Source organism: Thalia democratica, chromosome 8 (genome assembly GCF_965202585.1).
Source record: "Thalia democratica chromosome 8, ktThaDemo2.hap1.1, whole genome shotgun sequence".
Lineage (NCBI taxonomy): Eukaryota > Metazoa > Chordata > Thaliacea > Salpida > Salpidae > Thalia > Thalia democratica.
Genome location: NC_139172.1, coordinates 13,563,211 through 13,624,158, shown reverse-complemented (window position 1 = coordinate 13,624,158; position 60,948 = coordinate 13,563,211). Strand labels below are relative to the sequence as shown.

The 60,948-nt window shown below is 24.7% G+C and overlaps 2 protein-coding genes across 3 annotated transcripts in view; one reads left to right on the top strand and one right to left on the bottom strand.

Moving 5' to 3' along the window:
* Nucleotides 1-4,435: 4,435 nt before the first annotated feature.
* Nucleotides 4,436-25,581, bottom strand: LOC145842053 (protocadherin beta-11-like). 2 transcript variants are annotated; one of them, XM_082949412.1, is made up of 22 exons: nt 25,446-25,581; nt 22,290-22,468; nt 21,594-21,771; nt 20,780-21,088; nt 20,517-20,645; nt 20,222-20,359; nt 19,492-19,655; nt 18,998-19,159; nt 18,435-18,718; nt 17,610-17,821; nt 16,440-16,662; nt 15,681-15,810; nt 15,252-15,449; nt 14,946-15,126; nt 13,110-13,295; nt 12,329-12,461; nt 11,827-11,897; nt 9,429-9,564; nt 6,913-7,062; nt 5,615-5,699; nt 5,361-5,534; nt 4,436-5,243 (listed from the first exon to the last, which is right to left on the bottom strand). In XM_082949412.1, exons 2-22 carry the CDS (start codon nt 22,466-22,468, stop codon nt 4,886-4,888), a joined length of 3,780 nt encoding a protein of 1,259 aa, XP_082805538.1. In that variant the 5' UTR covers nt 25,446-25,581; the 3' UTR covers nt 4,436-4,885. The 2 variants fall into 2 exon arrangements, with proteins under 2 accessions (XP_082805538.1, XP_082805540.1); XM_082949414.1 differs by having other exon boundaries at nt 5,370-5,534.
* Nucleotides 25,582-46,186: 20,605 nt separating this feature from the next.
* Nucleotides 46,187-60,948, top strand: part of LOC145842503 (uncharacterized) — a 17,401-nt gene continuing 2,639 nt past the window's right edge. Inside the window, exons 1-8 of the mRNA XM_082949958.1 lie at nt 46,187-46,323; nt 49,392-49,566; nt 52,116-52,218; nt 52,684-52,903; nt 53,673-53,859; nt 59,036-59,197; nt 59,293-59,374; nt 60,923-60,948. The exon at nt 60,923-60,948 is cut by the window's right edge and continues 103 nt beyond it. Of these exons, the coding sequence (XP_082806084.1) occupies nt 46,194-46,323; nt 49,392-49,566; nt 52,116-52,218; nt 52,684-52,903; nt 53,673-53,859; nt 59,036-59,197; nt 59,293-59,374; nt 60,923-60,948 (1,085 nt within the window). The 5' untranslated portion in view covers nt 46,187-46,193. The remainder of the gene's footprint in view (nt 46,324-49,391; nt 49,567-52,115; nt 52,219-52,683; nt 52,904-53,672; nt 53,860-59,035; nt 59,198-59,292; nt 59,375-60,922) is intronic.

The following is a 60,948-nucleotide window of genomic DNA, read 5'->3' as shown; positions in this document are numbered from 1 at the left end:
GTATCGGTAAACAACTGCATGTATATGAAGGAGCTCAATTAAACTCATCTAACACTTTCTAGCCTCTCTCTTCAGTATACAAAACTACAAATATTAATTCATTTTAAGTTGTTGAAAACTAAGTATAACTAAGTATTTCAAAATGCTTTTGGATATGTTTTGTGGTTAACAATATGAAAAATTGTAATGTAAAATAATTTCGAATGTTTTCTAATAAAAGCTTGACTGATAGTAATGGTTTTATTTAAGTATGAGTTTTAATATTAAAAAACAAATCTATTACGTAAGTATTCGTTTGAAAACTGTTATAATATCAGGAAATAAATAACTTTACACGAGTAGTTCTACAATATGTATATAATAACATTTGTTGATTATGTATTCTAAAGTAACTACTGTAAAAAATGTCTATGGTCTGTAAAGCTATTGATAATTTATTGATACTGAACACTATCACGTAGTAATTTACCAAACTATTATAAAAGGTTTCATCGAGTTGAAGTTAGTAAATAAGTTTTTTAACGAAATATGAATCAAAAAATAACATGTAAAATTTGCTAATACGCAGAAAAGTATAATTTTAAAATTATAAAATAAAAAACTACTTTTTGAATTGTTACTTTTAAGGTTTAAAGAGAAAATAAACAACTTTTATTTTTAGCTTATATTAGATATAAGAAACGTTTGTCTTTGTTCAAACATGACCTAACTTACAAAAACAGCTAATTTAGCTCAAAATTAATAATTTCCTTTACGCGTTAAAAGGAATAATAAGTACATGCTAATGCATTTTAACACGACTATTTCATATTAGAACAACTTTTAAATATTTTATCAAAATTTTTAATATTAATACTTTTAAAGCTCTTTATTTTGAAAGATTGTAACTCACTATTGATAATTTAAAACTTTATTAGTACTTTGGCAAACTTTTACATTTAAAAAAACACGGTGTTTTACTGGGTAGGCGTAAAATATGCACAAAGGAAAAATTTAGGACGGCGTCAATTTTGCACGAGAGGTAGCTTTTGCACAAAGACACCTTTGCTCGAGTTTATTTTATTTTATTTAATATATATCTTTTGTTAAGTCTTTATTTCACTATGATTATTGCCTCTTACTCTCGGTCAGTAACTTTATTTATTTATTTTGTTTTTTTTCTTAATTGTTTTTAATTTATTCTTGTTTTTATTTTATATATTTTTTACTCTCTTGCAAAAGTTTCTCTTTGTGCATATTTTACCCGTCCCCGTTTTTTTATAAAAACAGTAATCAATAAATAAAAGTACTAAAATTTTAGTTACAATTGAAAAAAAAAATCTATTAACTTTTGTATGGTACTAAAAATAAGTAGGGAAACTACTAAAACTACCTAATAAAGTTTTTCCAAGTAACGTCTTCGTAAAATGTATTCTTTATTAAGTACTTTTTTTGGGTTCTAAAGACTATTTTATTGCGTTAGGATAGAAAAAATGCAAGTTTTGACAAATTTAGTACCTCGAAAAAAATTCTTAATATTTTCGACTGTTTTACACAGTTTAAACTTTAGAGTTAAACAACATTAATATCCTAGATATTAAGCATATATGTTTTCTTATATTAACCTTTTTAAAGAAAGGGTTTCATTTAGCTAGAACAGGGGTCAGCAGCCTGTTATAAGTCTCGGGCTAATTTTCCTAGAAAAAATTGTTCGCGGGTCGCAGTTATATCAAAATATTTGTTGTGTTAAGTACAAAAAAATTATTTTAAACTAAAATTGCGATAAAATAAGCAACAGTAGAGCACTGATAATAGGTAAATTAAGTGTAAATTAAGAGACTAAGTGTAAGCTTTTACTACGAAAACCTTTTCTTATAACTGTTTTCAAAAAAATATGTTTTTAGCTACATATTTTTTAGTACATTGCAAGCTACAGATTTTGGCTAAAGTGCCGCAGTTCCCCGACCCCTAATTTAGAACAAAATATAATTTTCTAAATGCAATACAATAGATAATTTTTTAAGTTTTAGTCGAATCACAAAAAACTTTTTTTTAAAATTGTGTTAAAGTATTTTTATTGTACATTAAAGTAACAAAAACACGTTTACACACACAAACCCTGCTGCTATATAACTTAAGTTGCAGACGTATATATAATTAGTATTGTTAATTGAACGACAAAAAAGCGCTGAAAATAATTGCTGTTAGGACTTGGTGCACTAGTCTCAGTTTAGCACTGAGTAACTTTATTGTAATATTTATATTTTTTCAAAACACAACACAAAAAATGTACTGCTTAAAAACCTTTTTTAGCTAATAATAACTTAGACTTAACCAGTTATCATTTTAAGCTAATACGAAACATCAATTACTTAAAACCAATTATAAATGACCGTAAAAAGGATTTCTCCATTGATATTATGTTTTACAACAGCTTTAAATATAGTTATGATTTCCTGCTAGGATATTAAAGCAATTTTCGATCATCATGGCTTTTAGATTTATTTTTAGATAATAATGATACATACTTAACTTCTGGATAATTAATAAGGATTTAAGAAGATGTTTGTATGATGAATTAAAAATTAGAATGTATTTGTAGTCATCAAAATCATTCAAATAAAATCAACAACAGCATAAAACCAATAAAAATGACCGCCAAATGAATTTTTCCAGAAATGTTATGTTTGACAACAGTATTAAAAACTATAAAACTATGGTCTGACCATTTTACATTACACATCAAGAGATTTAACTATATTTTACTCAACAGACCATATGAACAGATGTATTATTTGTACTCAGAAGGAGTAACAATCTAAGAAACAGAATCAATCAATATTTAGAAAAAATAATAATTAGCAAAATCAGAGTACCGAATAACAAAAAGGCGGTTGGGAGGGAAGTAAGAAACATTAACTAGCAACACTTGAAATATATTTTTTAAATTACTATGAGAATAATTTCAAAATTTTATAAAAAAGACGCAATGATTTTCATTTAAAGAAATATTTTAAGCCTAAAATTGAACTCTTCAGAAAAAAAATTTTTTTTGACCAATTTGTTAGCTTCGTTAAGTTTAAATTACAACTTGTATGCTTAATTTAGTTAATTATAAGATTTTTGTTTAATTTATTAACATAATAGCTTAAACATCAGTCTTTTTTGTTTAGTACTCTACAAAATAACAAATCTAGTTTAAATTTATAATATATATCTTTAATTTTTTTCAAGGAAAATACAATTAAAACGGCATACAATAAAATAAAACAGAGTACGTATATAGAGTATGTAATCAAATGATTAGTTTATATAATACTTAGAGTAGTATACAAGTTCTGGTTTATTTTATTGTGTGCCGTGTTAAGTGTACTTTCCCTGATAAAAACTAAACAAATATATTGGATTTTAAACCTTAGCTGTTATTTTATTTAGTATTAAACTAACTAGTTTGCCTTGTAATTTTGTTTGTTAAATTTATTAAAAATAAAACTTCTTACTTAATCCATATACTAATTAATTTATTACAGAAATTTTTTATTAAAACTTTAACACTGATGAGTTTACGTTTGATCTCCAAGAATACTTTTAAAAATAAGATTAAATCATAATGAATCGTAATAAAGGATTTTTATCACCTTTATTTTATTAAGTCAGTTTAAAATCAACAGAACAGAAGTAAGGTCACAGATACTAAATAATCAAAATTATAAAAAGTAAAGCACAGTCTACTATAAACAATAAAAAAAAATTCATTGTGAAACCTAAAAAGGATAGCTATTGTAAAAGCTAATAAAGAAAGTCTCATAATGATTAAACAAATTAAGCAACAGCTTGTTCTTACTTTAGATTTTTGTATAACTAATTTTTCTTTTGCATATTTAATGTTTGAATCGTAGTCTTTTTTTTGCGTTTTTTATGGGTATTTATTACGATCATTCTTTTGTTGTAGTAATATTACTTTTGTATGATATAATTTTTTTTTTTAAATTTAGTCAACTTAAGTTTTTATAAATTTTTAAGAATTTTAATTTTTAGATTTGGCTCTTTAAGACGGAATAAGTGTTGATTTGTTATACAATTTCCTAATTTTTAAGTAAGATTTGTTAGTGATTACTTTACTTTGTATATATCTATAAACAAAATTTTTACTTTTAATTGTGTTTTATAAATTTCCTGAAGACCTGATGCTTTTACAGTAATATTGTGTCGACAAGTTTGTGTTAAACATTTTACTTAAAACTTTACAAATACTCCTTTCTTTTGATAAATATCTAAAACCTTAAGTCATTAAGTTATGTTTTTAACCACTAATATAGTTTGCATTGCTGTAGCTAATAAAAATTTTAAAGCCAAAGTTAAAAAAAAAATAGACGTAAACAAACACTAAACATATTAAAAAATATATATTTGAAATTTTTAACATAGATTATTCTCTATACACATAGTTTATTGTTTTGGTCAGTAGAATTACAATGAAAACAAATTAAATTTTGTGCACATATAGATTTACAAAAACATTTTGTTAAGGAGAGTTGTATATACAGACAACAATACCATAAAAATATAAGAAGTATTAACTAAACATTTGCTTCAATAGAACATATCTGGAATTTATAAGTAGCTAGGTGAATAAAGTATTGGAATATTATAAAAATATTTATGATGGCTCAATTACTAAATAAATTTAGTAATATATATATGTATATATAGTTAACTTGCAATAAAAAAAGACAAAAAAATAATTTAGGCTAAAATAAAAATAGTGCTTTTTACGATTCTACAGTTTTCACAGCTCGTAAAGTGTGCAAAAAAAAAGACCATTTCCAATCTCAACTTCTTCAACTGAAATCTCTAACAACTCCAAACGAGCTAAATCCAACCAATCTTAAATATTTTGTCAACGTCATAGAAGAAGGCCATCAATATTCGCAATAACTTCATCTGCGTTAATTTCCTCACCAATTGTCGATAGCTTGTTACCAGGGTCCGCGGTGTAACCGTTTGAAACAGGACTTTTTTGCTGCTTAGAAGTCATAATTAGATTTGAAGCTGCGAAGTCCTCATTTTCTGTTTCTGTAAAATTATTTTCTTCGTCGTCATGGTTGCTTGATTCATTATTGGAAGGTTGCTGGAATCGATGTTGGTTGTTGAAGGACGTCATTAGTGCGTCATACTGTTTAGGATGGGAAGAATGGCTACTTACATCATCATTGAACTGCGGTGAAGACATCAAATTTATATAAGCTTTCCCATTTGCATACCTTTAAAAATTTAATAGTTTGCTTATATTTAAAAAGTTCATATTAATCAGTATGTTTTTAGTATTAGAAGAAAAACTTTTTCACAAGAATATAATCAGGAGTTAGAAATTAGCAAACTTGACTTGCTGATGGTTCATAAATGGAGTTGCAGAAGCTGATCTAAAGCTACTCGGGTGTTGAGAACTCATAATTACTGGAGATTGTCGGTAGTGGGGGTGCGGAGATGTCATCTCAAAGTTGGAGACGGGGTCATAGTAGTAAGGTGTTGGTGACGCAGTTTGGTGATGAAATCTAATAACAGCAGTTAAGGTATAACATCTATTTTTTACTGAAGTAATAAAGTTTAAATAAAAGTTTTTGTAAAAAAAAACCTTGGATTTATGTTTTCGTACTGTTGAGTTTGTGGTTGTGGGGTCATCCATCCAACGCGAGGCTTTACCACTTGATATTCCTCTGCTGTAATTAAAACAAAGTTATGCTACTACTATAAGTTTTTATGTAAATGATTATTTTAACAGCCAAAACAAACAACAATGAAGAAAAAAAGACACAGTTTACATAGGCTAGCACAGTTAATATTAAAGCTAAGTGTCCGCTAGAACGTGCTGCAGAAACGTAGATATGTTATTGACTTTGGCGTTAGCTTTATAGCCTACAAATGTTTTCATTGTTTATTTGTCCTTTATTTAAATTTAAGATAAATGACCTGTTTACAAAATAAAGTTTACTACTTATAAAAAAAGTTGGATTGGTCGAAAATAAAGTATAAACTCAGTTTATTGTTAAGCCACTTTTAAATAATGGTTTAACTTTAAAGTGATTATTAACGCTTTATTGGTTGATATTTTTACACTTAGTTATCAAATATTAATTTTCAAAAAACAATATAGACATATAAAAAACTCAGAATAATTATTTGAAATTGATTTACTAATAATGATGAAAATAAAGAACTATGTTTTTCTTAAGTTGATTAAGTTGTAAAAGAAATATTATGAAAAATTTAATTAAATTCGATAAAAAAGTAATAAGCCAAATAAATAATAAGAAGTAAAAACTAAAATACGCCGCATACTAGAATATTGTTAAAGTAATGTAGTTCAATTAAAATATATTTTTTATAGTAAAATTACCGTGTATCTATTTTACGCGTTATTATAATTTATTAAACTATTGGTCTTCGTTCAAAAGTTTGATTAACATTTTACAAGTTCACGTATTATTTTTATAAAATTTGAGAATTAAACATAGTAAGTTTTCCAGCAACTTTAAGTTTATATTTCGTTCTGCAATCATTAACTTTTAATTTTCTCCTGTGTTATGACTCAATAAATTCATAAATATTTACTTAAACCTTTTTAATAGATTTTATATTATCTTAAATTAATAAACACGTATGAAGCTAAGTTTATAATCATAAAGTTTGTTATTAACATCAAATAGTGATTTTTTTAGATACTGAAACATTTAATATATTGAAAATTTAAGTAAACTTAAATAATGTTAATTTTTTGAGGAACAGGTGTTTTAGATATTTTAAGTATGTCATTTCTCTTATTAAGTACAAAAACATTAGTGTTAGTTAGACCTAAAAAGTTGCATTAAAAACGATTCTAAATTTCTTATAGAAAAACTCTTATTTTATTTAAGTAGTTAGTATGAACCATACCATTAGGCATCCAGCACCCGTCACCACAACCATTAATTTTACATTCATCTGTACATTGTGAAGTCATCATGACGTAGTTTGGATTTTGATGTAACATATGATGATGCTGAATTGTTGGTTGTTGTTGGTATATTAGCTGACTGTTTTCATCTGAGTGTTTAAAATATAAGTTAAATAAATTTAATAAAATAAGGTATTTGCTAAAAAAAACCAGACGCAACATAATAAATACAGGTTAATAATTACTTAAGTAATAACGTTATCAAAATTTACAATAAAGCAATTTAAATTTATACCTCAAAATATAAGTTATAAATCAAAGTTGTAGTTATCAACTAAGAAAAACCAAAGAATACTTTTTAATTTATGTACCGTAAAATATGATTTATTATTGAGTTTAAACTTATAGTTTAACATTATAGTAAACATAATACCATAGCAAAAACAAGTTTCGGGATGTTTTGTTAGCTTTTAAATTCTAGTTAGATTTTAAACTAACGGTTTTAAGCTGAAAATGAATTAAAGCACTATCGGTAAGCTTACATCATCTGACATATTTTTTGAGTAAAATTATAAACGAAAAAAAAAATTAAACAAGTTAGTTTCAAAATTGTTAGAATAAAAACTTTTATTCAAATATTTTGCTCGTGAAACTTTTACTTATATTTATTTAAGAAACACTAAAAATTCATAAATATACGTTTAATATTTTAACAACAGTATGTTCAATATCTAAAAACGCGTTACAAGAACTAAGAATAAAACGCTAATATGCTAAATGCATTTCGTTTTAATTATTTTATTTTTGTCACACCCAACTAAGTTGCAATAATTTAAATTCCAGATAACCACAAACAATAGTTGCATGAAGAGAAAGTTTTTAGAGCGTCTTGTTTTTATATTTAGAAAAATGACTTGCTTGAATATTTTTTTTTAATTTATATTTTTCTTACAAAGCCTATGTTTAAGTAGCTATAATAAAAAATGAGTCGAAAAATCAAACTTAAATTGATAAATTAATTTTTATATTTCCTTATAAAACTTTCGATTCTAAAGTGTATAAAATTGATTCTTGATATTTTATTTAGTAACAAATTTAAGTGTTTAGCAAATATTTAAAATGTTGTTAAGTCATCATATAAAAAAAAATAAACCTTTGTATTGAAACAAAAATTCTTTTAGTGAAAAACACAAAACAAAAGTTATTGAAACTTTCTCTTAAGTTGTCTTATAAAAGTATAAAACTTTAAACAGAGTTCACGATGTGTTTATTGTTTATTTACTTATTTTTTTACTAAAGTTTTCTATTTTTAATACTAATAATTTTTTTAAGTGTATTTTTTTTTTAGGAAAAATAGTTAATAATAGTTTTATTTTATGGATCGACTTATCAAAATCAGCTTATAGTTTATATTATTATAGTTAGTCTATAAAATTTAATTAGTTGTAATAACTTTGGTTAAATAGTTCTATTCTAAATAAAATAGTTGTAAAATAAGTAAGTAATTTATAAACTACGAATTTTTTAATAAAACAGTTAGCATAATATTTAAATTAAAAAAGAGAAAAAATGCTATGGTAAACGGGAGAATTTAAACATGTTTTTTTTCTTCTACCACCGGAATACAGCCGACAAGGCAAAATTAAACAGTTATTTTAAGCTGAAAGTACATAATTTTTATCGATTTACTACAAACAAACATTTAAGTTAACCTGGGTTTATGAAAAGTTTTCTTTAGTAAAATATTATTAACCAACTAAAAGCTATTTAGCTTGAAAAAAAAGTTTCTTAAATGTTATGTAATATTTTAGTTAAGTTAAATTGATGTAAATATACAGGTTTTAGCTTGTAATGCAATTTTTTTTTGGAAAAAAAGGTGTTTTAAACAATTTAGTTAATCATGTTAATTTAGTTAGTCAATTTAGTTAATCAAGCGTGTTAAATTAACAAACTGCGTTTTTTCTTTAAAAAAAAATATACAATATGTTTTATTTATACTCAGCTATTAGTATTAGAAAACAAAAACAGTCTTAACAACATCAATTAAAAAATATCAAGTACGACTCTTATATAGAAAATTTTCTAAAGTTTTGCACAAAAAAGTCAATGAGTGCAAAATAATATGAATATCGAACAACACATTTAAAATATTTTCTAGTTTGTGTTTAATTTTAACCTAATTTTAGTATATTCGTTAGTATTTTTGAATAATAAGTACGCAGTTTAACTTTTCTTTTTACAAAAACAAAAAAAACAGGTAATAAAATGTGGAAAAAAGTTACTTAACAGCATTAGAGTTGTACTTAGCATACAACTTTGATTTAATTTGAATAATGTATTTAAGAGTCAGTCAAGATATAACTAAAATATATATACAAATGAAACATATAAACAAATTAATTTTTGTTATTATAAAGTTAATTTTAACGGCAAAAAGTGCTACAAATTTCAGTTTACTTTATATCAACTTTTAAAACCCTTGTTTTTTATGTAGTGTAAAACAAAAGTTACTGACCTATATAGTAATCAGAGTCGTCATATACAACTTGAGCATGCTGTGAAATCATTTGAGATGATGGAGGGACCGAATCCCCTGTCCCTGAATCTCTTCGACCACCTTCGTTGTGCGAAGAGTTTTCTCTGTACAGCTTCTGTGATATATTTCAAATTATTCGTACGTTTGTAAATTACATATTCGTACATAAAAAATTTAGTTCTTTATTTTGTTTTTATACTAGCATTATTTATTATAATATTATACGTTCTTATAATATATGTTATTTCATTGTTTATGTTATAATAAATTAATGAATATAATTATGAGTTGATTTATAAAAGCAGTTTCAAAGTTTAATTGTATACAGAAAAAACTACTAAATTTATACATAAACAAACTAAAAAAAAATGTTTGTAAAGTTGAAAAAAAAAAGAGTTAGTTAAACTGATCCAAAAATTTATTTAAGTGAGTTTTTAATTAAATTTTAGACACGATTTTTATAAACGATATAATTAAAAATTAACTTTAATTGGTATGAGTGTATAGTAAATTTTATGAATTCCCTAAGTGAGTACCTTTGAGATTTGGAATTATTTTTGACAAGTATAGAAGCTGATTTAATTTAAGTATTTCAAAAGTTTTAATTAAGTTGTTTATTTTTAACAAAATAAATCAAAACTTTTGATTACGTTTAACTATAAAATGCAAGGAAGGTGTGTCAAATCAAAATTAACAAGCCTTAATTTGTAAAAAAGATTATCCAACCATGATTTAGAAATAATAAAAATTAGATTTCAAAGTGATAGAAATAAGTTAATTCAAAAACAGATTTGGAGCTTTAATAAACTTTTTTCTTAACAAAATAAACAAACGAATAATTGCTTGCTTTATACTGTATACTCTATAGAAACTTTTAAAACTTTAATCTATTAAAACAACAACACTTACTACACTAGCATAATTATTAAGTTTGTAATAATTAACTATCCCAAAAAAAAAAAGAATTATACAAGCATGCTCAAACAAAAATGCTATTTGGAAACAAAATAAGTAATGCATCTGTTGCCTAAAAGTAATATTTAAAGTTAGCACGGATCTAAGCAACTTTCTATTACAGTTTTTTTTTTTTTCATTCTTATAATTAATCTGTAAAAATTATTACTGAGCCTGAAGGTACTGTAAAAATAACTTCAAACGATTTTTTAAAGTAATTATAAAAAACACAGAGTTATAAAATATGAATTTGATATATTTACAAACATTTAGTACAAAGTTGTAAGAACTACATTAAAAAAAAAAAAAACTTTTAAATAATAATATTTCGTACTTTTCTGTTAGTTGCATTTAGTTAAAAAAGACATATATGTAAAAATCAGCAAAAAAGTTAGTAATGAACTAAAATTTAACTTGTAATAAAAATTAATAGTTAGGCTTTCGTATAAATTTTACTTCAAAATTGAAACAATTAAAAAAACGGTTGCTGCTAATAACTAAAATTATTTTTGATGTTAAAATCATTTCACTCGTTAGTTTTAGTAGCTTTAATTGTAGATTGATAAGTAAAGTAATATTTATTTTATACATCATATCACTTGAAATAAACGAAGGGGTCGGTAGCGTTTTATAAATAACGAGTCAATTTTCTTGGAAAATGTTGCTCTTGGGCTGCACTTTATGAAAATAAAGTAAACTTTTGCCGGAGCTTATAAATAATTATTAAAATCGAATAAAAAAGTAGTATTTTATATTAAAAACAAGATTAAATAAGCATTAATAAAGCAATAGTAAACTACTATTTATAAAATTAAGAGTCTAGTTGTAAGTTTTTTACTACAGAAATTTGGTTTTTATTTAAAAAATATGTTTTCAGCCTAGAAGTTCATCAAAGACTGTAGATTTTTGCTTTTTTAGCCGCAGTTTACCGACCCCTAAAATAAACTTTGATGTTACTTACTTCTTTAAAATTTAATCAAAGTTTAAGAACAAAGTTTTATTTAATTTTGAGAAAAAATACTGACTAATTCGGTTGTTGTAGCCTTTAAAATTAATTAAAAAAACATATATTGTAAAACAAATTTTATCACGAAATTCGCATGTAAAAGTACTTCAAGTAATACTTAAAAGAAAATAAAGCTGTTTTAGAATATTTAAGTTTAAAATAAAAATCGCTTATATTTTTCTGTGTATGAAATAAAGAAAATGCACCATTGTATTAGCTAATTAAATAATAATATGAACTATTCACAAACGCTTTGATAAAAACTAAAAGAAAACTGGTTGTGATTAATTTATTATTTTTTCTATGGTTTGGTTCTAAATTACATACCAACTTATTTAATTAATTCAGCAAACTACCTAGTTTTATCAAAGCATCATTAATTTTTTATGTGTTCGAAAACAATTAAAAGTAACTTACACCATCAATTTGCTTGATGTGTCGCCCATTTTCATCAGTGTAATAGTTCTCCATTCTGCTGTTTCTTTCCACTGTAGAATATTGCTAAGCTAGGTAAGAAAGCAAAAAACCAACATTAGATCGATGTGAAATTTAATTTGTGTTTGAAAGTTATGTTCTATTGTGGTTTTATAGAATTGTTTAGTTTTTAGCATTTTAAAGGTTTACAAAAGCAAATGTTCGTAGAACCTTATTATGATGTTTTTGAATGTTGTTGAATTGTAAATAAAAGTAAATACTTAAACTATTTTCACAACTGTTTAAAATTGTATAAGTTTGTTTTTTATCGCATATACAAACAAAAACTAAATAAGTTGTACATATTTCGTCAAATCTAAAACAATAAACCTATACTTAAACATATAAAGTAGTCCCAAAAACTTTTATATATTATAAAAGCTAAAGTGAAGAATTCATTAAAAATCTAAGTATCCGAACAACTAGAAAATAAAACAATGGTTACTGGTGGTTTGTTGATGTGATCTTATTGTGCTTCCATTTTGCAAGTGGTACAAGTTCGCTTCATTAGTTGCTTCTTTGCAATTGTAAGTTTTTTTACTTGTTCCTCTACATTTGTACTTTATAATCATAACAACCTAAAATTTATCAAACTAAATTTTGATAGTATAAAGATGAGTTCACATATTCATAAAAATATTTTTTGACAAAACAGTTTCAAGCCTATTATAGTGAGAGTCGTTTTTATAAGCATAAGAGTTTCTATTAAGCAATATAGCTCTATTATTGAATAAAAAATTATAAAATATAATTAAATAAAAATGTTTTTTGTCTAATAAACTTAACTTTATACGTAAACAAACTTCTAAGTTAATTTTTAATCGAATATCATTATACTGAATATTTAATTTTTGCATTTTATTTTATATATACAGTTAAAAGTTTTGTTAAAATAAATAACTAATTAAAGTTAACTAACTATAATACAATTCAAATATTAAAATTAAAGTATTCAATAAATAAAAATTAAGTTGAGGTTTTTAACTTTTAACATAAGCTGTCAAAAAAAAGTTAATAAACTTCCATTCATTACAATTTATAAAAAGTTTTGGTTTAGTTTTTTATGTTTTAGTTTTGCGGTTATTTTTCGATAATATGTGTAATTTGTTAAAAAAAATTATTATGGAGTACTATTGACTAAAGTAAGTACAAACCAAAAAACTATTATCTTAAAAGCAGAAATAAAGATCTAAATAGAGTAAGAGATTAGTTTGTTTAAAACTAACCATAACAATTATAAGTATGAGAAGTATAGTGCTGAAAATTACGACAAGTAAAGTTATATTTTTCATTTTATCTTCGTCAGCATCACTTCCACTTTTCGAACTTGGAAAGTAAGCAGAACTTTTGCACTGTTCCATCACTTTCGTACTATTTGTTGGCTTATTGTTAAGTGAAACGTACACGTTAATCTGTTTAGATAATTTGAAGATAAAGTATTTATAAAGGTTTTTTATGAAATATATAAGTATTAAAATCATATTAGCTACACATTTTATATAGCAGCTTATAAACGAAACTAACTAAGGTTAGGATACAAAATAAGTGGTGGATAGAAAAAAAAAAATTATCAATAATCTTGCTTCAAAAAATTAAGGAAAAAAAAGAGATTTATCTACCTAATAGAAAGCCTTTTATTTAAAAATTTGTACGAGATTTATTACTTTGTAACTTATTGCAAAACCGGGTTTTACCAAAAGAGATCATGCTTAAGTTTTTTTATATTGTTACTTGTCAAGACGCAAACTGTATCAAAAAGGTGAACGACTTGATAACTGAAAGGTTTTTTTTTTGTAAACAAGGTCCAAGGACCAACAATTTTGAGCGCTTAATTTGTCGTTCAACAAATAATACACTACTATTCAAATAGTAACCCCCGACTTATGCGATTACAATTTTTTTTAACTGATGATTCTTTATATCGAAACATAGTTTTACAAACTATCGTTAAATAGTAAATCTAATACAGTGTCGTCTAAAATTTTAAGTTTAGAAGTGTGATTCACTTTTAAATAAGACAATTATTTCCAAGTTTAATAAACATAATTTAAATAGTTTTACTTTTAAATAAGACAAACTATTTAAATTATGTTTAGTAAACTTGGAAATAATTTTTAAGCAAAAATATTAAATGTTATACTTGTAAAATATCTTCAATGTAATTCATTACACTTGTATACTTTTGGTTAATTTTAAGCTTTACAATTAGAGTTCTCAATTTGAGTTTAAGTTAGTATTTAAAACAGTTCAAACAATTTAATTTTAGCTCATTACTGAAAAATAGTTTTAATTTGTCTCAATTATTACATGCGTGATTGAGTCGTAGTATAGGTAATTATGTAAAAGCACATTGAAGCAGTTTTTGGTTCAATTTTGATTTCAGGCATATTGCCAAAACTAAATTTTAGGCGAAGAAGCAGAAAAAATCGATTTTACTTATCTATATCTAATGCCCGGTAAAAATTAACTAGAGAAATAAATTGTTTTTAGGTTTAAATTTGGTAAATTCTTTTGTCTATAGTCTTTTTCTTTCTACTAACCTTGATACTTATTGTTGCGTTTCTAAACGATTCATATTTTCTACTTTTTTCTAGCTACTTAAAATAATTAGTTTTGATGAACTTGTTTACTAAGTAAAATATAATTCGACATTTCGTAAAATAAAACAATATTTTATTTTTTACAAATGCTTCTTAAAAAATTAAGCGTTTTGAAACTACAGAAAAAGCTAATATACATATAAATCAAAGCATAGGAATTTTAAACGTATCATAAAAAAACGTTTTTAAAACTTTTAAAGTTAAATAGTGTAACACTAAACAATAAGCAACTCAAACTTTCAAAAATATTGAACAGCAAAAAAATCAATTTTTTTTGTTAGTTACCTATTCTTGTACAAACAAAAACATGTTTTCTATGCTTTTATAAGTTTGGTGATGGTATTATGATGCATTTAGCTTGTAACAAATAGGTTCTATTCGTCATGAACATATAATTCTTTAAAAAGATTTATTTTGGACTACTGACAGAAAAAGTAAACATAGAAGTTAAAAAAAACTAACAAAAGACTCAATTTCCCTATCACCTGGATAACCGACATCAGTAACTTGGTAGTTAATAACGTGACATCCGTCTGTGAGCCCAATTAGATCCACGCACTCTAACCATCCAGATCTACTGATTCGAAATTTTTCTGACTGATCACCTTTTAAAACTTTGAAGGTATGATTACTTGCAGCATCCCTGTAGAAAAAATATTTTACATATACAGGTTAAGGTTTGGTGATAATATAAAAAAATATATGAGAATATACAATACAAATTCAACTAAGTACAAAAAGCTGACTGTTTAACAAATAAGAATTTACTTGTCTTTAGTAACAATTCTTGCTATCTGAAGAGGATATCCAACTTTTCTAACTGCAGGAGAAGAGTGTGAACTTGAAATGTTGGCATATGTAGACCTTCCTGTTGACGTACGAAAGTATACAATGTATGCAGAGTCATGAGAGTATGCTGGTGACACAATTTTCAATGGATTGTCATTGATATCCACTACATTGATTCTGTTTTATGTTTTATCAAATAATGATGTTCTTTTGTTTGTATAAAGTGTTTAACTATCACTGTAAAACAAACGAAAATTTAAGGATAAAGGTTTTTTAAACATAAAACTAATTTAAATCGTAAATATCTTAAAATAATTTTTACTATAACAGCTTCTTTGCTAAGGTTCGTAATTTATTAGACCTTTAACATTAATTTGTAACCATAGCCTACTTGTCTATTTACGTTACCTTATTTCTGTAGTAAGGGTTCTGCTTGGAATGCCAAGATCCTCAGCTTTTACAACAATATCGTGGTGAACTTGTGCGAATGGAGCTTCCCTATCTATTAGCTGGCTTTTGCCATCAAACCTGATCTTTCCTTGAAATTTATATATTTAAGAATTAATACTTACTTATACATTAAAACTGTATTTAATTACTTAACAAAAACAGTTGGTAAGTAATATTTTTAACTTTTAAAACTTCTTTAATGATACAGCAAACCAGAAGAAAAATTTAGTCAATAAAATATTAAAAAAAAAAGTTATATAATAAAAAATAAAATAGTTCTATAGCTATACTAAAATCTCACACTGTAATAAAAAGAAAAATTATTTAGTTTTTTTAAAACGTGTAAGTAGTTAGCTTAGAAGAACTAAAATATAAAAAACAGTATTATATAAAGTTATTTTTTATAAACAGATAAAACAAAAGTAGTTTTTCTGATATGTGTTGATAACATGATATTTATTTAAAATTATAATATTTAAGTGTTCTGTGTTCAGTTAACAAAACTTTATGCAGAATGTTTATACAGACCTTTAAAAGCATTGATCTAAAATAATGAAAATAAAAAGTTGTTTATGTTTAGCATTTAGTATTTTCTAATTAAGCTGTTTTAACAATAGTCAGCATACCATACTACTATATAGTTACTGAAGTCATAGTCCCTTAAAGTTTTGATAAATTAACATAATCACGAAAAAACTGAAAATTCTGATATCTTACCATCAAAAGTGCCGATGTAAAATGGACAAGTTGTTTGAGGGCATTTTTGAAATGAGTATTTAACTTTTCCATTGGTCGATTTTTCGATGTCGTCATCTATTGCCTTTACCTGGCCGATTATTTGGGCATTTACACCATCTTCTCTAATTTGAAATGTGTACCTGCCATTTTCTGGGACGTCTACAAATCGAGGACTGTTGTCATTCGAATCAACTACTGTCAGCTGTTGTTAAATGGTGTTAAGTAAAATAATCATTTTTTTAAGTATTTTGTTAAAAGTTAGTTTTTGAAAAAGTAATTTTTTTTAATTTAATAATACAACACATAGTTTAAATTGTCAATATAAAATCGGTAGAATTTCAAATTTAGAAGTAATACTAAAACAGCTTTATTTTCAAAATAACTTGAAAATTTAATTTTCTTTTAAATAAATTTGAAACTGTGTCACATAGGAGATCAAAAGCAATCGTACAACGTTCAATAATTCATCTGAAATTTTAAATTATTCAACGTTTGTACTTCAAGTTTTCATGAAGAATTTCAAAGAGCAATATAAACTGTAATTGATACTATAATACAAATGTAAATCTTTAAAGTTCTAGTACTTTATATTAGAAACTTGTTTTTATATTAAAAAACACAAATGCTTATCAATTGATTTCTAAAGCTTCTTAAAAGATTTTTAGCTGAGTTAAAACAAAATTAGTATTGCTATAAACTTATTTTTGCTAAATAAACAAAAAATACAATACATAAGGTTCTGTATATCACATCGTGTTAAGTAAAAAAGTTTTTACTATTATATTTTTATTCTAAGCTATAAAAATTCTATCATCACTTTCACTCTTATACTAAAAGTTATTTAAAGGCACTATTCGTTTATTAAAAAACAATGCATGTTGTTGGAAGTAGACTTTTAAGAGTATATTGAGAAGTAGTAAGTTAACTTGCAATATTAAAAAATGTTTTGTATGAAGGTACATGTATTCAATTAAAAAATAATGTATAATATAATTAAAAAAATTTTTTTTTGCAGTTTGTATAGTTAATGAACTTGTAAAAAATCTGTAATAAAATTATTTTGATTTATAAAAAAAACTATTACTTTAAATAAAGTTATTTTAGTCCTTTTAAAAATTAATTAAGTTAATAAACACAACACAAACTGACATTTACAAGCGCATTAGAAGAAAGTGGAGGGTTTCCCTTGTCAGTGGCTGTTACATTGTAAAGAAACCATGATATTTGAGTTTCGGCATCTAAAGGCATAGTTTTTATGCCCATATTAATAAACCCACTATCTTCTTGAATTTCAAACTCATAGGAGGGATCGAACCAAGCAATACCGGTTTCTTTATTTACCTCTTCTTTCATATTTGATGCTATTTTTTTAATTAAAAATTACTAAAAATTTTGTATGCAACAGAAGTGGTGATATAGATGTTTTTCTACAAATTTAAAATTACTAAGTTTTATTTGTATTAAAAACAAACTATTGCTCAATTCTTTGATTAATTCAAAGTTAAACGTTTTTTATTTAAAAAAAACGTTTAACTTAAAAATAGAATTATCACAAACAAAAAAACTTTGTGTTATATACTTTCATTAAATTCATTAAATTTTAGTGTAAAAGTAGTATAAAAATCTATATGTATACTAGTTCTACTATAAAGTTTTGCGAGAAAAAATAGAATGCAAAGACTTTGTTTTCTTTTATATGAGTGTTTTGTAACTTTTACTTAAAGCTTACAGTTAAGGCTTTAAAATAGTAGTTACTTTTTTAACAGTAGTTAATCTATTTAAACAAAAATTAAAAAAGTATTGCTGAAAAAAAAACAAATACGGAACTATAATTTGCCAAGTAAAAAACACTGAATACAAGTTTTAAAATCGTAACTTTTTAATACAATTAAAATTGTCAATTTTGGACATTAAAACTTATTTCAACGTCCTATCAAAGAACAAATGTTAATAAAAAAAATTAATAGCATTTACCTATAAACTCCCACTTGTAAGTTATTTGCTTATTTTCTTTATAGTCAGGGTCTGTTGCTAGTACTCCGGAGTAAACTTGCTCTTCATCCTTTTTATTTTCTTCAACTGGTATGTTAATAACACTGCTTACGAACTGAGGAGGGTTATCATTGACGTCTTGTAACTGTATGGTTATCTTAGTTCGGTTGGTTTTTGGAGGGACTCCTTTGTCAGTTGCCAGGAGGTTAACATATATTTTCCGTGACAGTTCACGATCCAGTTCAGTTTTCGTTCGTAGAACATATCTTAAAAGTATATTCTTTTTAAGGCTTGTATACACAATAGTATGTAGCTTTCTAATAAAACTGTATAAAAATGGTAACTTAACAAATGTATTCTGATAATTACACTTTAATTAGGAAGTAAAAACCGTTCAAGATATCTTAAATTTTTAATAAGTTTATAAGGTAAAATACAACTAATAAATCAGTTAAATAAAGTGATAAAAAATAATAATTAAGTTTTTGAAAAAAAATCTTAGAATCATAATAAACAGATCTTTTAAACATCTTTTATATACTAACGAGTTTTCCTCAAGCTTGTGGAGTTCCATAACATCTTTTCCACTTTGTTCAACTTCTTCTTTATCATTTTCAATTTCGCAGTTTACATCTTCTCCCCCAAGATCACTTAAGGTTACATAAGCAATTTGAGTGCCTATCTCTACATCTTCACTCAAATAAATCCTGCATTGTAATTTACTTAATTAACTAATTTTAATTTTGATCTAAACTGATTTGTTACAAAAAGTACTTCAGTTTTATGAAAGTTATTAATCTTAAGTTGCAGAGACATTTCTTTCGAATTTAAGAATTATTGAAATTTTGCAAGAAATTAGTAAGCTTAGAGAGTGTTATTTATTTGCACCTAATTGAAAGTAAAGACTTGTGTTCGAAGTTTCATAGAAACTATAAGTATGTAATTTTAGGACTTTAGAAGTTATTATACATGTATAAGTAATTTATTGAGATTCATTTGTTCTAGTTCAAGCAAACATAATTATTTAAATCTACAGAACCTGTTGGGAATTTCTCCGTCAACCAGTTCAATAAAGTCCATGAAATTGACACCGATTTGTGGGACTTCATCATTTGTATTAACAACATCAATTTGTACGTCAGCAAAATCTGATTGAGGATTTGGACCAATATCGCTTGCTACAACGCTCAAATGGTATGTTTTCTGGTAATGTTTTTTTTAAACTAATACATTAAGTATAAAGTTCTTGTTTTAAACGTTTAAAAACTGTGTTACAACAAACGTATAGTTTAAATTTATAACTTTAAAAACAAAATTTTGATTGATGTATCTATAAGATTTTTTTCAAATCAAATTTTAAATAGCCAGATAATTATAAGCAAAAGTTAAGTTTTTAAAACAAGTTAATTTTTGACTTTAATTATAACAATTAAAAATGCTACAAACACAAAAAGTTTTAGCATTAAAGTTTTATTGTTAAAAAATCGCTTATTGTAAACTTTTTTTTTTTAATCTATGTAACAGAAAATTTAATTTATATTTAGTTTATACTCTAATTAAAGTGAAATAGTGTTAAACATATTAATTTGTCTTAGAAAAAAAAAGGTTTTGTAAAATTTAATTAAAAGCAACTTATCTAATTTAAATAACATTTTTCAGGTTTACTACATTTAAAAAGAAAAAAAATTAGTAGGACAAGCAGCTTTGTAGTTTATTTACTTGTGGTTTTAATAGTTAACATATTAATTCTAAATTAAACATAAACTAACAGTCGTCTCGTAGTCGAGTTTTTCCTTTAAGTATATGGTACCTGTTTTGGAATCTATATAGAACGGAAGTGTTTTTGCCCGCTGAAGTTCGTATCTGATCTGAGAGTTTTTACCATGATCTTTGTCTGTAGCACGTACCTGTTGGAAAGATATAACCACACTTTTTTACTGTATTTGGATTTTTATGAATCATATAAAATTAGTTTAATAAACATGAAATCACACTTTAAGATATTTTTAAAGAAATGCTGAAGTAGCTGATTTTAAAGAATGATAATATTTACAAGTTACATACAGTTAAAACTTGTTCTCCTTCTGGTAGCGATTCGTTCACTTCAACCTTGTACTGAGCAAGTTCAAACTCAGGTCTGTTGTCATTGACATCTGAAACTTCAATGATCACTTTCATATCCCCTGTCTTTTGCTATTTAGATATTTAATAAAAAATAGTTGAACAGTAACATAAGCAACAAAGTAAACTTAAAAGTTATAAAAACAACCGTATAAGAAATAGAGTTATAGAATTACTATACTTATTATTAATTAAAAATAACAAACGTTTTCTCCTCCGTCGTAACTGCGGAGGACCATAGAGTAATGGCTTTTAATTTCTCTATCCAAAGCTCCAGTTAATTTGACTTCTGGTATAAGTAATCCAAAATTAGATTGAGCCTGCTTTAGTTCGAAAGGAACATCTCCATCAGTCATTATCAGCCGGTAATGATCAATGTAATTTGCTCCCACATCAAGATCTCTTGCTGAGTTAAGACGAATAATAGAACCAATTGGTGCTGACTCGCTAATGGTCTTATTTATAATCGGTGATTCAAATATAGGAGCGTTGTCGTTTTCATCGGTGATTGTCAGCTGTAAAACATTATTTAACACATTAGTTGTAAATTATTATAATGTACCTTGAAAATGGTTAAACAAGCATGCTTTATTTTTTTACAAAAAATTGATATTTGTCAATAAAAACTAAAAGTAGACATATTTAAAAAAATTGTTATAAGAAGTTTATAAACATTAAATGTTGTAGAAAGTTTTATTAAATAAATAAAAACTAGTTTAAATATTTATGAATAAATTATACAACTTAGGAAAAAAAAACATAGAGTTATAATTATATTTTATCTTTTAAAGAACATCGTTGCGAAAATGCTCAGTAAAAAACAAAACTCTTATTTTTGATGGTGTCTTTATTAGAACTAAAAAAGTCATGTAAGTACTTTACGATTAACAATTGTAAGATTCATTTCAAAAAATTTATTTTCTTTAATACTAGTAAAAACTGATAAAATTTTCTATCATTTTAAGTTTTGTTAAAGAAGTCAGGTACTTTACCAGCAATTGAATTAAGAAAGTTACAAACCCTAATAGTGATGAATATTGGGTCTAGATTTGAAGTCCTTTCTATAAGTGCCGTTGCTTCGTAAATACAGAGAACACTACCATCGCGTGTTGCTACGATCGAAGGACATATACTTTCTCGATCCACATTCTTAGTAAGATTGATATACCCAGTTTGAACTATGTCGAACAGATGGTGTCTATTTAAACGAAAAGTTTTATTTTTTTAACAATATAAAGTATTATTTCTGCGCCTATTGATATAAAAAAAGCTATAACTAAGAAAACAGTAATTTTAGTTCAGTTGCATATAAAAAAGTTTTAGATAAAAAAGTATTGAATAAAAAAAATACTATGGACCAAAAATGTGTTCTTTAACTTTTATAACTATAATAATTCTACATTTTTAAGTATCTTAGGAGGTTTGTAGAAACAAAGAAAATGTTAGCAATTAAGTTTTTCCAACATTAACGGTTTTAGGAGAAACTAATTATATTTGTTTTCTAAGCTTTTATACTATTTACGAACAACATTTTAAGAATTTTAAAGTTTTCAATAATTTTATGTGATTAATGAATCATAAAAGTAGATTTTGAAAAAGAAAAGAAATGGCTACAATTGAAATTGAAAATAAACAAGTACTAAATTTTATGAAAACATTTGTTATTAAAAATTTGATAATAAAGTAAATTGTGTAAAAATGAAGATTAAAGCTTACTTGTCATCTAAAACTTTGTATCCCGTGACTTCATCTTCATTCACGTCAACTTCATTTGAAATTTTACCCAGTATTCTATCATAAGTAGGGATGTTTTCAGGGATGGTAAAGCTTATTCGTTGTTTCTCACCAGTAACCAAAGCAAATATGCATGAAATTAGAAGCCATGACTGGTTCATCTAATTTTGATAGAATTTTATATATTTTATTCGTATTTTTTAGCTTAACTTATTTAAATTGATTTAGTTATTTTTCTAAAGCTTATGTGTATACCAAAAAAATTAATTTAGTAGTAAAAGGTACACTAAAGTAAAGTTTGTGAGATAACTTTAAGTTTTTATCAACACTGGTAACATTTACAGTTATTATTAACAGTATTTAATTTTTCTAGGAATTGTTATTTAGCTGAAAATACAGCATTATAATTTGATATTTATTTTAAATAAACAAGTTTTAAAAATTTCAAATATTAGGTTATTAAAAATATGGTTCACAAATGTTAAAAGAAGTAATAACAAAAATAACAAATTAAACTTGCTAAAATAGCAATATAAAAGCATGAAAACCGAAAGCCTAAAGAAGTACAAGAAAACATGAATGACATAAAAAATCGTTATTGTACATTAGAACATTTGTTTGTTAAGTATCTTAATTGAAAACTTTTTATCAAAATTGTCCCATATACATCGTAAATTTATATTATTATTATTTGAAATAAATAAAAAAAAAAATTTAAAGTAATTGACCACCTTATATCTAACAATAAAAATATTAACAACTTAAATAAAACACTAAAAGTTTGAAATTAAAAAAATAAAATTAAGTTATGTAGTACATTACATTTTAAGGAGAAAAAAGCCTTAATTTTAGTTTGTGGAAAAAAGTTGTATAATATAACATGACAAAATCGAGACACACGTGGTTTAAAGGCGTCGTCTGTAAAAACTTATACTTAAAATTTAAACAGAGTCCACTTTTTTCTTATGAATATTAAAATGTTAAGCTTTTTCGTATTTTTGTTGTTATTTTTTATTAGCTAGGACAACATAATTAAGTATAACGTTCACTAAATACTTATTACAACTAAAAACAAAGTGAAATATGTTTAAGATATGTCGTTACTTAGAATGTTTTTATAGTTTTTGTAGTTGACTACTCGAATAAAACTAAAAAAATAATTTTTATCCTTTTAAATCAAAAAAATATTCTCAAATAGTAATGTTTAATCTATAACTAGGTATTTAAAAACTGCAACTAAACTTAATAATAATTACAGTTAGTTTAGATTCGTAGTTGTAAATAGTCAGCTACTTAATTTTTTAACTTTGTGCTACTCACAACTCAAAGAAATTATCTAAAGTTTAAGATATGTTTTAGTTTAAAATAATAAAAAATTAAAAAGCACAAATAAGTCGTACGATGATGTAATATTTGATACAGATGACCGGTTATTGCGCTTTGACGACTTACTAGCTATAAAAGAATATAGTTTTAAAATATGTTCATTTATACTTTTTTTAATTTGAGTAAAAATGTACGAAAAAATGCAAAAAAAAAAACAAGCAAAAGTATTAAAAAAAAATATTTGCAAAAAAAAGTTTTAAGAGAATAATGGAATTAAATTAGCTTGTGCTTGTGTGTAAGTGGTTTGAGTACTTTCCCTTCAAGTGTTTTTGTGCACAACTAATTCAGTAATTTTAAATACTTTAATAGTAAAAACTTAAAAAAAACGGCCCAAAACTTGATTTAAAATAAATTATTATTCTTTTCTTTGTGTATAGTTTAGACATTAAAAAAAGTGTTTTAGTCATAACTTTATAGATAACAAATTTTTTTTTGCAAAAACTGATAAAATAGTTTGTACGATTATTGTAGTATAATTAAATTTTCATGAAGTAAAATAATATAAAATTAAAAAAATAAACATTGTTTCAAAACTTATGATACATTTTTAGCTAGAATATAAGTTGATTTTAAATAAAAATAATATCTGATTATAAAACCAAAAAATATTGTTTTAGGTTACTAGTATGTAATACTAAAAAAAAAGCTATAAAATACTTTTAGTAGTTGCGAAAAGTAGTTTTTGACTTGTTATTTAAAAAAAATGCTAATAATCATAAAATTATAGTATCTTTTTCAAATTTTTTCAAACTTACCTGTTTTTAAAAATATTTTGTGTAGCAATTAAAAACACTGAAACTTTTTTTGCAATATTTGTATATATTGTTTTTATGCTTTTAAGTTTTAGTTGGTTAGTATAACTATTATAATCTTAGTTACTTAACCTTGAACCTTAAGTTACGATAAAATATTTAATTACATTTTTAGCTTCTCACTATTATTTTGTCAATGACTGAATTGATTCGAAACCTGTTAATAGAATTAAGTAAATTACAAAAGTAAGTTTGTAGCTGTATGAAATTGTATTATTAAGTTTTTATACCTCTACCAATTATTTATCAAATGTAAATAAAAAATAAGAGTCTTAAAATTTTTTTAAATTATGAATTTTTTAGTGTTTAATTTATTTTTCTCTCTTAAAAACATAAGTCATAAGTTTCTCCTTTTTTTTTAAATTAAGAAGTTTTTATAATTTATGTTAATTATGTAAATACTTAAAAAGTTTTAAATATGTTTCTAATACACAATTAAACTTTCAAATCACAGGTTTATATTAATTTTTAATTAAACTCTGTGTGATGGTAAGTTTGTTATGGGAATTTGAAGTGACAATCATGCAACTTTTTGAATATTATGAGTTAAAGTGATACTTTGTCAACTAGTGAACGCTTAAGTAGTATTTAATTCAGTGACTGTATTTTTCGATATAGTTGAAAAAAATATATAATTCAACTTTCTTTAAAGAGTTGAGTTTTTTTGATTAAAGTTTAGTTTTTTTTAAAGAGCAAAAAAAAGTTTTACAAATATCTTAGTACTAAAATAAAAAAATGGTACATATACAACAAATAGTTCTGAAAAAAAAAACAACAAGATAAAATAGTTTAATTTTATCACTATTGAGTTATTGAGTTAAAACATGCTAATACTTATGTAATTACTCAAGGTTATACTTTATTGAAACAATTTTTTTAACCAAATAAAAACATATCTTAAAATAAAACAAGAATAATTGAAACTTAGTCTCAAACTAACCAGTTTTTTCTTACTAGAACTTTTTAAAGTAAAGGCACTTTAAAGTATGAGTTTGTTGTTTAAAATACTTTCAATCGTTGATGTTTAGTTTGTTCACGTGTAAGTTTATATGTTATTTATTACCATACATAAACCTAAAAAGCATGTTAATTATAATATTTTTTACTTACTTTTAAGACCTATAATCTATGTAAGATTAAAAGATATCTGAAATTACTTACTTGCTGTACTACTTTATAAATTTAAAGTTTGTAAGTTTATTTAAAGTATATTTTTAGTCTATTGACAACTAAAAGCTCTAAAAATTTACTTATTGAACAACTTCGTTTACAATTCGAACTAAACAGAAAAGAAAAAAAAAGTCTATTAAATGTTCATTATAAATTTAAAAGGTCTGTTGAATAAGTCTTGGTAGAATTTAAGTTTACGTTTAACTTTTAAGATTTAAGACCTATTTTCTTTTATGCAGTATATAAAAGGTTCTATGTATTGATCACTCGTTTGATACAATCAATACCCATTATAAAAAAGTAAGTTTTCGAGTTTTTTGTTTACTATAAACTAATAAAATAACTTAAATACTTTCACAAAAACTGAAAATAAAGCTTGCTCCTTTAGCAGTGAAGTTGTACAATTTATATGATTCTAAACAATAATGTCCTTCAAGTACTCCATTCGAAAACTTTAAACAAATAACTTATAAAAAATAATGTAAATCTAAATAAAAAAGTAAAATAAAACTTATACCAGCTGTAGGCATTAATATATCATTTCAATATATTTATCTAAAAAGGTTGTAGTTTTAAACAACAAAGTTTTGATACCTATAAGTAGCTATCAAAATACTTACTTTGATCAAAAATACTTAGAAAATTAAAAGTTTATTAATGTTTTTTATATAGTTTTTGAAGTAGTAAGTCTTAAAAATTAAAAAAATTTCATTACGAAAAAGTAAATAGTCGAAAGTAACACTTTGTTTATTACTTTTGTATATGTTAAAAACAAAAACTTTTTTTTATAATTACATATTTTGTAAATTGCTTGTAAAACATTACAGATGTTGCTATTCAAAACAATATACAGCTTTAAAATAACAATAGATAACATAAGTTTAAGTTACTCGCATCAAATTAAAAAACGTTAGTTCTTAGAGTATATGACTATTTAGATATAAAATATATAAAAGAACTGTACTAATTGAACTAGTCTGTAAAAAGTTCTTATCTGCGCTGTAAATGTCTAACTAAAATTGCATCTGACTTTTTATTTGCTTCATTATACACTTTTTATAGTATTAAAGTTATTGATTAAACAAAAATACTGTTAAAAGCTTAAAAGATTAAAAATCACATTGATGCTATTGTAATTTAGTTCAGGTTAATAAGAATACTGAACAAAAGTTGTTTTACAATGTTTCTGTTGATCAAGATACTAAACTAGCAGTAAGGTAGAATAAACAAGCAACTTCCCTGACGAAACACTTGCTTAAAAAACCGCCTGGAGCTATACGTTTTCGCCGGTTTTTATTTACTTATAGGATAAAAAATATGTTTTTCATTTTGATTAGTTTTGATTTTTTGATCATTACGTTACTGATTTTGTAGCTATTAATAAATACCAGTAAAAAACTTTTACTACAGGTATTGTATGCTTCTAAAAAACTATTTGTAATAATCTGAAACTCAATAAACTTTTTGTAACTAATGATTAAGAAAAAATCAATCAAAACTTAGTAACAGTTTATTTATAAACTTGTACTCAAACTAACCTTCTAAAAAAAAGTAAAATAAGACTCAAAACTAACATTTTTTATAAATATTTTGTCTAAATTTAAATCTAATCATGATTATTAATAATATAGCTTCTAAAAAGTTGTTTTATAACAAATATTGCATTTGTCTGTATAGTTATTTTTGTTTATTTAAATTTTAGTTATCTGTTAAACAAGTAATGAACTTAACAGTAATTAAAAAAATCATTTAAGAGATCAACCAAAATGAACTAAATGTGATTTTTGCAGTTTTGAACGATGTTTTAAAAATCGAAGATTTAAAGCTTAGATATAATATGACTAAAAATCCACTTTCAAAACGCTCATTTTATATACTTACATAAATTCCTTTAGTTTGAAATAAAATTATTTAAAACTAACTTCAAAATTTTAAAATCCCAAAAAAAAAATTTGAACAATGATTTTAACTTTACAACTAATGCTTATCTTTCATTACTATGTCTCTTTACTGCTACTAGGCGGCGAAAACCCTTTACGCATGAATGATTACCTGGTCGTTATGAGGAGTTGGTTTTCCTTTAACAAGATTTTTTATCTCTTTGTTCCTAATTCTTTTTAACTAAACGCAATATATTTGCTGAAAAAAAGTTATTCAATAGAAAAAAAACATAAGATAAAGCACTTTTTCATAAAAATAATTATCTGCTTATTTTTATTCATGGTTAAAAAATAGTTGGTTATACAGTTTGTACTATAAACTTTTTTAGTCGTAAAATATATCTATTATTTCTTCGAAAAATAAAAGTAAATGAGTTATTATAAAAAAGCAGCATTTTGCTTACTTGTTACTTTTTACTTCTATAAAATGACACGTAGTTAGTTGAAATATATTAACTTAAAAAATAGGTAGTTTGATTTGAACTAAAACTAGCGTTCTTTTTACATACATATAATTGTTTTTAAAACAAATGTTCTAGAAGAAGCTAATTTTAGATCACTTGTTTTAAATTATAAAACAATGAATAAATATCGTTACTGTATAAGTTAAAATAAATATATCACACAATACTTTGAGAAAAAGCCCAAAACTTATAATATGCTTTAAAACTGTTGTTTTAACTTACTTAATATAAAAATATATCGTGTGTTTGAAACTTTATTCATATTTTGAAAAAATAATTTTAAAGAAAGTCTACATTTTTAATTTATAAACTTTTCCACTACTTTCAAAATTAGTTAAATTGTGTTATAAATGAAGCTAGTCATTAAAGGCACTTTAGAATTTAATAAAAATTCAAGTTTTTAAAGATAACAAAGTGTTAATGAACGATGATGGATATAAGATATTATAGTTACGGAGTCTAGATGTAAAACTATGTATCTGATAATTTTTTGAATAGTTAATTACTTAATTCTGTAGGAAATATTTAGCAGCATTGTTCTATCTACTGAGTTGTTTTCATACACCAGATCCTTAGACCAAGCTTATTGAGCGCTTTTTTAGATATTCAACAAACAATATTCAATATTTAAATAAGTGCAATGTAGTTTTTCTAAATTTGGAAAGTCATAAAATTGAATGGGTTTATAAAACAATTTAGTTTAAAGAAATACCTGAAGAAATTATAAAACCAACATTTTTTCTTGCTATAAATTTTAAGAGTCTGTTTTTAAAAAAAGGTAAAACTGTACATCCTAACATAAGATACTAGATTTTAAACAGCTATCGTTTGTTGTAACGTTGATTGTGTTTTAGTACTTATAGAAATAGAACTAACTTTTTTGATTGCACAACAAAAAATTGTATGCGAACTAGGTAAGCAGTTGCACCAGTCTTCTTTTCCAGGTTTAGTAAATGTACAAAACAACATTCTCTACATGTAACACATATTTATAAATTTTAATGTCGTTAAAAGCTCGATAAGTGTCAATGTACTCTACAATGTACAGAAAATGTGGTTATTTAATCAAAAAAAAGTGAACTTATAAATATTCTTAAAAACCTAATTTATTTATGGTGTCGTTTTCATGCACTTTCAGCAAAACCTTAATGTTTATTTAGCTTTAATGCTGTTTATTTCTGAAAAACAAATTATAAAGATTTAGTAAAAGATTTAAGAAAGTTGTTGTATAGCTTCTAAACTTATATTTTTTCTAAGAAAACTGATTTAATAGTTTATATTCTTGACAGTTTGTGCTGTTTCACTTATTAACACTATTTTCCAACTTTTTACTTTTAAGCAAGAATTCAATGACTATTTTTCTTATTATCCAAAATATGTATAAAAGCTAAACACTCTTAGTTGAAAAAATTAACAAAAAAAATTGTTTATTTATTTGTTTTTGGTCAGTTGATAATTATAGTAATAGTCTTGCTAATTTATTGTTGGTACTTGTAACATCAATAGTCAGCTGCAAACTATCGATTAGTAAGGTGAAAGAAGGAAATGTAAGAAGACATTTAAAGTGGAAATTGCTGTAAACACCGCGTTGACCTTCCGATTATCAACTACTTTACTAAAGATACTTTAAAATATAAATAAATAGTGTTATTGAAACAAACTATTAAAAAAAGTTTATGTATACATAAAATCTACAAGCTAAACACATTTTAACCGTAAAGCTTAGGTATGTTTGAATTAACAAAATAAACAAAGCTATTAAATAAAATATTATATAAAAAAAATCTTCCGTTTAAAACTACTTGATATTGTAGTACATGAAAATAGAAATCTTGTTGCTCAAAACTTAAACATTTACAAACTGAATATTTAGTTTGATAAAATTGACAGATTGTTGCTTAAATTTCTAAAAAACATAGCAAATAGGTATAACTATAAAAAAACTGTTCATCAACAGTTTTTAATTCAATAATAACACTCAATTATAATTTCTTAAAAATAACTCTTTTAAATAAAAATTTTTAGTTCAAGAAATGACTTAATTGAAAAGCTATAATTCATGTTTTATATAAATTTAAACTACCTTTACTTTTAGTTAATTAGCTAAAACTATGTACTTTTACCTGACCACAGTAAAAAATTAAAAACTACATTACTAAAAATTAAGTTTAAATTTGCTTCAATTCATATAAAAACCCTATAAAAAAAAATTAGAAAGAAAACTAGTTAGACAGTCGTGCTTTTGTTACTTGTTTACAAAAAAGTAAGCTATGACATTTAAGTTACATGCAAGCTTTAAAAAAATACTTTTACATGAGAATTTAAAAAGCTAAAAACAAAAAGCATATGTGCAACAACTTCAGGAAAATTTCTAACAGATGTTAAAAGAGGATAGAGCTAGGTTTACAAGTGACCTTTGACTTTATAGTAGTAACCAAATTTAACGACGGTCTCATCGAATGTCAGCTGCAGAAAGAGTTATAACAACAAAACATTGGTAATATAAACTAATATATTATTTTCATTGCCAAGGAAAACAAAAACATACTCAAATAGTAGCTTTTATTAAAGAAAACATATTTAAGTAACTAAAACAATCGAAAGAAAGTTTTAATTAAGTCTTTCAGTATTAATGAATATATACTGATAAAAAATCTCATTATTATACTAAACTTTAATAAAAAGTTGAATTTTTTTTAATAATAATAAACAAACTAAAAACAATAACATTTTGATTTACTAAAAAGCTTATTGTACATTTAAAACTAGTATATATAATTAGTGTTAGATTCTTTATTTTGATTAAGTTGTTACGTTACATGATTATTCAAATGAAATAAATTTAAATTCCGACAATTTATTTTATTATAAAAACTATAAGGAGCAAGATTTATAAAAATAAATTTAATTGAAAGCAATATAATACCTATGTGTTGTATGTTTACGTAATTCTACTAAATAAATTATTATCAAAATTTTAAAAGAAAAAGTTATATTTTAAATTCATAATTAATAATAAAAATTGTATACTTTGAAGAGTTTTAATATTTTTTTCAGTCATAATAACTTTGAAAAAATTAATTAACTTTAAGAAAATGCCCATTTCCGTATAGTTTACAGTATAGTGCCTGTAAAATAATTTTTTAAAAACACTTAATAGAGCAAATTAACAGTAATTTAAGTTTGAAGTGTTGGAAGTTTTAGTTACTAGTAAGAACTTAGTTAAACTTAGTTAAAACTAATCACTTGCCGGATCGTAGTTTGTGAATCCAATGGAACACTGTTTTTAACATAAGATGCTATTTTGTTAAATTTTACCAGTTATGCTTGTTTGGCTACAATTGAAGAGCTTTTATTAATAGCTTAAAGTATATATAAAGTTTTAAAAGCAGTACTACCGTTTTAAACTTATATAAAATTTGTTTAAGATTAGTTAGTAAATTAAACTTTTGATACAACACGGATCTGAAATTTAAAAAACTAGTCGAAAATTAAAAAAATAACAAAGCATTGTTTTCCTGATATAAAATGCTAGGATTTTTTCGTCTCATATATTTCAAGCGATCTAACACTTACTAGGTGTATTTATGTTGTAATTCATTTAACATATTTTAAAAATAAGTAATTATTTTTGGAACTCATAAACAATACGAAAATTAGTTGTTTTTTTGTAATATGAATATTTACTTTTGTATATTTTATTTTAGACAGGTGTTTATATTTAAAACTGTACTGTAGGAGTAACAAATTAAATACGGTGTAAAAATAACAAATTAAAAATACACAACTTTATGTCAGTTTTTAAGTAAATTATTTCCTAACATTCTTTATTTGGATGGAAAACAAGTTTAAAGCTAAACTCTTTGGTAAAGTATCGTTTAGAGTTTAATATTAAACTTGTAGCTATAATTTTTGTGTCTTTTTAATCAAACGTTTCATTAAGCGTTGTATGATCACTAGATATGAAACAAGTCCATAGTAGTAAAAGTATATGTTATTAAAGCCAATGTTTGTTTATGATTTTTGGTATAATTTTTGTTATATTGGTAAGGACAAGGAAACTAAATATCAAATGTACTACTTTATCGTATTTCATTTAAAAATGTTTTAATAACCTTTCTACAACTTAATTTAAACATATAAGTACAAACATTTTATAACTCAAAGTACTAAACACTAACAGTGACCTTTGTTGTGTAATTAAAAGTTTCTAGTAGTAAAACTTCATTTAGAAACAAAAATGTAATGTTGTAAAAAACTCGCCCTTTTTTTATTAATTTGTAATTTTAATTTTCGACCATTTTTGTCATGTATTGGCGGTTTATGTTAATTTTATTGATAGTTGTTGTTATCATGAGCTTGTTCATATTGCCAACCTGCATTTTGAAAAGTATTAAAGTTCCTATTTATAACTAAACTCAGCTCGATATTATTGTAATATTGTTTGTTTCTTTATTGGTGTTGTTAATTTAGATTACAAAGATTAAATTGACTATTGTTATTTCTCACTTAGATTTAACTTATAAAATTAGAATATTTAAAATTTACTTTTTTAAACATTTTTATTACAATGGAGCAGAAAAAATGTAGATCTTGCCCCCAGCACAAAAGTTCTAAGCGTTTGGCTGTTTAAATATATATCAGTAAGAGGAGCTCTATAATTAATTATACTAAAAGTAATCCCTTTATTTAGGCATCAAAGGTTACAATGTAGTATAAAACATAAACTTGTAAGGATAAATTTTGATATCATTTACTTTAGTTTAAGATGTATAGTGTATTTCGTAAGCTGTATAAATGATTGCTTAGTAGTTTTAGAAATTAAAAAAAACTTAAAGTTTGTACATTTTAGAGATGATATGGTAAAAAATAAGCTTGTATTCTGAACAAATTAGTTTTTTATCAACTGAATTTATTAGGTTTATGTTTAAAAAATTTCTTTAGCTATGTAATTAATAATTACAAAAAATCAAAAGTTTGTACTAAACTTTGTACCGATTTAAATATTCAAAAATAAATAAAAATCTATAAAATTCATTTAATATTTTTGTCTTTTTTAACAAAAATCGAAATTTTTATTTTTCAATAAATCCTTACTAAAAAAATGCTTTTAAAGAAAATTACAAATTTTTGATTACTATCAGTTAATAAACATCATTTACCAAAAAGTATTTGAAAACTATCATTTTTGTAGCGAGAATAAAAATAGTTTAATAAAAGTATACATGCCAGTGGCGTAGCGAGGTATTTTTGTTAGGGGGTGCGCAAAATTTACTGATTTCAAAAAAATCCCCTAACTTAACTTTTATTTTATAAGCAATATAAAAGCCTTATTTTAAGTATTAAGTTAATATAATTTTACTATATAAAAAGTCCAAGTTACTGTTTATAAAAGTAATTATTTATTTCAAAATTTAGCATTTTTTAAACAACTACAGTTATTTTTTTCAATTATTATTGGATTATAGTTTCCTGTACTTACACAAATATAAACTAACTAACACAAAACTAATCTTTAATTAATTAATAATAAACAACAACTCTTATATTGAAATAAAGTCTTTTGCTAGTAACTAGAAAAATATTACCAAAGTTTAATGCAATACAAATAAATAAAACACTCTCTCAAGTTTATTATTACACTACTTTTCGTCAGAACTTAACAGTAGAACAAATTTAAAATTATGAAAAGTTTTTAAACAAAAACACAAAAAGTCAAAACTAAAAAAGTAATAAGCACAATAAATAATCTTTTATTATTTGAAGGACCCGATACCAGACCAAGACAAAAGTTGTGTAGTGTACAAGTTTAATTGCTCTTGCAAAAAGAGCTATATCGGTCAGACCTCTAGGCACTTAAAAACCAGGATAAAAGAACATCTACCTGCTTGTGTATTGAAATTCATTGAACAAGAACCTGAAATTAAGACAATAGCAACAAAAAACGCAGCAAAAAGATCTTCAGTTGCAGAACATCTAACAAATAATAGAGATTGTGCTAGGAAATATGACATATCCAGATTTAGAATAATCCATCATTGTAATAGTGTGTTTGATCTCGTGAAGTTGGAGGCTATCTCTATATTTTTGGAGAAACCAGAACTGTGTAAGCTTTCTTTTTTTTCTTAGAAGGAATTTGATTACAAAGTGTCTTTATTTAGTTAAATTATCTATTTTTTATCCGTTAGTACTATTTGAGTTTAATTATTTAACACTTTACACTGATTATTTATTGTGCTTATTACTTTGTTAGTTTTGACTTTTTGTGTTTTTGTTTAAAAACTTTTCATAATTTTAAATTTGTTCTACTGTTAAGTTCTGACGAAAAGTAGTGTAATACGTATAAACTATCACAGAAAAAACTTGAGAGAGTGTTTTATCTATTTGTTTTGCATTAAATATGAATTAGCAAATAATGTTTGAAGTATTACCAAAGTTATTAATATCTTGTATATATTTTGATTGTATAAAACAGCAAAACATTAAAATAATAAATATCAAAATAAAAAATAAAGTTTAGGCAGGCTGAGCAGCAAATTTGTAAAACAAACTACAGGTAATAGCACCTAATGACAAATATATTTCTCTAAAACATGTAATTTAATTTTTCCAAAATTTTAACATTTCTTAATACAAATAAGAAAAAAAAGACAGAGTTTAGTCAGACTTTGCTTTGAATAGACAGAATTAACAAACATTGCAAAATCTCTTTGATTGTTAACTAATTGCAAGTTATTTGTTATAAAAAATTTAATTAAAAATATACATAAATTTTTGAAACGAAAAAAAAGTAAAATTTACTCAGATATAGCTTTCAATACACAGAACAAACAAGTACATTAATATATATATATATCATAGTTCACTGTTTATAAACTTGCAAAACTAATGTTTGTTAAAAAACCTATAAAAAATAAGAAATTATACTAAAAAAAACATCTAAAAACGTTTTTAAACCAAAAGAAAAACGTTCAAAAGTGAAAAGTTTAAAATTTTTATTGTAAGAAATTAGAAAAACCTAGTTTAAAGAGACCTTTATAATTTGAGTACGTAATTTTTTAAAAGTTTTGTTAAACTCTAGATTTGTAAAAGTTTGTAGAAGAATACTCGTAAATTTAATAATATTACACTAAATGAACTAATAATAATTATTTTTAATAGAACAAACTTTTTACCATTTTAAGTTTAAACTGCATTCTTAAGTGATAGAAAAATCTTGTGTTGGTCTGCCATTTTTAAACTTGATCTTTTTAATCTTTGACAGTTATGAATTTTTTTTTAACTTGCAACGATCTATACAATATCACTAATATTACTTTTCATATTTGTTTTATCAAAAACCTAAATGATAACCAAGATAATTTTTTTATAAACTACAATATAACTTTTCAAAACAAAAAAAATCTTATTATTTAACTGGAAAATATTAAGGTTGCCACTCTTCAAGACAAAAAAGTGTCCTAAGGTAATTAAAAATCGTCCTAAATGACCTTAAACAGTCCTAAGTCATTATAAAGTTTTACAAAACCTTGAAAGGATTTCTAATTATTAAAAACTAAAAATTTAGTTCGTTAACAAAATTGGGCATAAAAAAAAATTAATTTCAACTGAATCAACTAAATCTCATTCAAAATCTAATGAAAAGCTGTCCTGAAGTTTTTTAAAATTATAAAACTATCCTGAGTTTTTTATATAAAATAAAACTATCCTGAGTCAGCCTGAGTTAAAAAAAACTTTAAAATATTCTGAATTATCCTTAGCTGTATTGAGTCATACTAACATTGTCAAAAACTTCAATATATTCTGAGTGTCCTAAGAATCTTGAGTGTGTGGCAACCCTGAAATATAACCAGTTTTGTAAAAGTTTCTGATACAACACAAAAGTATAAAAAACAAGTTAACGAATATTAATTTTTTCAGAACTTCTTAAAAGGTCCAAAAAATATAGTTTTTCTTTTTTTTATATAAATTTATTAAAGATTTCTATTTTTAGAAACTAAATTCTAGGTACCATATTTTTATAAAGAAGATTTTGAAAGCTTATGGCCTAAATTAAAATAAATCTTTTTTTTAGTTAAAATCTACTTGATAAAAAATTAACAATATCTTACCTACAACTTGTTTGAGATTTAATTATTACTCAACTTTAATTTTCCTTAATTTAAATATATTTATTTTAAACAGAATTCAGAGACCCTTTTTTGTAACAGTGGACTTTATTAACCAAATACTTATTTAATTATGAAAAAAAAGTATGTTATTAATTTTAGTTTAAACTTACTAAAAATTTGGTCCTTTAGCAACCATTAAAATGTTTAAACTTAATTTATTTTTAAATACATAAATACATAAATTGAAAATAAACTTAAGTATAAAAGTAGACAGCTAGGTAATATTCTAAAAAAAATGAGAAAAATAAGTGAAAAAAACTAGCAGAATATTTTTCTACAAAAAGTTATGAACTTTTTAACTGTACTGGATGATAGAATTAGACCTTTTGGTTTGTTTAATTTTTAAGCAACAATAAACTACTTATAATAATGTTTTAAGCAGGGTTTCCCAAACTCATTTACTAAATCGCCCCCTTTTCAGAAATTTGAAAAATAATCGCCCCCTACAATTTTAAAAAGTAGTTTTTCTCTTGAGTACAAACTTTTGAGCAAAAAAATTGTGTTCGAAATGTAATTTAGTCTGGTATTTCTTATACACGCACTTTTGGGCTGTGTTCAAAATAGTTTACAGGGCTTGAGAAAATAAGTTATGTTGTTTTCTTATAAGCCCAGTAAAGTGTATTACAATACTTAAATATTAAAAAGCCTTGTGCAATCAGTAATCAATCCTGTTAAAATATGAATTGTATTGAAACTAATGAAACTTTTAGGGTAGTGGTAGACAACTTTTGTAGTCAGCAATTCATATTTACTAAAAAATATTTTATTGTTTCAACTCGTTAAAAAAATGTAATTGCGGGCTGCATAATTTAAAAAACTAACATATAGAAAACTAAAAAAACTCGAGCATAATTGTAATAAAATGATTTACTATTATTGTGATCTAAGAAATACTAAAGTAACTGAAAACCAAATTGAAAGTGTATTTTTAAATCATAAGCATCAAAAAACTAAATTTCGTTTATTTTGCACAAGTATTTTCAAGTTACTTGGCAGGTCGAAATTTGATTGGATCTGGACCGTAAGTTACCCATCTGAAATCTTAACTGAAACCTGACATTATTACTATCTCTCATTTAACGAATTTCGGACATTTAGAGTGAATACTAAGTAACTTATTTAAGCTGCACAAAATACTTAAATCATTTTATAAATAGGCATATTCTAAAATTAAATACAAGAGATTAAAAAACTATAAAAGAATGAACAAATTTTTTAAACATAATGAAATAGATATTAAAACATTATTGCTGGTCCAGTTTTAGGAAGTTTGACCGGCTGGTTGATTATCTCACATGAAAAGTGGGTTTATCAAAAGCTTCTGTTAATGCAGTAAAATTATTAATTTCAATGCTGAGATATATTATAAGCAAGTTAGTTGCAAAATTTAAAATTTAATTCTAAACTTTTTAAACTATATGTTTTGTAGTAGAATACCATTAAATAGTATTTGACTTAAATAACCTTTAGGAAACTAAACCTTAATTTTAACAATTTTTTTCTTCATTTAAATTCAAAAAAATCAAATGTTTTACAGTTAATTCTGTGAACAGAAAGTAATCAATTAAAAAATTCTTTTAATTGTGTTAAAACTTTCTTTTGTAATTGTAGAAGTCTTTTTGATTGCTTATTTAATACTGTTTATTTTTATTTTTTCTCTAGTTATTAGCCTATAATAATTTACCAGAAGAAAATAGTGAAAAACTAAAAGCTAGTGTTGAACTATTGAAATAAACAACATATTCTAATTGCTAATATATTAAAAAATAAAATAAAACAAAAAACAGTTGTATAATTAGTTTAAAATTATTTAATTTTATTTGATAGATTTTTTAACAATAATAAATCAAGTTAGAAAATAAATTTGAGTTTAACTATCTTTTAAATGAAAAATTTGAAGTCATTTCAAAAAGAGACATCAAATCTATACTCTTTTAAAACTAAAAATATTATTTAAGTAAAAACTCTAATGGTTATCAAGGTTTTTTATTTATACAGATTAAACAAGTAATAACAAAAATATGTCAAATAATTTTCTTTCAAACAAATACTTTAACCACTATGCTATAAAATTTTTTAGTGTAATGTAGATCGACAAATATAAACTACAAAATTAACCCGGTCAAAACAAAGCTATTAACATATTTAAAACATAAAACATTTTATAAATACAGTAGACTTTCTCTTCAATTCGCACTTTGAACAAAATAAAAAAGTTTAAACTCAAAAATTATTACCATTATTTTTTACAAAATGATAAATTTAAATATGTTATATGCAATAACGTTATGAATAAACATGAAATCAACTAAAACATAAAACAAACATTCATTACATAAGAAAGTATAAGTTTGCACTTTTTTTGGGTAAAAAGTGCGAACTCAAAAGGAAGTCTACTGTAATTAATATTTATTAGGCATTATGCAAACCTGTTATAGAATAAACAACTTAAAAGAATTTCTAATATAAAAAAACTACTTAAATACAATACAAACCAGGTTAAACAAGAGGTATTTAAAAAGATCAAATAAATAAAAAAGACTTTCATAAAATAATGTCTGCTACTGAATTCTAATATAATGCGAAGGATGAGGTTCATGAATGCTTGCAAGTTTTTATAATCTGATTCTAAATCAGTCAAATAACGCCTCAAGTCACCTCCTTTACAAATATCTAGATTAGATACTTTGCTCAAGATGTTGATAACTAAACTGAAAGCTTTCTCAACAACATAGCTAGAAGGAAAAACTACACACAACAATCTAAATTCCTCTCAAATGATTGGATACTTTTGCCTTAGTTTTTGTTGAGTCCAAAAGCTTTCATTTCGTTCTTTGGAAAAAAATACTTTAAGTTCAAGGTCAGTTTGTAAGTCGGGGAAGGTTTCCTGTGAGTCGTTTACTTCAAAAAGATCTGCCACGAAGGGATCCATATTTTTATCTATATGATAGCTTTTTTTTTGTCAAATCGAAATTTTACTACTTAATATGTTGAAGTTGTTAAAAATTCCAGATAAAATTTTTTTTTTTGCCCAAATTGTCAAATTCCAGGTTTTTCTAGGTAAATTGGCAACCCTGTATAGTTTTATTTCTTAGTCTAACTTAATGACTTTTCAAAAAACAATTGGAAATATCATGAGGTGGTAGTTAATATAGAAAACACAGATTTTTACAAACCATTTATGATCCTAAATAACATATATGTAAGGTTAAAAAATAGTGAAAAGAATTCCGATCGTCTATGATCTATGTAAGTGTTAAATAAGAAAATATATAATTGAAAATATGTAATTAACTTGAAAGTAGGAGTCATAAGTACTTGATTTTTTTCTCTTTATTTTACATAAACACAACAAACTTTTTGTTTAAGTTTTACCACAGGGTCAAATATTTAAAAGCAAGCTAAAATTAGTAAAATAGCAAAATAAAAGTAAAAATTTTATGACAACCCAAAATTTTAAAATCGCCCCCTTTTCGCCCCCTTACTAGTTATCGCCAACCCTTTCGCCCCCTTACTAATTATCGCCCCCCGAAATACTAAAATCGCCCCCAGGGGGGCGATATCGCCCACTTTGGGAAACCCTGCAGTACACAATGATCTCTACGCGCTAGAACCCGGCTATGTATTTAGGTATTCGAAAATTCGTTTAACTTTTCAAATACTACATAAATATAATTGAAAAACAAACAAATTGTGCAGGAAAACTAATCATTTAAAAAGTTAAGATAACACATTCTTTTTTTTTTGGTGGCACGCATGCGCCAGTATCCTTCCCCACGCTACGCCCCTGATACATACCATAGAGCTTATAGAGTTTTCTTGACTATTTTAACTGATCCGTTACTAAGATTAGTCTAAAAACTAAATAAATAAAGTTGTATAACTTTGGCAAAGTATGTAGTTTAAAAAATTTAAAAACAAAGCAAGATGATAACTTACGTTTGTCATATATAAATTTTAGTAAGTTCTTTTGAAATAGAAAAAATATTTATATATACTTTACTAAAAGACCTTAAATGTTTTTTGTGCTTTGTCCTAAAAATTATAACCACAGATAAATTACCTAACTAAAAATTTTTATTGCCAATTGGTAATACAATTTAGTTGGTTTGTGAAGGAAGCTGTATTAGTTAATCTTATGTTATCTAAATTCTAAAAATAAAGATTTAATTTAATGTGCGTAAAAGTATAGAAAAGTGATATGTAAAACATGTACGAAAACAAACTTTTTCAAATGATGTTCAAATGTTGATTATCTTATCTACAACCATGATGGTTTTTATCTGAACTTACTAGATTCTTAAACATGCAATTATTTAGCTACTTTTATTTTGATTAAAATATGTGTCCTAATTAGAATTAAAAGTTAATAAAAAAACCATTGAAAATGATTGTATCTAATACTTAAAACAAAAACACCGAGCAAAAGATCTTTCGTTTAATATAAAATATTTTTAATTCTTTTGAAAAAAATTGATATACAGAGAAATATAACAAAAAAAAACAGTTTGGACATTTTTTAATAATATAAAATTCTAATCGCTAATTTTTTTATAACGTTAATTTAATATTTACTAATTAAATTTGTTTCTATTTGAGTTTCTATTTGAATAAGATTTATTTAAGCACTGACGAGGTCTTTGACCGAAACTTAGTTTGCAAAATAAATTTTTGAAAGAATAAATATATTACTTCTCCTCCAGCAGTTGAGATCTCTCTATTTGTTTTCTTAAAACCAAAACATATAATATTTACTAATTACTTTAGTTTAATTTAGAACGCAGTTTAAGGCTTATCAATATATTTAAAAATATAATAATATTATGATATTAATAACAAAAAAAACATTTTTTTTATTATTAAATGAAAGATATTTTTCACAATGCTTTTGTTTTAAAGAATTGAGACAGTTATTTAAAAAAAAATTCTAAATCAATTTTTGTTTATCAAATTAAAATCTGTCCGTTTCCAGTCTAATAAAGGCAGGCTAGCTACTTTCAAGTCATCCTGTTTTAAAGTATGCAAAAAATATAAAAACATTAAGCGGAATTAAGAAACTACATTTTAAACAGAACAATAACGTACGTAACTAATTATTTGTATACAAAAAACAATTTACACAAAAACTTTAGAGAAATTTTGATTACTAAATAGGCTAAAATTTAGTTTTTGGTGAAAGAGCAGTAAAAGATTTTGGGTAGAAAATAATTTTGAGTTTCATATTTAACGGTGAAAATGTAGAGCAAATTAAAATTATTTTAACATAGATTTATAGTTGAATTATTAGGAATTAACATATTTTAAATGAGCTTAAAAAATTTTAGATTAATTCCTAAAGTTTTAAAAAATTGTTCTTACAGACAAAAAAATAAAGTTGAAGTAAGTTAAATATAACTTGAAATATTTTTAGAAAACTTACAACGTGTAATATGAAATATGTAATTAGTATATTAGGAAATGTGTATTAATAAATTTTAGTAAGAACTTATTATATGATAACTGACTTTTTTACTTTTCGATCTAAAACTACAAAAAGTTATGTATACGATAAACACAAAACCTTATAAACTTTTTGTAATGTATTAAACAAAGATAAAAGTTTTTATAATTCAATAGTTTAAAAAGTTTTAGATTATGCTAATCTAAAAATAACAACACATATAAAACTTTATTAAGTAGCAAAATAGTTAATTGATTTACAATATAACCTAAATGAGTATTTTATTAAAAAACTATTAATAAAACTATTATTTTTGTTTAAGATAAGTACGACTATATTTTAGAGAAAAAGTTAAAGTACCTTTACTTAAAGCTATTCAAACAAAACTTATATCTAATAAGAAAAATATTAGTTAGTATTTTAAACTTACGTAAATATTTTAAGTAATACCTTTAAAATTATTTTTGTTTAAGATAAGTACGACTATATTTTAGAGAAAAAGTTAAAGTACCTTAAAAACTTTTACCTTACTTAAAAATTATTTTTGTTTAGTGTTTTATTGATTTAATAAATATATAATTTTGTTATAGTTTATTTTTTTTTTAAATAACAAAAGCTAAGAAATTGTTACAAGTTATATTTTTCGTTGAGTATATCTTAGAAATAATGCTAGGTAAGCTAATTGTTTAAAAGTTTATTACTAAATTACATATAAGTTTAACATACTTTTAACATCAGGAAATTTATAAACATCTGGGTTTAAATATCGCGCAAATTTGTATAAAAACATTTTATCAGCTTAAAAAAAGCAGTTATTTTGTATATTTTAGTTTATTACTATAAAAAGAACTTGTCGTTCTTCTATAACGTTTTACAAAATAAAAGGATAGTTGTTATATGAGCAAAAAAGGTCTATTTTACTCGATGTTATGTTATTATATTATTCAAAAACTTATTAACTCTAATCTTATTCCAATGATCGGTTGCTAAAAATAAAAGCTACTCTTATTTTATTTATTTTGTATACCATGTAGGAAAATCTGAGATAACGTTATTATTGTTTTTATTTTCTATAACTATTTATCAAAAAATTTACTTTCTTATGTCGATTTTGTTAAAAAATACAACATAAATTACTTTATTATTGAAAAAAAATTATATATATGTTACCCAACTGAAAATAGTTATGACACAAAAGTTTTCCCTTTACACCAGGTATACTTAACAGGCAACGGGTAAAATATGCAATGCGTTACTTAATTAGGTCTTCATTAATTCGTCACTTTTATTTGGCATTACACTTGCACGGTTGTAGTTTTTCACAAATCATTTTTTTGCATGGTTGACATCTTTAAGACTATTATATTGGGCTTTGGTCCCTTGCCTCGTTTCCACCTTTACCGGAAGATCTTAATCCCTCACACCTCATCTTTGTCTAGTCTGGGAGAATTCACTTTTAGTCACCAAAAGGCGGCGACTCAGAAAAAGTCAGAGCCTTAACACGATTCTGGTTCTGGTTAAGTTTTGTCAATCAGAAATCTCAGTTATTCCCGTTGTTTATCCGCGCTTGATTAAATTTCTTTACTTTGACATTCAGACAACTTCGCAGAAATCACATGGCGTCAACGCAAGGTGATTTAAACTAATCAAAATTTAGTTTCACATAACTTTTTGATTAGGTAAGTGAGTTACAATTCAGCTTTACTTTATTTAAAGTTTTTCTAAAATTTAATTATATTTTAGCTGCACAAAGTTCAATTAAACGCGGTTAAACAGCAATAATAATTATGACTCTTTCGATTGCATTTATCTGATTGCGGTTAGTTGAGTTTCCTTGATTGGTGATACATTAGGGCGAACAAGAGACGTGTTCAGGCTTTGGCTCGTTGAGAGCCTTCCTCGTAGCAGGTGATAGACTTTGACTGAGATTTCTAAGACCAGACAAAGATTAGACGTGAAGGACAAAGGCCATCGGGGAAGAAAGTAATGAGGCAAAGGATCACGGGTCATTTTATTATATAAGTTAAAACTTGTACAATATCAACGCTAGACAAAAATTACAATCATTTTAAAAATATCGACCTAAACAAAAATGTACCAATACAAAAAAGTCTCTGTGTAAAAATAAAGTTCCATTTATTTTTGACACCTACCATCTTTTTTGACTATGCTTATTTTGAGCTGATTTATTTTTTATGCTTGTAAAATAGAATGCCATTCGTGTTTAACTGTCTACTATCAACTATATACCAGAATATTTACCAACTACAAGGCTTTAAATTTGACGTTTTAAAAAGTTTTTAATTTTTTATTGATTTTTGAAAATTATTTTTTAGAAGATGAAAGCACTATATATTAAAACATTTACTGAATATCTAAATTGAAATCAAATGCATTTATAAGTAGTATTTGTAACTTTTATCCTTTTTGTTCAAAATTAATTAGTTAAAAGCTAAAAGTTAAAACAAAAACAGTTGTTATAAAGCTTTTAGTTAATAATAAAAACAGTTTGTTAATAAAAAACTTCTAAGTACGTTTTTATTTTAAAAGCATTTTAAAAGAGTCACAAATAAATAACATACTTTAAAGTATATTTTTATTAAGCATTAGTTTTTGTAAGCTACCCTACTTTTACAAAGTTAAATAAATACCTATAACATATTAGTTCTTTATGTTTTCATATTAAACTATAATCAATGTTTACAGATAGCTATTTGATATAGAAAAAGTAATAAACTGAAACAGATTTTTTTTGTAAATACTTTTTAAAACTTGTAAAGAAAACTAAATAAACAATAAAACGTATTGAAGAACGAAAAACGTAAAGTGTGTAACGAAAAGAAAAAAAAAATATAAAACTTAATGATTTTGTAGGTTTATCTACTATAGGTAGTTTAAAAAATAGCTATTTTACTATAGTAATACTTCTGAACAAGTTTTGCCTTTAAGTACTTACTGTGATGCTAAAAAAAAATATACTCTATGTTTAAGTTAAGTATTATTTGTTTGTAGTGTGTAATAATTTTTTTCATTAGTTTTAAGAAATTGTAGTATTATGTTGCTTTAAAAATAATATATTATACACACCATTTTTATAGCAGTTAACTGTCTTTTTTATTTGTAAAGAAAATTTGTTATTGTTGTTTAGCAAACACCTTTAAAGTATGCAACTGTAGACCATAAGTGTACAATAAAGGCATTTCCTAGTAAAAAATCTTTTTTTTTGTATGAACTTTAATCAAAATAACTATAAACTAAATAATCAAAAGATATTTTCCAAAGTAACTCATAAACGATATAACACTAAAATTTAGAGATAAAAAAGAAAACGATATAAAGCAGTCATGCATAACATTATCGACTAAATTTGATGTGTAACTTAAACATGCATTATACCTAGTAAAACTTGAAGCGTTGGACTTATATTAAGTTGTTTTTAAAAAATGTTCTTAATTACTAGCTTTAAAGTTTATTATGAGACCCAGCAAATAGTTTTTTTAAGATAGTATAAATTATTGTTGGTTTATAATTATTTTAAAATACTATTTTTAAAAGTACTTTAACAAAAAAATTAAACAAAAATGAGTTTTTAAGATACTTTAATGTAAAGAAAATAAAAATTAGAGTCAAAGTAAGTTTTAGAAAACAAGTAACTTGCACATAGTTTAAAAAAAGAATAAATAATTGAGAAGCAGTTAAATTTGAGAGAATCTATTGAATAATAGTAACTTAAAAGTTAAGTGTTCTTTAGTTTTTACTTTAAATAAACAGAACAATATTAATGTCTAAAGTCTAAACAATAAACAGCTTCTAATCTTGTTATTTTAGACTACAGTAACAAATACAATACCATGAAAAAAAAAGACGGAAACTATAAAGAATCGTTTTCTGTATTTTTATATCTAACAACAAGTTAACTTAAAGGATTTTTTTTAAAGTTTATGCTTGTTTGTTATATTCTAACTAATTATGAAATAAAAGGTATCTGAGTCTAAAACTTTTAAAACTTATCTGCAGCTTAAAAATTTCTTTTTGTTTGTGAAGCAATTAAGTATTTTTGTTTATATTTGTATTATGCTAAACTTTTTCAGCTTTTTCGTAAGTTTAAAGTTATTTAACTCTAAATAGTTTAGTAGAAGGTCAAGTTTATTTTCAATGTAGTTAAAACTAACTAGATAAATTAACAGTGGTTAAAATTAAAAGTTATTACATTTTAATTCTTTTACACTTTTAAAGAAATTGTCATAAAAAGTTATAAAAGTTTATATATAAAACTAAATTTGTTAGTACCTTTACTTTAGTAGCTAACATAAGCAGTTATTTAAAAGTAATGTTATTTTTCTAATTTAATTTTTCATATAAAAGTTTGAAATTCAAAACAAAATTGTTTCCATTTATTTAAAGAAATCTAATTTATTTTTAGATTATATATATAAAGCAAGCTTTTTTGTAAACAAAAATATACATTTATAAAACATAAAAATTGAAATAGAAAAATTTTAAATGAATAGAAAAAAAAGGACTAGTTCAAAAACAAAAATCCCAGTTCTATCAAGCAAAATAGGACAAAATTGGAATAAAAATTTACCAAAGCCAAATGCAACAGAAAATCAATATTTACAAACTTCATCAGGTAAATTGCTCATATAAAGTATAAACAGTTAAAAAACTATGTCAACGAGTATTTCACAAAATAATAACAACTTTACTTATAACGTTATATATTAGAATGAAGTCTAAAACTCAGAAAAATTAGTAAAAATAAGCTAAAAGTTTTACTTTAACTTTCAATTATTATTAAAGTCAGTTGAAGTTTATAAGCTTATAAGAAGCTACATTACTAGCAATCAAAAACTGTTTACACTTTTTATTTTAAGCAACCATATTTAAGCTTATAACTTCTTGTAAATTATTTTTCCTTTGAAAAACTTTCAATAAATAATTTATAGGAAAGGCAAGAATTTTCTAAAGACTATTTTACCGCCATGTTTGTTTACAATTGATTGAGTATAAAAGTAAACTTTTTGGAATTTGTAAAACTAATAATTTTGAAAAATTATAATAATTTTGATTTATAATACTTCGAAATAGTTCAAAAATGTTTAAACAAGTAGAAAATTTTAAATGAAAATTTTCTATCAGTTGAACAGAACAATATAACTTTAAGTTTTTCTTATATAAAATTTAATGTTGAAAAAAGCATTAACAATTCACATAAAAAACACCTTGAATGTACTAGTCTTTTTTAAAAGTTTTAGGATCTCAGGTAAAAAAATAAATAATTTTCAAGGAATTTTTTTCACAAACTTTTTAATTTATTTTTTTTAGAAATTATATTTGAGATTTTTTAAATTATAGTTTTATCAAATCCGTTCGTTGTTAATTTTTTACTGTTAGGTATCTAAGCTTGACTAACAATATTTTTAAGTTTTCGAATTATATTAATTATTTTTAATTTAATCATAAGCTAACCATAACTCAGTCTACTTTGAGTCAAATCGGACTGTTTTTTTTGCTTAAAAGAGTGACAATCCAGCAAGGTAAATAGAGGAAATAAGTTAGTATACAAAACCTTTAATAAAAAAAAGTCTAATGAAAAGTTTTAACATGTTACAGTGTCCTTAGGGATATTTTAATAATAAACATCTTAAAATCTGAGCTTTAAATAGTGATCTATTAGGTTGAAAAGCTATGGTTTTAAAAATCAAGATCCGGTCGGGTCAGGATGGTTTATACATAAAAATAGTAATAATGTTAGTTACAGTCTAAATATATATTTTTTCTCTATATATTACCTATATTCATGTTCTACCTCAGGCATGTCCACCTTATTGTCCTGTACATTTAACAACAGATTATTATAAAGAATTATTCTATTTGAATAAGAATTGAAAATGTTTCTCTGATTCTATTGTTTATTTTAAAAAGTTGAGATAGTTTTTTTTCTTTTTTTTAAAGCAATTTTGTTATATATGTAAATCAAACTGTTCAAGTTTTTATATAAAAAAAGGCAGACTACTTTCAAACCATTCATTCGATAACTGAAAGGTTCTTAGTGCACCAGGTCTTAGGACCAAATATTCTGAGCGTTTTTTTGTCTTTAATTAAAATATAACAATATTGTCTTTCGTTATTTAGTTAATTTTTTTCAATCTATAACACTATAAAAATTTTTTCATACTTTTGCTTTTTTACTCTAGTCTTGTTTTAAACTAAATTAAGCAGGAGAAGGCCTATGTAGTTATGTTTGTTGGAATTTTAGACCGGCTGTTGTTCTTTTTGTTTATTCGGATTCTGGATATTTTGGATATATATGTTTTAACTAATAGTTAAATTAGAATAGATTAATAATTTTTGGTTTATCTGTTTTTAATTATATAAAATTTCCTATAAAACGTCAAAAAAGTATACACATATAAATATATGTCAATAAGGAGAACACTGACAGTTTACATTTAGTTTTTTATTAGTTTTTTTTCGCATCAACTGAAACGAGTCAGAATGAATAAATTCTTGTAAACCTATTTAACAAAGGTCTGTTAGTATTAGTAAAATCATTTAGTACCGTTAATTTGCTTGTCCGGAGTGGTTTGCTTAGTTAGAGCAAGGGTCGGCAGCCTTATAAAAGTCGTGAACCGCACTATAAGAAAAAAGTGTTCTGCGGGCCGCAGTTGTTTTAAGAAGATTGTGTTAAGTAATAAACAACACTGTTTTTAACCACAAATGTGATAAGATAAACAATAAAACAGCACAAGTAGAAAGACTAATTGTAAATTTTTACCACAAGAACTTTTCTTTTGCTATAAAAAAACTGTGTTTTCAGTTAAAAACTACCTTGCAGATCGCAGTTTACCGACTCCTGGCTTAGAGCTTGAATCTTTTACAAGGAATTTTTGATATAAATTTTTAGTGATTGTTTAAAAAAATCATAGGTACTTTGTTTTAAAAAAATATGAATTCATGTCTATAAAAACTAATTAAATAGATCATTTTTGGAATTAAAATCCAAATGTTATTTTAAAGTAAGTATACTTTAGGCTTTAGAACTTAGCTACAAAAACTTGATCTCACTTGATCTGGACACCCGGTAGGTCACTGGTTTTAAATAAAAATTTATCTAAGTTTCAATTTCATCCTATATTTCAACTATTTTTGTTGACTTTTGTTAATAGTTAATTTTCACAATCCAAGTTTGTAGTTTTATATCTATGGACTATAATCCTTATTTCATTAAAGTTAATCGAGTTTTTGATCATACTGTTCCTTTTTTTGTCTATCTTTACACTTTGTAAACTAGTATTGTGAATAGCGTTTTAGCATAGTTTTTGTAAAAGCGAAATTTAAAATTTTGATTTTTCATTCAAACTTACTCAATTTTGACTGAAGTTTTATTTTTCTAAGGTAAGTGTAAAAACTCCACTTATAAATAACTAAATACAAAAAAAAATCTAATGTAGTTTATTTAAAAAAAGTTTTAAGAAACATGATGATCTTTAAAATGAAATAAACTTGTAAAAAAATACCTTAATCCCTGTTGACTTAGCACTTGAAGCAGACAAAAATTATGCATAAGCCACCTTTATATGATTTTTTTTCAAATTTATTTTTTTATCAATACTTGAAACAGAAAATTTTTTATAAATTGTGATATAAAAAAATAATTATGTAAAGTAAACAAACGTTTTATTTTAATTTTTTTAGAAAACTCATATAAGTCTTGTAATGTTGAGCCTCCACTTTTAAAGAAAGTTGGAATAAGGAAAACTAAAGATTGGTTGCTAAGTGAGAAAAATTTACGTTTTCCAAGAAAAAAATATTCTAGTAAGAAAAAGCTTAAAGAATTAAAAACTGAAGAAAAAATATCGCAAGAAAAAAAGTACGTATACTTAAAGTTATTAATATTTACAACTTTTTAAAACAACTATAAAATTTCAAATAGTATTGTATACAATTACGACAAGTAATCCAAAGTCTAACAAGATAATATATAAAACTTTACTACATTAGTCAAGTTATACGACATAACTCTTAAATTTTTTAACATAATTATATATAACTATACTTATTTATATTATTTATTTATTTATTTTAAATATATTAGCATATAAAATTTTAAAGATTTTGAAACTTCTTAGTATTGTACTAATACTGTGTAATGTGTATTAAATGAACTACATTACTAATTTAATTCAAATTACTTTATATCTAATAATTGAACATACTACTATAGCTTGACAAAAAAAAACTTCTTCATTTAAAAACGTTTATAACATACTTACCGAATTAAACAAAAGCTGTATGAATTTAATTTTGAGTATAACATTAGGATTTTAAAAATAGTTAATGAAAATTTATTTTTAGTTTAAGTAAAATTTTTATTCTAATATTAAAGTTTTGTTTTTTGTTACTAAATTATAATTAAGTTATGTATCATTTTTATAAATTTTGATTTTATTTATAACAATAATTAAATCAGAACAATGTTTGATTTGTAAGAGGTACAAAGAATACATGAAAATAAGTACTTCTGACTATAACAAAAAACAAATCTATAGACAACACTTCGTCGTTCGTAACTTTTTGTTGCCATCCAATTCTAAAGATACGACGAAGACATCGTAGAAGAAAGAAGTTGATTTTTTTTCTTGCGCGCTAGACAATGTTCACGTTTTGCCACCGTATAGTAGAATAAAGCATTCTCAGACAAAAACTGAAAGTACTTAATTTTTAAGTGTTGCAGTCAGACAAGAAAACATGCCTAATGCCTTACCAATTCGACTATTTACTTCTGCTTTAAACTTTGACGCCATAACGATACGAGTATTTTACGCTTTCGATATCTTTACCTTTGATCTTTATTAGTGGTCAAGTATGTGTTCATAAGATCATAAATTTTGTTCCTAGGATTAGAAACAGCCAAAAATAAATATTAGTTGTATGACTATGCATGCTTAAAAACTATCTCAGTAGCGTCTGAAGGTCTTGGGCAGAGTGAGCTACAAACGCAACATCATCAGGAAAGAGCAGACTACGTGGTGTGTTATTTTTGGCATCCACTTGGGTCTCAGATGGGCGAAATTGCAAAAAACAAAAATCAGTTATTGTATGGATCTCAAGTTCTATAGTTGATGATCCCGAAGCGTTTTAACAGCATTTGAAAAAGATTCCAAAAAAATTTGCCTTCCTTTCTTTTGGATTAAAATGAATTATTTAAAGCGACTAAAACTTATTTTTTTGTAATATGTTTTTTGAAAAGCTGTATAAGCTTGTTTTTTAACTACACACATAATTAGGAAGAAGTAAGCAGCTTATTATTTTAAACAAATCAGAAAGACAAAAATCTAGTTTGATCGTTTTTGTATAAAATGACTACAAATTATTGGAGAGATTTAAATTATATCCAAGTTTATACAATTTAGAAACAGTGCTTCCCTCTTTACTAAGTCAAAAGTTTTAGTTAGTTGAATAAAATCGATTTACAAAGGCATGTTCTATTCGATACATTTTTATCATAAAACAAGGATCCATACTAGGTACCATGGTACGGACGTTTAGCTTCCCAGTTTAAGAGTCTGTATTTTTTTAACTTTTTTTACTGTCAAGTGACTCACTTTAGTTTTAACTTACAGCTATCCTCATTCACTTAACGATTAAAGTAAACTGTGGCGGAACAACATCTTACTTGCAGTGGGATAATTAGCAAAAGGCAGACGGTTGTTGTTAAGTATAATACATATATTTCATCTACTGAATAAAATGATCCCTGGGGCCCATCAACTTTCTAAATAGGTTTAGACTTATGACTGGTAACTGTTGCATTCAGTTGTGTTCTTCGCGAAAAATATAAGAAGCTGGAGTGACCTCTCCACCTTTTAAGCACAATACCCGGGCATAAAACTTTTATTTCAATTGTTGCCCACGTATTAGAACCTCTTTCTACGCAATAATAAGTGGCTCAGCGGAACATCAAGACTAATACAGCTAATACACATCATTCTCAAGGAGTTACCGGAGTGACACTGAATACAGTATAAGACCGTCTAAGCGGCTCAAAACACGGCTTTTTGATCTAGGTTTTTTATCTGTTTGAAGGATTGAGGTACACGTTTGAAAAGGTGAAACTACCACAGTGTTTAAGACATATCCTTGTTTGATTTTTTCCAGGTCCTTTTCTCGAAGCCTTGATTTAACCAAAAGCATCCACAAAACAGTGGAGGTAGGTAAATATTTTATAGACCTGGTGCCAAATCAGCTCCAACCAATAAAAAGTAGTATGGATTGTTTGAAAAAATATAAAAAAATAATTTATTAAATTATAACCGTTTTCTTAAATAGGAAAATGAAAATAAAAACTGTTCGACACCTTTTTTTAGAGCAAGGAATATAGTTTATTGTAAAAGAAAAATCGTTTTGAATTTTTTGTAGGCCGTCTGAAGAGTTGAACTTTGTTTCAGATGTTGAAACTCCGCCCCCTAGTCCTACAGGAAATAGCGATACTTTTGAAGATAGAGTTTTTGACAATGACCAAGTTTGTTTTTTACATTATACTCAAAAGGTTTTTTTTTTGTAATTTGCGCGACTTAAGTTTTAATCCCCTGTAACAAAATATTAAATTATAGTTCTGTTAAAAAATCATAATTCTTTATACTTTATTTGTAATCAGTAATCAGTAAATAGTTTAAATATAAATTATAGTTCTACTATTTTAAATGACATTTTGTCTTTTTCTTTTCGTTCAATTTAAAAAAGCAAAAATGAAAAAAATAAAAACAGTTATTTTAAAAAGTTGTTTCTCAAAAAAAAGGTAAAAAAAACTTATTAGCCTGAATATAAAATGTTTAAAAAATGGAACAAGCTCTATGTACTCTTAAGATTAACTAACTTTAACGGAAATAATAAATTATTTTTTTTTCACAATTAAAGCTAAAATAGAACTGTTAAAAAGTTAAAAAAAGAAACTTTTTTTATTTTGAACTGTATTGTAAAATAACAGGATCTTTTCATTCCGGTCTTTAGAAAACTTGAGCGGGAAGCTTCGTTTCGCTCTAATGAGCAATCCAACAGCACTTCAAGTGACCTCCAACTACCTCATGAACTTAAAATGCATCGTCGTTTTGAAGGGTCCCAACTAAGCCTTCCGTCTATGAAAAGTCTTCAAAAAATGACTCCAAGTGTGAATAAAGTTGGAAATTCATCTTTTATATCCGATTCAGGTAAAAAATTAAAAACTATAAATAAAGCAGTTTTTCGTAATTAAATAACTAATAGTTTATCAAAAACTTAAAATGTTGTATGGTTGTATAAAAGTAAAACTAAGTTATAAACTAAAATTGTAAAGTTAGTCAGTATAAAAGGTTATAATTATTATATAATAAAAAAAATCTAACTATTAGCAAAATTTCGGCCGTCATTTAATAAGTACTAAACTGCTACGCACGACCGTAAAAACAGTTTTCCGAGACAATCTATCACCGGTTTCGCCCTTATTAGGCAGACATAGTAAAAAAAAAACGTTTTTGAGTCTAACTAAGTAGGCAGCTTCTGGAAATAAAATAGACAAAATATGTATTTGAATTTGTCTTATTACTTATTAGCCATCAAAAATATGTTCTAAGTAATTTATTCTTATGTCAAGTATTGTGCACTGCATAGGACCACACTATAAAAAAATGGTTAAAAGAGCGTAAAAATACTGAAGTTTTATATAAATCAAAAACTAGAAGGTTATCCTAAATAAATAAATATTTAAAAATAAATAAAACAATAAAACAAACCGAAACAAAAAGTTAAGAAGTTTTTATTTTTCGTACCTAATGCTTTACAAAAATATTGAAAAATATTTTTTATAACATTAATGCAATGTGCAGGAAGCAGTTTATTTTATCATTCGGTATTTCGTTTAAAAAATCAAATTATGTGCAAATTTACAATCGTAAATTTATATATTTTACATAAAAACATTTGATTCTGGTATGAAAATAGGTGAAGAAGTTGTTCAAGAAGCATTGAGACATTCTGAAGCATACCCACAGGAATTAGCGGATTTTATTAAAAGTCCACCCGAAGACAATGCAGATAAATCACCAAATACATCTACATGTTCTCTACTTAGTGAAAATGATAGCGAAAAGTCTAATAGCAATAATGAAGAAAAGCTTCATGTTGCCAGGTTATTATCAAGTTAATATGTTTTTACCTCTTTGTCAATAAGTACTAAATTTAAGTTAAAGTACATATTTTTAAAGATATTTAAACGTAATTTCCAAAAAACTTTATATAAAGCCTATTTTGATTAAGTTACTAAAAATTTAAACTAAGTTTAAAGCAATTAAATTGTAAAAAGTTGTTGTTAACAAATTCAAAGTTAGGTTGTTACAGGTATGTACATTATACAGTAGGTAAATTAATAAAGCAAAAACCTTGTGTTAAACCTACGTGAAACAGGTACCATACAATAATAAAACCCCTTTCTCATCTAACTAAATTGGTATTGATTATATTTTACAAATTTATAAAAAACTATATAAATCTGAACTGAAACTAATACTCTATGAATTTTGCAAAGAATAAAAATAAGTCTGTGTATTGTAAATTCTATAATTTTATTGCAAACTTAAACTTGTAAGTAAGGATTTTTTTAAGTAATAAAAAAGACTTTTACGTATTAACCATAACCACAGCTTAAATATTTGTGGTTTGAGCACATCTTTTTCTTCATAATTTATTTACACTCGAACAGTATTGCTAGATTAAAAATATTTGCAGTTTGGGTCTATTTTTTAATATTAATTATGTTTTTAAATGTATTCTCAAATGACTAAATTAAGTAATACATGTTAAAAGTTTAAAATTAAGGTAAAATGATTTATTTTTGATAAAAATGTTGTAATAACATTTATATTTACATTTTTAGAAAGTAGTTTATATATAAAAACATATTCTTTATTTTGTTGAATAAATATGCAAAAAAAAGAGGTTTTTCACAGAAAGTTGTAAGTGCCTGTAAATATAAAATAACGCAATATTTTATCTGATTAAATTGTTTCAATGACTTAAAATAGTAGGTCAGTTTGTCAATCACATCATTAACAAGACATAGTTCAAATATATGTAATACACAGTTTAAATAAGAGTTTGTAACCACAGTTTTGCCCAAAAACTATTAAGTTTAATTTCTTTGTTTACAAGAATGGTGGCTTAAATATTCAAAATTATTTAAAATACCAACTAAAAAAAGTCGGTAACTACCGTATACTTCTTTTTATGTATTTTGATCATTTTTTTTTAATGTTTCAAAAAGTAAAACTTTGATTTAAAATGACTTTTTCCGGCTGAAATTTTCAACTTAACAGTTAGTTTACACTTTTATCTATTAAACCCAGTAAAAATATAAAAAGAGTAGTTTTAACTTTCTATCCACCTTTTCCAAAAGACCATTTATCTGTACATCTGATTTTAAATATTTAACCCGCTGACTGAACTTAATACTTAATGTTTTCTCAGCTACTGTCACTGTCGCTCTTTAGATGACATTTGTTAGTAAATAATTACGACCGATCATACATTTTTCTTTGCTCATGCCTAATGTTTGTTGTTTTTATTTGGCCTCTAACAATTTCTGGTTCTAAGAAAGTATCCCGTTATTTATACTTAGCATATACAAAACTTTCAACATAAGTTTCATACTTGATATTTAAAGATTTATAAATAATTCGCAAATCGGTCCAGGACACAAGTCAATTGTTTTTATTGGTGATTTTTTTCCCTGCATCAGTAAATACAAAAAATAAATTAACGATGGTTTAAAAATCTACCAGTTTATTGCACGTTTTCTTCAAATTAATTTCGGACAACCGTCCTTCATCAGTGAAAATTTAAAACTAGTAGAACTAAACACATTCATGCAACCAAAAAATAAATAAAAGTTAAAATATATATTATGACGTAGTAGTTCAAAACTGTGTATAAAACTAAAATTTTAAAAGCTAGGCGATTTTTACATTGTAATAGTATTTTTGTAAGTAAAAGTAAATCCAAATGAAATGAATATAAAAACAAACACTTTACCAATATAAACTTTAAACTAAATTAAAACTATCTTAGTAAGGAACTGTTTGATGTTAGTTATTGTTAATAAATAGTTACTGCTATCGGCGAAATACAAATAAGAATAAAAACTTTTCCCAAACAATACTTAAAGTAATTATAAAAACTTTTATTAATAACAAGCTGTATCTTACAAACTTTTTATCTTAAAAGAAATAGTTTAATCCCTGAATAAAAATAACTATTTTGAAACGAAACTTAAATCTAAATTAGATAATAATACAAAAATTATATAAAGAATTAAATTAACTTGTTTCAGCAGCAAATTATTTTTTCTAATATATTGTTTTTTTAGGTAAACATTTTATCAAATAAACAAACGGTTAAAAACTATTGTGAAACAAAAAAATATTCTTTGTGAAACTATCTTATTAAAATTATATCTTATTATCTTACTACAAAACTCTTCAAACGCTACATTGATGATATTGTCTTTTTGTCTGAGACATTAGATGTTACAGATAATGTTAAAAGACAATTGAAATGTGCGTTTGAAGAACACAATCTTAAGCTAGTTTTCAGACAAATATCTACAAAAAATGATGGTGACGAACTTGAGTTTTTGGATATTAATCATGTCATTGACAAGACAGAAATAAGCGGGTTTTATGTAAAAAACTACATAAAACCAACAGCAAAAAATCGTGTATTTGTAAATGGAAAATCACACCATCCACGCTCCATTTACAAATCAATTATATTCGGTGAGTCAATAAGACTAAGAAGATTGTGCGAACGTGACAATGATTACTTAGAAGCAATAAAGTCTTTAAAAGATAAATGTTTAAAATCTTGCTTCTGTAAGGCTTTAGTTGAGGATATGATTAATATCACAGTAGAATGGAAAGATCGGTTTGGACCTCCAATGAAGAAGGCAAGAGAAATTAACGATAATATAAGTGTTTGGACGACAAACTTTCCAAAACTATTAAAACTCACTAAGAAAGAAAGAGAACTAAACCCGAATGTTTTAGTGGCATATAAACGTCCACAAACAATTGCGGCACTATTAACAAACTATAAGATCCAAGCCTATGAAAATAGTGTAGCAATTGGTGGATCTCACCCTTGTGGAAAATGCTTATTGTGCAACCGAGGAGGAGTAGGCGGAATGGTGAGAAAAACTAACTTAATAAAATCAAAAAGTGGTAAAACAATTGAATTAAAAAAGAATTTGAATTGCAAAAATTTTGGGATTTATGCGGCAAAGTGCAATATCTGTGGTGAGCACTATGTGGGACAGACAATTACGTCTTTTTCCCAAAGATGGTGCTCTCACAGACATAACTGGAAGAACATGACCACCAGCGAGACAAATGATCGAGCTGCACTCAAACTTCACTACGCCAACAAGCATCCAACATCGAACAAAACCTTTGAAGAAGCATATTCAATCACTTTTACAGACTCAACAAGCAACCATACGAACTTAGATTATTTAGAGAGTAAATGGGTTAATTTATTACAAGCAAGTATAAACATAAACAAAACAATACTGCCTTTTTATAGATAATAGAAAACTTATAAAATCAATAATTTTACAGTAATCGGTTTTTAATAAGATAGTTTCACAAAGAATATTTTTTTGTTTCACAATAGTTTTTAACCGTTTGTTTATTTGATAAAATGTTTACCTAAAAAAACAATATATTAGAAAAAATAATTTGCTGCTGAAACAAGTTAATTTAATTCTTTATATAATTTTTGTATTATTATCTAATTTAGATTTAAGTTTCGTTTCAAAATAGTTATTTTTATTCAGGGATTAAACTATTTCTTTTAAGATAAAAAGTTTGTAAGATACAGCTTGTTATTAATAAAAGTTTTTATAATTACTTTAAGTATTGTTTGGGAAAAGTTTTTATTCTTATTTGTATTTCGCCGATAGCAGTAACTATTTATTAACAATAACTAACATCAAACAGTTCCTTACTAAGATAGTTTTAATTTAGTTTAAAGTTTATATTGGTAAAGTGTTTGTTTTTATATTCATTTCATTTGGATTTACTTTTACTTACAAAAATACTATTACAATGTAAAAATCGCCTAGCTTTTAAAATTTTAGTTTTATACACAGTTTTGAACTACTACGTCATAATATATATTTTAACTTTTATTTATTTTTTGGTTGCATGAATGTGTTTAGTTCTACTAGTTTTAAATTTTCACTGATGAAGGACGGTTGTCCGAAATTAATTTGAAGAAAACGTGCAATAAACTGGTAGATTTTTAAACCATCGTTAATTTATTTTTTGTATTATACTTGATATTTAATACGCCAATAAATGATATTTATGTGGAAAGTTTGATGCGTAAAGCATATAATCAAGACTTTGCATAACTAGTGTTTTTAAAAAACTGAACATTTATTCATTGTACTAGTGAACATTAATATTGTATATCACAAACGTAGCTTGATAGGAATCTGCCGCGCTTCAAGTTTTTTAAAATAGTACTTTGTTGATTTTTTAATTTTACTCAAAGTAATTTTAGTTGGCTGAAAAAGCTTAAATTTAGATCTTTTTACACTAAAAGTATAAACAACAAACTTCATCTTAAGGAAATTGAAACCCTTCAGCTTTGTACCAAATAACGTCTTTGTTGTATATTATTGTACTTATTTTTGTTTTTGTTATTTGCAAATCAACGTCGTTTTTTATTTAGTTTTTGCATTTTTTTTCACCAACGATTTTTGTATTGAAATGTCTTAAGTGTATAAAGTTAAACAAATTAATTTTACTACATATTTATATGTCAAATAGAACATAAGGTGTTTTATTAATGAAATTTTAATTTAAACTTTCAAACAATGAAAAGATCAGCAAACGTTATGAGAAACTCTACGCATTCAAACTTAAAGGTTATACCAGAATCTCAAAAGTTCTGATCTATAGGTTTTATGCACATAAGCATTTTTAAATCTTTTATTTTGACTTAATAGATTTAACTACTCTTGATATTTCTGAATTTAAAATACAGCGCACAGTAGTTAACTGATTAAAAGATCTGTACATAATAAAAAGATTATTAATTTATTTGTTTAAAGTACAAAGTTTTTTAGTAAAATCCAAAATTTTATCATAATAGTCCAAGATGTATTTGAAATTATTTATAACAATTAATTTTAGCTTCTAATTATAAAATAACTTAATTAATTAAGTACTTTAAAAGTTGTTTTAAGATCTTATATAAATTTCATAAAGCTAAAAAAATAAACTACCAAGTCTTATATAACGAAGAAAAAAATACAAATCAACGGATCATCTAGCGGTTGCAGACGGAATTACAAAAAAAGATTGGAGTAGGAATCGGTCATATTTGCTTAGAGTAAATGAAAACAGAAGAAAAACGAGCAAAGAGGCTTGGTTAAAAAAGCATACTCCGAACTTAAAGTTTAAAAAGTATGTACTAAAAATAAGATAAAAGTTAAACAACGTAAAAGCATTCAAAATTCAAAAGTTTAAAAAATACTTTATTATGATAAAATTTATTCAAGAACAAACTCAACACCACGCGAAGCTATTGTAAATGAATTGACAAACGAAATAACAGAAACGAGAAGAATTATGCAGATGCAGGTTGAAATAAATAAACTTAAATAAAACTTTATTTTATCTTATGAGCTTTAATTAAACTTTATAAATATGTTATTTATATGCAAGTATATATTTAAGTAAAAATGTTATTAACTTAAAATAAAGAAGTATTATTAAAATATATGACTAATGGTTTTGGAACAAAATATACTGAATAGAAACACTTTATAGTTGCAGATACTAAACTAGTTGTAATTATCAAAACAGATAGCTGTATTATGTAATAGTCATAGGTTTGACCATACTGGTTGTCTAAAATTTTTGCTTAAAATATAATTTTTTTATTATTTAACTTAATGTATTGTTTAAAAAGCAGTAGTTTGTACAACTTGTAAGCATGCATGTGATTGATAATTTCAAGATTTTTTTAGAGAATTTCAAGTATATAGATTAATGAAACCAGAAAGTTATTATTTTTTTTAACTTTTTCAAAAAGAATTGTACTACTTTTTAAGTGTTTACTCAAGTTTGTGCTATAGCTTAACAAATAGTCTTAAAAGATATTCAGAATTATAAAAAAGTTCGTAAAATCTTTACTAAAAACCAAAAACGCAATAAAAAACTTTAAATCCATCTATCTTTAGTAAGCCAAAAAAGTTTTAAGTTTTGTGAAAACGTTGTATATAGTTTACTACCTTGTAACTTAACACCGCCATATTTTGGAACTGTGAAAATTTGTCGTTTAAGATAAAATAACAAAATGATAACCGCTTATGTAGTAGGTTATGTTTAAACTAACGTTAAGTATGTATTTATGTACTTAGATAATTATGACGTTATGTTAAAAAAAAAACATGATCTGATTTTTATCAAACTTTATCTAGTTTTTGAAATTATTTATAGTTTATGTTATAAATTACAAAATACTTTTCTTATTTACCAAAAATATATATTTTGGGTGTAAATATATTCTAAATATGTATGTTTTTTAAATCATGGCCAAAGTAAAAATTGGCGAATGTTTCACGCTTAAAGCCTTTATTTCGACGTGAAACAGTACTCAAACTATTTTTAAACAAACATTTTCAGCAAACCGTCTAGATAAGAGTAGGAAATTTTTCTAGTCGGCGGACTAGATTAACCTGAAAAAATCTAGGCTGTTTTGTTTAAAGGATAGTTTAAAAACAATGTATTGAAAAATTTAAAACTATAAACAGCAAAGTTGTAAAAAACAACGAATTAATAAGCACTTATGTGTGCTAAAAATAAAGCTAAAAGCACGTATTAAAAGTTTGGTTATAAAAATTTCCAGTTTTTTGTTTTGCATGAGTTGTTTAAAGCTAAAAACTAAGTTTCAGACTAATTTTCAGGCTGAGTCCTGCTCGCGTGCCGTATTTCTTTACCCCTAAACTAGATTATCGTACTAAAAGCTCTCAGTAGGCTGAGACTGTTTTAGGTGGTATGATTAAGACTTATTACTTTTTTAAATTAAATAAGAAACGCCTGTTGAATATCAGTTTAAGAGCCCAATAGTAGACCAGCCACAATTTTTTGCACATGTCGATTATCTCAAAAGATATTTATCTATAGGAAGGTGAAATTGCTTTGTTAAATTT

Coding starts and splice junctions, on each gene's coding strand:
- LOC145842053 (XM_082949412.1), bottom strand. CDS start 22,468: ATGAACCAGTCATGGCTTCTAATTTCATGCATATTTGCTTTGGTTACT. Junction 20,646..20,779: donor GTTACGACGGAGGAGAAAAC/GTTTGTTATTTT, acceptor ATATCTAAATAG/CAAAAGACAGGGGATATGAA. Junction 9,565..11,826: donor ACATCAAGCAAATTGATGGT/GTAAGTTACTTT, acceptor AATATATCACAG/AAGCTGTACAGAGAAAACTC.